This window comes from Coregonus lavaretus (assembly GCF_964263955.1).
Source record: "Coregonus lavaretus genome assembly, chromosome: 13".
In the NCBI taxonomy this organism is placed as follows: Eukaryota; Metazoa; Chordata; class Actinopteri; order Salmoniformes; family Salmonidae; genus Coregonus; species Coregonus lavaretus.
The window spans coordinates 44,925,012-44,997,100 of NC_140000.1; the positions used below are offsets into that span (position 1 = coordinate 44,925,012).

General features: G+C 42.9%; 1 protein-coding gene across 1 annotated transcript; it reads right to left on the minus strand.

Moving 5' to 3' along the window:
- Window positions 1-23,038: 23,038 nt before the first annotated feature.
- On the minus strand, window positions 23,039-46,036 carry LOC311140666 (leucine-rich repeats and immunoglobulin-like domains protein 3). Its single transcript, XM_084175834.1, has 19 exons — window positions 45,621-46,036; window positions 41,216-41,287; window positions 41,021-41,095; window positions 32,249-32,383; window positions 31,935-32,078; window positions 31,428-31,571; window positions 31,031-31,174; window positions 29,936-30,079; window positions 28,554-28,634; window positions 28,311-28,382; window positions 27,631-27,702; window positions 27,217-27,380; window positions 26,375-26,713; window positions 25,825-26,106; window positions 25,172-25,630; window positions 24,725-24,886; window positions 24,384-24,524; window positions 23,975-24,238; window positions 23,039-23,803 (listed from the first exon to the last, which is right to left on the minus strand). Exons 1-19 carry the CDS (start codon window positions 45,821-45,823, stop codon window positions 23,538-23,540), a joined length of 3,363 nt encoding a protein of 1,120 aa, XP_084031960.1. The 5' UTR covers window positions 45,824-46,036; the 3' UTR covers window positions 23,039-23,537.
- Between the last annotated feature and the right edge of the window lie 26,053 nt (window positions 46,037-72,089).

Consider the following 72,089-nt stretch of genomic DNA (forward strand, 5'->3'; position numbering starts at 1 on the left):
TGGTCTTTGTGGTTGAATCTGTCTTTCAAATTCAGAGCGTGACTGAGGGACCTTACAGATAATTGCATTTGTGGGGTACAGAGATGAGGTAGTCATTCAAAAATCAGGTTAAACACTATTATTGCGCACAGAGTGACTTATTATGTGACTTGTTAAGCAAACGTTTACTCCTGAACTTATTTAGACTTACCGTAACAAAGGTATATACTTACTGACTCAAGACATTTCAACTTTTAATTTTAAATTAATTAGTAAAAATGTCTAAAAAACATAATTCCACTTTGACCTTATGGGGTATTGTGTGTAGGCCAGTGACACAAAATCTCAATTTCATACATTTTAAGTTCAGGCTGTAACACAACAAATTGTGGAAAAAGGGATGTGAATACTTTCTGAAGGCACTGTAGAGACAAGTCTCACCTATATTGTAAGGTACACTGTTGCCCTCTGAAGGTTAGTGTAGTTTAGGCCTCTCTTTCTCAGTGTGTGGGGAGAAACATTTTTTTTTTTTACTTCTTCCCCAGACAGATGATGGCAAACACTACCTCTACGTCTTATAAACTTTTTATAGGACATTAGCATTTTGAGAATCCGTTATCCATCTTCTTTGGATTAATGAGGAACAGTTATGTGGGAATTAGCCTCCTAATCTTCCTCCACCATTTGCTGCATATGGTAGCTTTCAGGCTATCGCAAAGAGTCCAGACATCGACATCTGAATTGTAATTAGAAATTGTGTGGTGAATGTTACACTGTACTTGTAATGTCTGTAATGTACACTCCGCCAACAGGCACTACAGAGGGCATACATCTTACATGGGCTCAAACAACAAGAGGAGTCGGTTGAGTAGGACAAAGAAAATAAGATTAGGTTAATTTGAGAAGTTTACAGAAAATTGCACCCTCAAAGGCAAACAGGGGATTAGTGTTAACTGCATAATAATTAGTAAACAACAGCAGTTAGAGGATATTAACCAAATGACTATGGAAATGCCACACAAGAAAACTGCCATTCAAATTAAACAATATAATTACTTGTAGAATTATTAACTTAACTCTGTTAATTGCCGTATTGAACGACTCACTGTGCTTTGTGACATTCTCCTTGTTTTTTCCATACATGCACTTGAGTATGTGGATTTCTGACTTTTATACTTGTTTGAATGGCTGGTGTAATTTGTACTCTAATTAAATAGGTCCTTACTTTAGGGTGTTTTTACCCCAAATCTGCCTCATGTAAAACATCTTTAGCATCATGATTTTGGAATTGGAACTGACTGACTTCGTTCACACAGGACCACGCAGTTGATTCCTGTACATATTGGGTGATTGCACACAACTCAGTTGAAATGCAGTACACTTCATCAATGTCGAATATATAAATACTACTGCATGCTCAAGTTTGATCCTTGCATTCAAGACCTAAGACATATCTGGAGTCATCTCATCTGTAGTACCATCAATGTCCTTAAGATGGCAGTCTTGATGTATCAAACAGGCTACAGTGGTCGATTAGACTCCATAAAGGAGACAGAGAAAGAAGTGCGATCACAGTTTTAGTGATACAGATAATTGAATCCATTTCAATGAGCCCTGGTTCAGGTGAATGCCAAGCCTTTATAGGGTAAAATAGAGCATGGTGATTAAGTTACCACTGAGAGAATGACTTATCTCATTACTCCATCCATTTAAACAGGCAGCTCCCACTGAGTTCTAATTAGAATGTTCCAGCATCATTTAAGTCCCCTGCCTTCTCTAATCTACTCTAGGACAACACATTAACCCAGACCTCACTGATGAACTAATGTGTTTAACTTGAATAATTCCAGATTTAGTTGTGAGGGGTAATACCATCTTTAAACCTGAAGAATAGAAGGAACTATGACAAGAATCCGGTTTGTGCCAAAATTCCACAAATAGGTTCCCAGCATTTTGAAAGCATGGCTCATTAGTCATGTTGGCACTGGATTGTTCTTGACTTTTTTGGCGGGGACAGCCCTGGGTATATGCTTTGTGCCCCGGTACAGTTTTGAAGAGGCAGGTGTGAAACCTAGATTATTATGCCAGGACTGGAGCAGGTACTCGTTCTATTTGGATGGCTCTTCCAGTCCAGAGAGTGAACTAAGTAGCATGCTGAAGTGTAATACACTACTTACCAGCAAACATGAAACATGGGAAAAACCAGCTGGAGAGGGACTAGACCAGTAGAATTTACAGTATATTGATCTTGCCATGTTATCTGTCTTTCAAAAATACGTGATTACCATAACAATTCAAACGAAAGTACATTGTCACACTTTTGTAGGATGTTTGATGAGGTTTCATTTCAGCCCAAATTAAGAGTTCTGAGGAGTGACATAAAAGGTTAGGTCACACTTTTTGCTAAGATGGTCATGCACTGCCCAATCTCCCTCACTCTTGGGTAATGCTATAACAAAAGAGAAATATTGAGTCCATCAGTGCCTGTTCTTTAGCCTGAAGTGGACCATGACTTTTAGCTGATTGAGGACAAGGTTGCTTCTCTAAAGATGGATTCCTGAATCATTTAATGTCCTTGTAAATCACTCAATACATGAAAATATTATGATGTACTAAAACTAAATTAATATCAGCTGGTTTACTACCGCCTTTAAGAAGTGCACTCATTGTGGCATTATGGTTAATAATATGATTAGGAAAACTGTAATCAGCTCACTCTGACAGTAATGAAATGACTAGCTATCATTATAATTCACAGCACAAAGTCACCTCAGGCTAAGCATCTAACCTGACGATTAACTTGCCCAGCAGGTAACTGCTGTAAGAGGTGCTCAGCATGGCGGTTGGAAATCAATTAATTATGTGTGTAGGGAATTTAATTAAGAAGGTGTTTATAGGTTGGCACAGACCCAATTGCCATCACCATCTTTTTTATATATATTTTAAAATGTAATGAAGATTTGGTACTGAGTCTCGGGCTAGTTTTAAAGGCGAACTAGACATATTAGCAAAATTACCTGGCTAAACAGTTCTTATGTGAACACAGAGGTCACTCAAAAGACTGAGATCAATTTATAATTTAAAAAACCTATATATTCAACCTCCCCCACAGAAAAATGAGTTAATTACCAAGCTTCTGCAATGAAAGATTCAATGAAACACTGTAGGCTTAGTATTTTTGCGAAACAATTTTAATGAGTGAAAAATATAATTAGGCTTGTCCCTACTTTGGCTTGATCATTATGAAGTCATCACTGTATCTACATCACCACAGTATAATAAACGTGTAACTGTGTAAAATATTCAACAACAGTTGTTTTAATATTTGTTCTCAGACATACATAGCATGTAAGGTCAGGGCAGAACAACAAGTGGTTTAGTGATAAGAAGCATCTTAACACTGCACCTCATTGTGTCTGCAAGATGACAGAGATGAAACGAATGTTCATAAATGACTCTTGGCAGATTGTTAGCATTCATGGCAGAAATGCTCAACAAGGTCTTCAGCGGTAATTAATGTCTGCTGGCATTTGAATCTTCATTTTGCACTAATGATATGCGTGGTATTAATTAACTGATTAGCATAACAACCATTGGACAATGTCCTGGGGGAAGAGCAGGGGGATGCTTTTTCTCTCTGTGAGCCATGTGCTCATTAATGATTCCTTTCAGCTAACTCCAATAACCTTAACAAACTTTCCTCCACAAACATAGTGTTTTTATCATTAATATTGGGTCATTCATGAATTTTCTCTTTCCATGAATTCGGAGGCAGATTTGAGATGCCTCACTCCAGCACATAATTGCAAAACAACACAGTTTGGCCTCAAATTACTGATGTTATTGATTTAAAATACATTTGAATGAAAGCAAGGTTTTTCAAGCATCAATGAAGATGGAATCTTGTTCATGTGTGCAGTGTCAAAAGGAAGAGGATGATTCAATTAATGTACGTTCAAGGCAAGGGGAAATTACTCAATGCCAATTCATATTTAACAAATGTTCAAATATAGACATCAACAGCAGGAGCAAGAATTAGGTAGAGTGACAGTGGGGGAAGGGGATTGTAATCCATATTTACCATGTCGACTAATATGCCACAAGGATCAACATTCTGAGAGGACCAGGGCTATAGAATAGTATGACCCCTCTACAGGGAACTGAGAAAGAGATAATCGACGTTTGCTCCTGTAGAAGTGAGCCGCCCCTCTGCTGTGCACAGCAGGACTGTCCCAGAGCTCCACTGAGGAGGCATGGCACCTCAGTAACCACCACAGCCCACGGCTCTGCTTTGTCACTGCTCTGAGAGGGAGGGAGGGAGGGAGGGAGGGAGGGATGCCCCCTGATACTGGGAGCAATTAGCTTGAAGTTTGTGCAGCAGAGCCTTTGCATACACTTGACTTTGGAACAGTGAAGAAAACTTTCTCCCTGATCCCGCTGTGTACTGTCTGTGAGTGAGATGCAAGACAGGAAAGTGACTATGACCGTGGCTTTGATAGCCTGAGGTCAGAGCTTACTCTAGTGGCTATGACAGGAAAATGTCATGAAACATACTGTTAATATGAAGGCCAAACCTACAACCATCAAACTTGATATAACATAACAGTATGGTGGTGTTAAACGCTCCCTGACGTTGAGCTCTTTGTCAGTCTCTGCTCCAAGGACACAGACAAGAATCACTCCATTCTTTGTCAGTCTCGCCCCATTTGCAAGACAGTGGCCAGCCTTCTCTGTGCCGCAGAGTGGCCAGGGGAGTTACACATCATTGAAGGGAGGAGCAGGACTCAGATTGCCTTGAGGTGGTGGGCAGATCTCTCTCGTGAGCCAATTTAGAGTGACCTTGAGTTGTCCCCTGCGTTTGGAAGTCCTGATAAGTGTCCCCTCAATCTGGGGGCTTTGTCACACCCCTGTGCGTATGGTCCTGCAGCGATGAGAAGGAAGTGAACCCGAACAACTCCGACCAACAGGGATTTACCTTGACTTCACTGAGCCGCAGAGCCAGGGACACAGATAAGAAAATATTTTATGCCTTTCCTGAAAATGTTCAGTACTTTGTTGAGGGAAAATGGATTATATAACCCATACTGCTTAGCACAAAGTTACAGTAGGAATGTGTTTTATTTTGATGAAATGTCAAACATCAACTTTATAATCTTAGGATCAGAAGTGTACTGTATGTCTACATTCATTAGCTACTATTAAGGCAATTAGAGAGACTACGAGAAGTGGTGGATGAAAAACCATCAGAATTATCATTGAGCAATCCATAGAATTTAACTCTCCTGTCTACGTCAATTTTATTGATTTTGAAAAGGTGTTTCACAGTATAGACCGAGAGATGCTGTGGAAACTTATGGCACACTATAGAATCCCACCCAAATTCATGATATCATTAAGCACACCTACCAAGGAATGCAGTGTCAAGTCCTTCATGAGGGGTTTGGCAGGGCTGCCTGCTCTCTCCCTTCCTCTTCCTCCTTTGCGTCGACTGGATCATGAAACAAACAACCAACAATAACCGAACCCGTATTCAGTGGAGCCTGACCGAGCAGCTAGAGGATCTCTGCTGATGATTTGGCACTATTAGTACATAAGGATCATGAGGATCAACAGTAAAGACAACACACCAATAACCATGGAAACAACCACCTAGAGGAAGTAGCCAGATTCACCCACCTAGGTAGTGTGATAACTGTGGATGGAGGAAGATGTGAAACAAATAATTGGTAACGCAAGAATAGCATTCAACACCCTAAATAAGATCTGGAAAACTAAAAACATCTCACTTAAAACAAAATGGAAAATATTCAACTCAAATGAAATGAAATCCATTCTTCTGTACGGATCTGAAACATGGAGAACCACCACTAACATACTGAACAAATTACAACAACCACTGTCTCAGAGTCCACTGGCCAGATACATCAGCAACATCAAGCTGTGGGAAACTACTAAACAAGAAACAATAGAAGAACATCTCAAGAGGAGAGTGAAGTTGGATAGGTCACACACTCAGAACAAACAATAATTCAATCACAAAACGGGCTCTAACATGGAACCCACAAGGCAAATGCATAAGAAGAAGACCTAGAACCACCCGGAGACAAAGCACGGAGCAGGAGATGAAGGCTGAGTGTCTGACATGACAACGCCTGGAGAGGAGGGCAAAAGACCGAAATGGATGGAGGCGATTCATCGATGGCCTATGTTCCGCAAGGAATACAAAGGCCTAAGTAAGGAGATCATAAAAAACACACAAAAACAATCACAACTCCCTCTCCCATCCAACCAAACCAAACAACCATCCAATGTTTTGATCCAACGTCAAAGCAGGACGACTTCTCACCCACATCAACTCCTCATCGACCTCTTTAGGGTGCCCCGGTCAAACTAGTCTCTAATTGCACTTTGCATGTTCGTTAACCTGTGCTGGCCCACAATCCACAGGGGGTTCATTATCCGGGAGGGTGGCCCTTCACGGTACATCTCTGACCCAGTCTTTGACCCGGCTCACGTCAACGTTGCATCTCACTCTCATTAATAACAGCTAGGCGAGCGAGGCAGCCGAGCCACGAGCCCATTGCTACAATGCAACCCACTGTTATTGATCAGCCTTTGTATTAAATGTTGTGGTCGCCCCGAGGCAGTGAGCAATTAAAAAGCAAAAGCTGTGAAAGCATACACACTTAGCATGACATAATGAATGCATGCTAATTATTTCATTTGAGAGTATGAGAGAAACTCTGTGCACTCTCAGACAGTGGGGTTGAGGAGAAAGAGTGAAAACAAACAAAGTATAGATGTAGGATCTTAATTAGATCACTCTTTTGTTGCTGAGAATTTTCCTGCGCTGCAGCAAATACAGATGAGCTTTGTGATTTACATGTAAAAAAAATTGCTGAAAACCTGCACTAACATATAACATTTCTACGATTTTACTGAGTTACAGTTTATTTACGGAATTGAAATAAATTCATTAGGCCCTAATCAATGGATTTCACATGACTGGGCAGGGGCCTATGCCCTCCCAGGCCCACCCACTTGGGAGCCAGGCCCACCCACTGGGGAGCCAGGCCCAGCCAATCAGAATGAGTTTTTCCCCACAAAAGGGCTTTATTATAGACTGAAATACTCCTCAGTTTCATCAGCTGTCCAGGTGGCTGGTCTCAGACGATCCCGCAGGTAAAGAAGCCGGATGTGGAGATCCTGGGTTGGCGTGGTCTGCGGTTGTGAGGCCGGTTGGACATACTGCCAAATTCTCTAAAATGACATTGGAGGTGGCTTATGGTAGAGAAATGAACATTCAATTCTCTGACAACACCTCTGGTGGACATTCCTGCAGTCAGCATGCCAATTGCACACTCCTTCAAAACTTGAGACATCTGTGGCATTGTGTTGTGTGACAAAACTGCACATTTTAGAGTGACCTTTTATTGTCCCCAGCACAAGGTGCACCTGTGTAATGATCATGCTGTTTAATCAGCTTCTTGATATGCCACACCTGTCAGGTGGATGGATTATCTTGGCAAAGGACAAATAATCACTAACAGGGATGTAAACAAATTTGTGCACAACATTTGAGAGAAATAAGCTTTTTGTGCGTATGGAACATTTCTGGGATCTTCTATTTCAGTTCATTAAACATGGGACTATCACTTTACATGTTGCATTTTTATTTTTATTCAGTATATATTAACAGTATTGCACTTTTCATGTAGCCTCCTTTTGTCCAGCTCACCACCGATCAAGCAACATTACTGACTAAACAGTCAAATCCTGGTGTTGCAGGATTATTTTGCTATGATAATACTGGTGAAATGAAGATCCTATATATGTAATCATCCTAGCATGTCTTGAAGAAAGTGAATCAAATATTTCCAGTGTAAATGATCACCATGTTATGATAAGATCATACAGACATTCTCAAACCAAAGATGAGATGAGATTAATTTTGTCTTGAAAAAGGTTCTGGCACCAGTTTTCTAAAAGCCACTAGATATTACTATGGCAACACCTGCAGTGGGAAATCGTCCTCACATCTTGTCCTCAAAGCAACACAACCTTTCACAGTGTTCATGACTGTTCTCACCTTTACCCATAGTAACTGACTTTGTTCCTTAGTCAGAGAGAGAGCCTCAAAACCTCCTAAATGTCATTCCATTGTATTACCATGTACAGTAATTATACAATCATTATGGTCAACCGTACTGTCTATCAAAGAGGTTCTGAATGGCAAAGGCACTGAAGAATTGTGAATATTTAGAGGTGATATGATGACATCCATGCTAAAGAGGAGCCCATTCTCAACCTGCAAATGTCTTGTTTGTCACTTCAATTTTCTAGAAAGGTCACAGAATTTACAATGGCGATGCGTGTTTATTTACTATCAGCCAATTAGATTGGGAGAGAATTAGATGACCAGATTACTTGGGTGCTTTTGGGAATAGTCCATGGCACAAAACACACTGCATTAACGAGTAATATGTTAGTTTAAGAGAGTGGAGAATGTCTTCCAGCTGTAAAATTAAAAACAGAGAGAATGTATGTATGAGCAAGTTATGGGAGGCCTTCCCCGGATACCTACCTACCTAGTACTGTACCTCCTTGCATACGTTCGTGCCAGAGGAGGCTGGTGGGAGGAGCTATAGGAGGACGGGCTCATTGTACAGACTGGAATGGAATAAATGGAATGGTATCAAACACATCAAACATATGGAAACCAAATGTTTGACTCTGTTCCATTGATTCCATTACTCTTTACAATGAGCCCGTCCTCCAATAGCTCCTCCCACCACTCTCCTCTGCTTCCTGCCTACCTATCTTCCTACCTACCTACCTACCTACATACACTACCGGTGATTCCAGGTGACTACCTCATGAAGCTGGTTGAGAGAATGCCAAGATTGTGCAAAGCTGTCATCAAGGCAAAGGGTGGCTATTTGAAGAATCTCAAATATAAAATTTATTTTGATTTGTTTAACACTTTTTTGGTTACTACATGATTCCATATGTGTTATTTCATAGTTTTGATGTCTTCACTATTATTATACAATGTAGAAAATAGTAAAAATAAAGAAAAACCCTTGACTGAGTAGGTGTTCTAAAACTTTTGACCGGTAGTGTACCTACCTACCTACCTACCAGTGGTGTAAAGAACTTAAGTAAAAATACTTTAAAGTACTACTTAAGTATCTGTACTTTACTTTACTATTTATATTTTTGACAACTTCTACATTTACTTCACTACATTCCAAAAGAAAATATGTACTTTTTACTCCATATATTTTCCCTGGCACCCAAAAGTACTCGTTACATTTTGAATGCTTAGCAGGACAGAAAATGGTCCAATTCACACACTTATCAAGAGAACATCCCTGGTCATCCCTACTGCCTCTGATCTGGGGAATCACTAAACACAAATGCTTTGTTTGTAAATTATGTCTGAGTGTTGGAGTGTGACCCTGGCTATACATAAATAAATAAATAAAATAAAATTGTGCCATCTGGTTTGCTTAATACAAGGCATTTTACATTATTTGTACTTTTACTTTTGATACTTAAGTATATTTTAGCAACTACATTTACTTTTGACCAAATTCTTTTAGACTTACTCAAGTAGTATTTTACTGGGTGACTTTCACTTTTACTTGAGTAATTTTCTAATAATGTATCTTTACTTTTACTCAAGTATGACTATTGGGTACTTATTCCACCACTGCTACCTACCTACCTACCTACCTACTTATCTTTCCGCATGTCTGCCCATCCCTCCGTCCATCTGTGTCTGTCTGTCTGTCTGTCATAGAATTTGTATTCTAACATGTTTAACCAAGGCTGTATTTTGCTGATGAAGGAAGGCAGGAACCATGCAGCTGAGCAACCGCCACATGTTTTCCCACTTAAACTCTCTAGACTTCTCTGGCTTTCATCTACACCCCTCCCACCCATTCTCCTTATTCCCTCGCTCCCCTACTCTCTCCGAAAGAAAAAATGACTTTCTAACCACTTCTAATGGAAAATGCAGCTGTTTGCAAGTTTTCTCTGTGAGAGAGCATGGAAATGGTTTCTGAGGCACGTTCCATCAGACAAGAGCACTGTACAAGAGGGTGGAGAGAGCGGGGGGTTGAAGGAACGAACACAAGGGCACAGACCTGCGGTTGGGCATGGCGTTGTGAGTCATTGACCAGAAACATGACTCTTCTCACATAGAATGGTGGGGTGTATCAACCCAAAATGTTGCTGGAGGTCAGAACACAAAATAATATGATCATGTCCAAGAGGTGTATTGCTATCTAAACTAGTGTACATGAGAATTTCAATCAGACAATATAAATATCATTATCAGGATTTGAGTCAAAGTTAACAGAATAGGAGTCAAGTTGCTTGAAGAAAAAGTGAATTGAGTTAACTTAATTTGCACTAAAAGCAAGAGCTGCTAGTCTGGAAATGCAAATGCAGTATTTGCCACAAAAAGTGAGAGAACATTTAGTTTTTGTTCTACGTTGAATAACAATAAGCTTTCATGTTGTTTATCCAAGGCCATACAAAAACATAACAACAAGACCACTGATCTGAAGAACTGTGGACTTGGTGGGTATGATCTGGTTACAGGGCCTACACTCAAATGGCCAGTGTCATCTTCTCTGGTTATAGATACAAAAACAACATATTTCCCCTTTCTTTCTTTCTTTCTTTCTTTCTTTCTTTCTTTCTTTCTTTCTTTCTTTCTTTCTTTCTTTCTTTCTTTCTTTCTTTCTTTCTTTCTTTCTTTCTTTCTTTCTTTCCTTTTCTCAAAATATAAGTTTGAACCACCTTTCGGGTGTCAGAATGATCATTGCAACCGTGGCGAAGTGATTAAACTCGGACGTTCGTCTTTGATTGATTGATGCAATATGGCCCACATATGTGCTCTTGCACTCTGGTAATTACAACACTTTAAAAGCTGTGGAATTCGCCTTTTGATGTGCGTCCGTGTGCGTCGACTTTGAAGAGTCCAACTAAAGGCCATCTGGGATTGAAAAGAAAGATGTTCGTCAGAAAAATAAAATAAAAAAGCCAGATATGACATTCATATCTGAAAACGCAGTGCAACAAGTCGTTTGAACAGAGCCAGCTCTTGACTTTGGAGAGAGCTGTGAGGTGTCCAGTATTTATATGACGTAGAGGACCATATGGTGGTTTTTAAGACTCATGGGTAGTTTGAGGCAGCTAGAGGGAGGTGTTCAGATGGGTTATATGGAGCGTGGAGGTTTAAAGGGGTCAGTACATGCCGGTATAGTGCATGGTTGGAACATGAGTAGTATGTCTATGTGGAAATGCTAGGGCCGTTTCCCTATAACCACAAAAATGTGTGAAGTAGTTGTAGTACACAGAAGTCTGGATGAAGCAGGACAGATGAGGGAAGTGGCTTTACGCCAAGAGTGGCTGTCTTCCCACTTGATTTTATCAAAAGTCTATTATGAAAATGTATGCACTCACTAACTGTAAGTCACTCTGGATAAGAGCGTCTGCTAAATTACTAAAATGTAAAAAAAATGTTAAATGTATTAGCAGTACTTTTCAGCGTTTATTGTACAAAGGAACAGCATGCCCAAATGCATTCAGAACTGAGTGGTGTTGTGGTGTCTGCTAGCTAACCGAGGGGGCATTTCAAAGACAATAGTGCTGGGCAATGGAGGGAGGTTGAAAAACAGTTTCATACACATGGGGTACATAACCTAGAATAATTTTAGGATATAACAGTAGTGGTGGAAAGGAACAAGCAGTACAAGAAAAGGATCTCCTCAGGGAGATAATCAGACAATTCTGCCACCAAACTGCGCATGTTTTCTCCCCAGCTACCTCCTCCATTGTGGACATGATTAGTTTAACTGCAGCGAAGCAAGTTCCACCCACTACCATGGAAAGTAATGGTGTTTTTTCTGTATGGAGTAATTTGTCCACCTGCACTTCTGAACACCAGGTTTGGTAACAATTACTGGCCCCAGGAGAGAAAACATTACATATCCATTACAATAATGACAGGATTGATCTAGGCTCTGCAGGCTTTCTCTCTACCTCCTTCCCTCCCCCTCTCTCTCTTTCTTTCTCTCTCCCGCTTATCCGTTCACTTTCTCTCTCCCTCCCGTCCACTTTTAATTCCTTTGTCTGTGTTTCACTTTAATGTCTCCCAGTACTTCTCACTCACCGTGCACACACTCATTGGCATCTGAAATAGCACAGGTTAGCCCCACTCAAAAGCTGACAGAGGCCTTTGACTGAAGTGAATTACTCTGAATGCAGAATTGGAATCCCCTTTAGATTCAAAGCAGGGTATTCACACCACATATGAAAACAATCTGAGAAAATTCGGAGGGATCAAATGTTATTTTGCATGTGCATTGAGTTTTCCAGCAGGGGGCACCAGGCAGCAGAGACAGAGAGCTGCTGGACTCATTCTGCCATTACCACCACCATCTTTTATAATCACCTTATTTATGCTTCAGAAAGCTTGCAGTGCCAAGACATTATCTAACACAGTGATGGAGCCACCACAGTGCTTGCTGCCGCTGCTTTTCCCCCCTTCGCTGGTCTGGAAAACATTAGAAAATCTTTGTTATGAAAAGAGTGTGATGCTCACCAAAATTAACTGCACATTTGAGCTCCTCTGCCTCAGTCTTCATGTTGTAGAGAAAGTCTTGAAGGAGAAGAAAAAAGCTCTATTTCCATTAGGATCATACTAAATTAATGTGGGGAGGAGGGGGTAATGTATACAAGACTTTGGCACCATACCCAGAAAGTCAACCCACGGAGAGGAGGGTTGTGTAACTTATTAAACATTTATTGTAATATTCTTCTGGGTGGGCTTGGAGATGTACATCTCAAATGAAGTCTCCAGGGGCTTAACTGTACTTCTCCGTCATTTTGGAGCGAGGGAGAGACATCAGCTTAAGAAATACCCTGGGTAAGGTAGACCTATCCATCAACGGAGAGCCCCTCCGGACAAATCCACCTGATATGGAAACTCTTCATCTATCAACTGGAGTTGGTGTTATATCTTAAACAGAACCCACAGACTAAATCGCACGCTATTCCCTATTTAGTGCACTACTTTTGACCAGGGTCCATAGGGCTCTGGTCCCAGGGTCCATGGGGCGCTGGTCAAAAGTAGTGCACTACACAGGGAATAGGGTGCCATTTGGGACGCACAGGTCTGGGCTGGGAAAGTGGGAAATCCCCCTCCTCTGTCTCCACTGTTGGCCCTGTTGCTCCTCCAGTCCAGTGTCGTAATTCAGTGCTGTAACCCAAAACCAAACAATAAATATTAGACAGTTCAGTTGTCTTAAAAGCAGCAGTGTTTCCACAACAGTGCACGTCCGAACATGCTCGCTTTATGGCGATGTGGAGGCTTTTCTATTGTCAACCACCAGCCTCAAAGCATACTGTAGCCTACTATACACAACCCAAATGAGGTTTCACACACAAGGGTAGATTTAAGTTCTTCACAGAAACTTTGGCTCTTACATAACTTTATTGTAAGTTCTCCAACAGCACAGACCTGTCTGTACTTTTACATATATGATTTTATCAGTTCAATAGTCTTTAGGCACGTGGCATATGTCAAGTGTGTACATTTGCAGATTGACTGCACATATCATGATTAGCCTAGAAAACACACAAGTTGTGTTTCCATTGCCTTTTTTGAGGCTCCCAGACAGAGCCAGTAGAGCACGAGGCAAACAAATACACCATGGTGCCAAGACTGGATTCTTTGCATGTGAAGGGATCGAACAGATTGTGTCCATTAATCACTGGCAAAACCCAGAAAAACATGAGATAATTGCCTCAACATAACAGCCAAGACATGAACTCAACATTTCTGCAGCGCTCCCTACTGTTCCACAGAGAAACTCTTGGAGCTGAATACTTATTATACTATAAATGGGAATATAGAAGTACTCCCTATAATGAAACGTCTCTGGCACATTCGGGTAATCTCCATAGCACAGCGCTGGCTAGCTATCTTCCCTACACCATATTACTCCCCAATGCCATTCCTGGTCCACCTTCTGTTTGGCTGAGTCATTTGGAGCATTCTAAAACAGCAGCCATTTGGCGGCTTTGGCTCTCAGTAAACAGTGGATTGGTTACTGTGGTAAAATACCAATCCAAACACCCCCGCTACTCTAAACCTCTTCCCCTGTTTGTTTTCTGTCATCAGATCTGGTTTCTACAAAGAGCACTTAAAATCAATGAAGGAGTCCTTTTTTTGGGTGGTGAGGGTCAATGTCTGTGTGCTCCTCCCCCTTCCTCCCCTTTCCTCCCCCCACATCCCTCCTCTCATTCAGGTGATGTTTGAGCTGTTGACAGGGGGCTTGGCTTCACATTACAGCCCTTTGGTGTTTGCTTGCTCATAGTTAACAAAAGGGCCTCTTCCATCCATTTATGGAGGAGCATCACTCACACCTTTTCAAAGCATATCCATTGACTTGTCCCAGGCCATCCATTGCAATGCGGTAGGTAGACTCCCAGTTGTGCAGTTGAAGATATGGCATGTCATTGCTTGACAAGGACTCATCCGCACCTCAGTTCCAGGACAGTATCTTCAATGTCTTTAAAGGAAAGCTCTCTTTATTTAAGAAATGAAGCAATTAAGTGAAAGACCATTGAGGTCAGGTCTTTGCCCATTTTTGCAGGGTGTATGGTTTGAACATTTGTGTGTGCGTATGGTGAGGTTCTCCTGCGTTGTTGTGTCAGCATGTTTGACCCTGGAGTGTCTGAAGTGGCGGTGCTCCAACAGGTCAAGGGTCAGATCAGTCAGGTGGTGCCTCGGTGTGGGAGTGTCGCCGTCGCCTACATGATTAGACACTGTGTGGCACCCCAAGTTTTGCTCTGTTTTATCTGTCAGTTACTCCAAGAATGTGGGGTGTATTTAACATGACATGGCCTTGGGGTCAAACCAATCAGGCCCTGCTCACAAGTGAATGACCCTCTCCATCATCAAGCGTGCAAGGCAGATCCCCTATAGATAAGAGAATTGGCCCTCTGGCCAGTCACACATTTTTAAGTGGGGTACTAGCCATGTGATCTTAGAAGTTTCATGTGGCTGAGGAAAGCACCATAAAAGGGCAATATTAATGCTTTTTTTGTGTGTATTCCCCATCTTTGCTGTTTTCTACAGCTTTAATACGTAACATTGTAATACTGAATATTGAAGATTGAATCGTACTACACTGGCTCTGACGCTCGTCGGATGTGGCAGGGCTTGAAAACTATTACAGACTACAAAGGGAAGCACAGCCGCGAGCTGCCCAGTGACACAAGCCTACCAGACGAGCTAAACCACTTCTATGCTCGCTTCGAGGCAAGCAACACTGAAGCATGCATGAGAGCACCAGCTGTTCCGGATGACTATGTGATCACGCTCTCCGTAGCCGATGTGAGTAAGACTTTTAAGCAGGTCAACATTCACAAGGCCGCAGGGCCAGACGGATTACCAGGACGTGTACTCCGAGCATGTGCTGACCAACTGGCAAGTGTCTTCACTGACATTTTCAACATGTCCCTGACTGAGTCTGTAATACCAACATGTTTCAAGCAGACCACCATAGTCCCCGTGCCCAAGGACTCTAAGATAACCTGCCTAAATGACTACCGACCCGTAGCACTGACGTCTGTAGCCATGAAGTGCTTTGAAAGGCTGGTCATGGCTCACATCAACAGCATTATCCCAGAAACCCTAGACCCACTCCAATTTGCATACCGCCCCAACAGATCCACAGATGATGCAATCTCTATTGCACTCCACACTGCCCTTTCCCACCTGGACAAGAGGAACACCTACGTGAGAATGCTATTCATTGACTACAGCTCAGCATTCAACACCATAGTGCCCTCTAAGCTCATCACTAAGCTAAGGACCCTGGGACTAAACACCTCCCTCTGCAACTGGATCCTGGACTTCCTGACGGGCCGCCCCCAGGTGGTAAGGGTAGGTAACAACACATCTGCCACACTGGTCCTCAACACGGGGGCCCCTCAGGGGTGCGTGCTCAGTCCCCTCCTGTACTCTCTGTTCACCCATAACTGCATGGCCAGGCACGACTCCAACACCATCATTAAGTTTGCCGACGACACAACAGTGGTAGGCCTGATCACCGACAACGATGAGACAGCCTATAGGGAGGAGGTCAGAGACCTGGCCGTGTGGTGCCAGGACAACAACCTCTCCCTCAACGTGACCAAGACAAAGGAGATGATTGTGGACTACAGGAAAAAAAAGAGGACTGAGCACGCCCCCATTCTCATCGACGGGGCTGTAGTGGAACAGGTTGAGAGCTTCAAGTTCCTTGGTGTCCACATCACCAACGAACTATCATGGTCCAAACACACCAAGACAGTCGTGAAGAGGGCACGACAAAGCCTATTCCCCCTCAGGAGACTGAAAAGATTTGACATGGGTCCTCAGATCCTCAAAAAATTCTACAGCTGCACCATCGAGAGCATCCTGACTGGTTGCATCACCGCCTGGTATAGCAACTGCTTGGCCTCCGACCGCAAGGCACTACAGAGGGTAGTGCGTACGGCCCAGTACATCACTGGGGCCAAGCTTCCTGCCATCCAGGACCTCTATACCAGGCGGTGTCAGAGGAAGGCCCTCAAAATTGTCAAAGACTCCAGCCACCCTAGTCATAGACTGTTCTCTCTGCTACCGCACGGCAAGCGGTACCGGAGTGCCAAGTCTAGGTCCAAAATACTTCTCAACAGCTTCTACCCCCAAGCCATAAGACTCCTGAACAGCTAATCATGGCTACCCGGACTATTTGCACTGCCCCCCCACCCCATCCTTTTTACGCTGCTGCTACTCTGTTAATTATTTATGCATAGTCACTTTAACTCTACCCACATGTACATATTACCTCAACTACCTCAACTAGCCGGTGCCCCCGCACATTGACTCTGCAACGGTACCCCCCTGTATATATAGCCTCCCTACTGTTATTTTATTTTACTTCTGCTCTTTTTTTTCTCAACACTTATTTTTTTGTTGTTTTATTTTTACTATTTTTGTTAAAAATAAATGCACTGTTGGTTAAGGGCTGTAAGTAAGCATTTCACTGTAATGTCTGCACCTGTTGTATTCGGCGCATGTGACCAATACAATTTGATTTGATTTGATTTGATTTATATTGTTTTAATACGAAGCTGTAATATGAAAGCGGTGGAAGAACTATCAGTACCTAGGGGCAACTTCTACCTACAGAGAGCATGGGGCACCCTTGATTGATTGATATGTGTGCCGGTGCCCTCCAAGGTCCTTCACTAAGAGTAAGCATGAAGTGTGGGTTTGTGTCAATGACCGATAATGTCATAGCTGCCGAGGTCAAAGTGGTTAACTCATGACACAATCTACCAGGCTTGACAAATAGCATGCTGTACAACACGTTATGTTCTCACCTGTCTTGCTATGAATGCACAGTCATTGCCATCATGAATAATGGTTCAGTTTCTGCTCAGGTATTGCCACAGTGAAATATGTTGATTACTCTGAAATGGATCATGTCAAGGTAAATGCAGAACATCTAGTAATAAAGTTTGTAATTTTGTCTTATTCTTCCTTTAAATCTACAAACACCTGTCCCCCTCTCAATCTTACAATATGAGTTCCATCACAACAAAATGAATTTGAACAACAATTTTAACACCACATTTTTATTTTTCACACAGCTTATTTTAAGGCTTTTGAAACAGAGTTTCAAGAGGGATCAGAGAAGCCCAAACAAATGAATCTGGTAATGATAGCCTGCCATCGTTTACTCCCTGCAGTGGCTCTTTGCATACAGTGAAAGAATGCAAAGAGGCTGGAACGTCGATCGCGTTGACAGAACGAGCGGAAACCACCTGAAGTTAAACTAAACAGGCAAGGTCACCTTTCTTCAAAAAAAAAAAAATCTCTCTCTCAGCTCACAAAAGATGCCCCGAAGACATACACTTAACCAGTCTGGATTTGTCCAGGGCTATAATTTCAGTCAGGCTAAACACAGACAACATTTAGCTCTTTATTGGCAATTTGTTAAGGGATTATTTCTGATGTGTTTGACACCACCAAAATTGTAACACTATTTTTAGATTTGGATGTCCACTGGCTACTTCTATTTTATTGATACACTAACTGTTCTATTCATGTATTTACCATGATAATGCCTATCCCTTTCCAACAAAACAAAGTAACGAATCCTTCTTTTGATAATCAAAGGGAATATGCCATGGAATTAATAAAACTGTTCACTCTGACAACACAAATAAATTGACTGACTTCCTGTTGCGTAATACTCTGAAACATACTACTTATGAAACAAGAAAGGACACCTTGCAGTCAGTCTTCAAACCAGCTGTAAACCAAAACAAAAATCTTAATAGGGTCTGAAGTAACCCTGGTGCAGGCGAGTCTGATGGCCTCTAGTGGGATGCTGTCACCATCACCTCCATAAATCCTGACACTTAGCCTCTCGTCGCTGTACTCCCCCATTCTTCTCTCACCCCTATCCCTCACTACACTACTCCCCCAGTCCTCTCTCACCCCTATGCTTCACTACACATGTCACAAACCCCTATTACAAGGTCAGGAAATGGAGAATGAAAGGGGGCACACCACTATGAGTTAGTTAGACTATATTTCACCTGCAGGGTTTGTGTCAACTATAATGGGGGCATGTAACTGTACACTAAAGCACCGAAAGGTTAAACAATGATGAATAAGACACGTCTTGGTTTAATTGATGGGGAGAACTGGAATTCAAATCCATCTAGAGGATTTTCTCCTGTATCTTAGTCTAATTAACAGTAGATTAGTTGGGTGGACAGTACAGTGTTAGTCACTATTCTTGTATTTGTGTCTGCATAGCAAGATGTCTTCTCCCCTGGGTTATAAACATAAAATCCTCTGGGACCCTGTCCAAATCCACCATTATCAGTGTGAAATGCAATGGGATGGGAGTAGTGAATAGTGTGGCTTTGAGGCTATGGTGAGACAGCATCTTTTTCAAAGCCGTCAAGAGACTGATTCATGGCCTTGGTCGTCGTCTCAGCCATTATGGCTTTTTTTTTATGGGGTGGGGGTGTCAGCTAACACCATCCATGAAGGCTTAGGCAGTCTGGCTGGTTCAGCCGCCATCGTTTTGTGTGGAATTAGTCACAGTGGAGACTGCATTGGAGACAAGGGAGTTTAAGACCGTAGCCTCCGTGGTGAAAAAAAAGGAGAGTGTGAGAGAAAGAGAAAGCCGGGTGTGGGCGTTGTTTCCTTCCTTTATGGTTCCTTCAGGTTTTCACCTGTGCTGACATGGCTGGGAGTTTACAATTGTCCCGAAAGAGTTACAAGCAACCTGGTAGAAATTCCAGACTTTTTTCTTCAAATTGTTTTTACGGGAAGGGTTGGTGTGGGGGGGGGGGGGGGGGGCTTAGTTATTGTGGAACATTTGTCAGACAGCCAGTTGCCTAGGCAGGCCCAGCTAGTGATTTATTACATCTGCAAGACGAAAAATGCTTTTATCTGCTTTTAATCATATGAGCCCCTATGGTTCGATGGAAGAGCCAAAGGAGAGCTTTTTAGTGGAGGAGAGGGTGGGATTCACTGATGGTTAACTTAAAGAGACTTTCTGGAACTTTGGCGACTAAGTCATTATTTTTTCAACCTCCCGCTTTGGGCTCGATTTGTCAATGTGTAGTTCATACATGCATAATCTCTGAGCAGCATTACTGTCTTACCGTACCTAGTTTGAAAGCGACTGTTTTCTGGAAGCTGTGTGGCACCATTTTGAGTACTGCAAGCTTGGCCCACGTGGGCCAGCCCCCCCCCCCCCCCCCCCAGCACTTCGAGTTCCAGCCAATGAGCTTCAGACCCTCGCCATTTGAGTGACGAGTTGCCCAGGCCAACCCAGCGTTATCCAGTGAGGTTGCAGGGTGGGCCCAACAACTCAGTGACACAGCAGAGAGCACGAGAGAGAGCAATGACGTTCTGCACCTATCTGCACATATATGTCATAGCATGCAATATTCGGGGACCCGTTTTGGTTCTTGAGCACAACTACTGGCAAAACAATCTTCCGGAAAGTCTCTTTAATTGGCCATGTTTGACTGTGAGAATCCAGCAGCCATGTTTTCCAAAGTCTTTGGTCAGAGGGTATCTCTCACTGGCCACTACTCCAGTGTTACCAGCCAACTCTCAAGATGCTACAGCTAGCTCCCTGCTTGTGGAAGATCTTAACATTTTATCATGCGGTTAATGACAATCAGCCAAAAACCGAGAACGTCCTTCAGGCAAAACCAGCAGTGGGTTTGAGATACTTGAGAAGGGTAAACTGTGACTGCATGAACAAACTTGCAAACAAATTTGCGTTGGTTTGGGGGTGGTACTGTTGTTTAGAAATGATATGATGCGTGGAAGAAGCAAGTGTGCGGCGCACTCATCATTTTGGTTTGCCCCAGAAGTTACATCAACAAATAAATTGTGAACTAGTTGTCTAGGAGGGTTGGAAAGAATATCCACAATAAATAATCTTCACTGACCAGTGAATATAAGGCCTCACCATGTTCAGAAGCAGATAAAGGAAAACATTTATTTTAAGAGAATAATTATTAATAATTAGAATTATTAATGTCAGTGAATAAACATGATTTTCTTTATGCACGATCTGAAAACTTCTCACCGACAGACAGAGTTTGAAAACAGAACATAGGGATGTTGAGGGAGGTAGTAAGAGTTAGACTCCATTCCCCCAGCAGATTTTCTGAGCTTCACAACAAAATAATAAAATGTCAGCGAGCCGCCCATGGCCATTTAATATCATAAACATCTGTCTCCATGTCGCCACATCTGGCAACAATGAAGACAAATTAGCTACGAATTTCAGAGTGTCTGGCAATGAGATAAGGCTCTGGCATGCTAAATTCATTTTCTGGGCTTATTCACAGGGGTGGGGAGTCCAATGCTGGCCTAAGGAACTGATCCGAGATCAGTGTTCGATTGCGCCCAGTAAACTGGTGAGGGTCAATGTGTGGGGCTCAGAAGCTGATCCAGAACCAGGTGCTGGGGGGGACTCAGTAACCCCTACTGCAAGTCATTGGTGGTCTGAGGAATAGCCGACTTCTTGTCTCGTTTCTCTGGAGCCTAAATAAAAGAGGGGAAATTATTCTGCAAACTGGCCAGTGTTTTATTTTTTCCCCCGGCTGGAAACGTGAAGGTTCTTGCTGGCTGCAGTCTCTGCAGGAGTCATCTGGCTCCAAATAATGTCTTTCTTTTTCTCAAGTAAACCTTTCAGCCCCTTGTTATGGCACAAATTGTTTCTCGATTGCAGTTGTTTTAGAAACTTTCCCAGAGGAATAAATAAACAATTTTGGCCTCACTAAAATGTGTGGAGGTAAATTACATCCACACAGGCAATTGCTACATGCATAGTAGTTCGTAGTGTAGTTATAGTAATAGTTAATTGCAAAACTATGTTTGCTAGTGAGAAGTCTCATCTGAACAACATTGTGGGGAAATCAACAACGTATAATCTTAACCTAAAGAAACCCTTGGTGATAGTTCATGAACTAGGGAAAATGTGTTATTTACATAGGCAGCTAACTAACTCAGTAATCAGAACAACATATACATTTCCTAGATCATCGAGAAAGAGATGAGTTGAAGTTTGGTTTTACTGACTAATAACGTCAACTTCAGCATTCTTTATGTGTTCATCAAACAATTATCTAGCCATAAATTCACTACACTGTTTAAATTCAGGGAAGTGAATGCTTTCAGGCTTTGGTAATTCTCCAAGTTGATCAAACATCTTTCTGCACCACCTCATCTGTATCGGGTCATGTTTGTTAGACCCCACAAGCTTCCCTAAGCCAATGGGAAGCCTGGTGTTTGAGGACTAGCTTCAGCAGCTGTCTTCCAGGTGTTTGAATGTGTGTGGTTCTGGTTCCACCATCTTGTGCTTATCCCAAGTTCCTCAAAGAGCTGGCAAGACTTCCAACAGATTGTTTCATTCCTTTACACCGGGGTGAATGCGTACTCCCCAATAAGCACTCAGTGAATAACAAGGTGTGTCGCTGAGGCTCAAGGACGGGTTTTCAAACAAACCTCTCTGAATATGATTCCATAAACCAAGAGGTTTATACAAAACATTTGAATACATCTAGAAATTGTGTTATAACTCAATGTCTTTAGAAGCTCTTCTAATATATTCCACATTGCAAGATTGGCAGATGAACTGGACGGCTGAATTGAATCCCCTTAGTAAGATATCTTTCTATAAGCCCACCTCAAAATACTGGCACCACCATCCCCTCTCAATGAATCAGCCATTTTATATACACATCACCAGTGTGGCAGTGAGAGAGCCCGCAAGACACTTTCCAAGTGCAAGTTTCGACAGCTAGCGGACAAGCACACCTTTTTCCTCCATGTTGAAAAGGAGAGGCCTGAAAAAACAAACCCAAGATGTGAAAAAGCCAGAAGGGGACAGCCTTGGGGAGTGACTCATCTGGTGAAAAGCAAGAGCAGCAACCCCCACCCTCCTTCCCAGAGACGAAGGCCCAAAGTGAGGGAGAGGGGAGCCCTGTGACTGGCTGGTTGGGAGAGAGCAGGACCAGACGGCCAGCTCCAACAGTTCCAGAGACCTCATGTGACTGTTCCTTCCTTCTGACATGTCTGCCCTAATTTGGCCTTCCATCGATGGTCTCCAGGGTACTGAGTCTACACTGAGCCAAAGACTGAAGGAGCTAGCCCTGAACTTCCCACACACAGACAAATGCCAAACGCACACGCGCACAATTACCACGCACACACTTTCCCAGCATACACTTGTTGGATTCTATTCGGCCAGCATGGTGGGGGGCCTCATGGCAGGCGCAAGCCATCCTTGGCGGTCTGTGGTTTGGCTCGGAAAAGCCATGCTATGTCAACCCCCCCTTCTCATCCCCAGCAGGGCTTCAGGAATACTCTCCTATACCTCTATTCTCTTTGTCCTCCATTAGAGAACAGTGGTGTCTGTGCATGGTACAGCCATTTAAAGTATGGAAAGAGTCACAGTACTTTTAATGTACGTAGCAGCACATGTTATGGTGTTTTATTATGTATAAGTATGTGCAAAGGGGTGCTTAACTCAAAGCAACAAAAAAAAGCTAAAATAACTGAACAGGCATGGTCGGTCGCACAACACAAAATACTCATTTACAGGAAAAAGGACAGCACAAATAATGGATTCTATTTTTACCCTTAATTTACAAAATATAATAAACTTTGTATAAAAACGTATATATATATATATATTCAATATCTATCTTCAATTGAAGATGTTTCCCATTTTCCTTTCTTAATAAAAGAACAGTCCTCACTGTTAATATCTCCTCATATAATTTTTCAGCATTTTGTAGGCACAATGCATTATCCTTTTACATTCACGCGTTGCACGTTTGCAGTGTCCATTATTGAGAAAGTGTCCATTTACTGAGGTAGCATTTATTTTGGTCATCCTCGTAATGAAGAAAAACTCAAAGGAATGTCAGTTCGTTTGAACGCACATATTCAGCTATGTGCTCGCTCGACCATGCTGACTAGCAGCAGTCCTATTGAGATCATACGGTTGTTCATAGATATTATTGCCGCTCTTTTCTGATTCCGATCTAGAATCCTTTGACTGGACGCTGTTCTTGTCTTCCTCGCGTTCCGAGTCTGTGTCCAGGGCTGCGTAGGGATTCTCGTGTAGCATCATGCTGTTGTGCAGGGCCAGTGGCGGTGGTGCAAACCCGGGGTAGAATTCCTGTTGAGGCCTCCAGGGGGCTTTCCCAAACGTTCCTATGAGAGGGAAGGACGGAGGGAGATACAGGGTAAGGCCTGAGACATTCACTTGTTGTGTTAGCTGTCAAATGAGAAAATGAATATTCAATAAATCACTTAGTAATTGAGTGAATTTAAAATGTTCTTGACTTGACCCAAATCCATACTGAGAAATTTCCTCAGACGTACCCATGAAGGTATTGGAGGAGAGCGTCGTCTCCCGAGGTCGGGCGTACTCGCTCCCATCTCCCTCGTCCATGGAGAGGGGGCCCTCGCCCTGTAGGTGGGGTGGCCCGTGGAAGCTGCTGCCGTTGGGCATCTGCACACTGGGACTCCCGTGATCAAAGGGGTCCTGAAGGGCCTTGCCACATGGATAGTAGTCCCTCCTCTTGGAGCTGGTCAGGCTGCCACTGTAGGAGTCTATGCAGATGGGCCGCTGGTCTATAGCATAGCCTGTAGGGAGGGGGGGGGGGGGGGGGAAGTTACAGTGAGCCATGGGAAATCAGATCAGTATGACAGCAACAAAATTGTTTAATTTAGGGAAAAATATTTATAATGCTACAATATATATATTTTTATATATATCTGTTGCACCGACCTGTGAAAGCCTCTGAGGGTTCTCCGGTGTACATGTTGCCTCTCCTGAGGAGAGAGCTGATGGGACCTTGGTAATGGCAGAGCAGGGGATCTATGGCCGCCTCCATGTCCGCTTCACTTCCTGTGTCCAGCTGACACAGACCTGTACGAGTCACATGACACATTAGTAACGCATTGGTACTTGCCTCAAATTACTTACACCATTCCAATATGTATTCAGGTGAAACAATACTGTATGATACATATAGAAAAATGCTCAGAGTACAGTTGACTTTGATGCAATGCATATATTCATAATATAAAAGTCCCCATGCATTTCCAATGAAAGAGCTGCTCTCCTACCGTTCAGGTCTTTAGGCTGCATGTAGAATCCACTCATGGAGGAAGCCATGAACTGGTGGTTGCCACTGCCACTCTCTGAGGGGACGTAGCCATCTTGTCTATCGGCCAGCGTGCCCTGAGAGGACAGGTAGCTGGGGATGTCTGCTGGCAGGTTGGTCTCGTCTGCAGGGAAAACACCAGGGAGGGAAAAGTCTCAGAAATGTTTTCATAGAGAAATACAATAATAATAATATGTTCAAGGCAATGGTCTGTCACTGATTCATGTCAAAGTATTCTGAAAAGGTGTTGTTTTAATACCAGCCAAAGTATGTGGAGCCGGAGCCCATAACTCAAGTTTCAAAAATGTAATTGCGCAATATTTTCTGTTCGAGGGAGGAGGCAACATGGGCATGCAAGTACTGAACTCAAAGCCAATCCTGTGCTGACAAAATGGCACCCTCTCCTCACCTGTGTTGGTGACACTGCAGTCCTCGTTGCGCCGGCGCGTATGGTAGATGATGACCACCCAGACCAGCGAGGTGCCCACCACGCAGCACACCACTGCGATGATGACGATGCCCACCGTGGTCCAGCCGTCCTCGTCCGAGCCTACGCCTCCCGAGGCGCCCACCCCCACGTCACAGTTGGGGTTGGGCAGCACGGCCAGGCGCACGTTGCCCCGCTGGGTGCCCAGAGTGTTCGACATCTCGCACGTGTACTTCCCCGCGTCGCCCTCCGCTGCGTCCACGATTATGAGCAGCTGGTTGGCGGCGGCAAAGAAGTGGCGCTCTGTGACCACAAGGGGGCTGTCGTCTTTCGTCCAGTTGAGCCTGGGGGAAGGGCTGCCGCCGGCGATGCACTGGAGGACCGCAGTCTCCCCTTTGGCCACAGTGCGGTCCATGAGAGGGCGCAGAAAAGAGGGCGTTTCTGGAGGAGAATGGGGTAAGGGGGAGTGTTAGTTGCCTGACAGTCTCAAAACGCCTGATTCATATGTCGATTTGTGGGGGAAACACTCATGGAATACCATAAAATAAATTTGATCTGTGTCAAAATGAAGAGGGACCCACAGACAAATGCAAAGTTCTTTGCCAGCTGGTGAAAATAGAAAGAGCAATTCTCACCTAGCACAGTTAGCGTAGCGTTAGCTGATATGGCTCCGGCGGTGTTCTGGGCGGTGCAGCTGTACAACCCGATGTCCTCTGTCTTCACATCCACGATGAAGAACACATCGTCCTCAGGCATCACGTGCATACGGCGCTCCCGGGCGGCGGGGAAGTCCGTGCCCCCGTCTTTCTGCCAGGCGATCTGCGGAGACGGGTGACCCACGGCGGCACACTCCAGTCTGGCCGTGGCACCGGCCCGGATACTCAGGTCCATGGGCATCTTGGTGAAGGACGGAAGCACTGGAGGGACAAAAGGGATGGACATTTTATTTGACATCTAACGGCAGCACCGCTTCAAGAGCGACATCAAAGTTACAAGGTTTTGCAATGTCAGTCATAACGAGATTCCTTATATGTTCGTAGGGCACTCCGAGTTGATATTTGCAGTGTACTTGTGTAGTAGTTTGTCATAGTTTATCATGCTGAGAGTTATACTAAGGATGACAAATCTCTTGAAATGACCCCAAATAACCAGTCAAAATCAATACCAGTAGGTTATTTATCTTACTGTTGACGGTGAGCTTGGCCTTGGTGGAGTAGGAGGAACCAAAGTGGTTTGAGATGACACACTGGTACTTCCCCTCGCTGGTGAACTCTACACTGCGTAGCTGCAGTGTGGTGGTGTACTCTGTAACCTCTGTTTCACGGCCTTGGCCTCCCCCCTGGGCTCTGAGGTGTGCCTGGTTGTGGATTTCAGCGTCATTCAGGACCTCATTGTCCTTCTTCCAGGCAAAGGTCATGGGTGAGTCGCTGGAGCTGGCCGCCGAGCACACGAAGGTGACGTTGGTGCTTTTGATGGCCGACTGGGTCTCAGGTTGCACCGTGATCTGAGGTTTAGGGAAGTCGTCTGGTTGGAAGACAAGAAGGGAAAAACATTCGTTTCTATTTGAAGTGAAAGGGGCTAAACTCAAATTGACATTCATTTTGGGGCTAACCAGTTTTTGTTTAAACCGTGATGGTCGACAACCAGCTTAAATATGGAAACGATACGATTTTATGCGCCAAGATTCAAACTATCTGACTTGGGAAATGTTGAAAGCTCTGAAGGCAAAGCACCTCAGCTCTAATAGTAGTAATTACTTAATGAAACTGGTCCCAGAAATTCCTCAACAATTATTTATTTTCTCCCTGCTGTCTCTGACTCCACCAGGCCAAGCTGTTAACTCACTGAGTTTCTACATGGTTCCATTACAATGCTGGCTCCATCAGAGTGTCCATGAGTTGAAGGAAAATATGGAACAATCTGGGTCAGTTCATAAATGGAAAACCTGTCACGGCTAAATGGCTGTTTTTAACAAGGGCTACATTAAGAGGCTTGTGTGTGTGTGTGTGTGTGTCAGTCACACTCACCACACACAAAGTCCTCCTGTCTGACGGTGAACACGCTCTTGCCCTTCAGCATCAGGGGATGGGCACAGCTGGCGTTCACGTAGTGTAGGAAGGCCTGCTCCGCCACCCACAGAGGAAACCACTTGAGCTGGCAGTCACACAGCAGGCTGGATGTGTTCAGGTGCCTGGGGGGGGGGGGGGTACTGCGTTAGAGCCAGGAATCACAAGAGAGACCCAGCACAAAGATGCTCCGTAATACTTGAGCAATTTTATAGTCGTTACATTTTAAGATAATCACTTTTATGAGTATAGGTGCTTTTGAAGTAATTTTCTATGAAAGACTCTTTCCTTTCCTCAGTTAGTCCAGAACAGTGACTCTGGTCTATTGGCATTGCAGAATATGAATACAGTGTGACTGAACGCAGAGATACTTACAGTTCCTCAAGCTTCTTCATCTGCACAAAGGCATTCCCTTGGACCGACATGATCGCATTGTTACTCAAATCTCTGAGGGGGGAAAAGCGGGGAGAATGGATGGATCAGAACCAGGGGAATGTACACAGAAAGATGGCAAACTTTCCCCTCCGTCTAGACCTATCTGGAGGAAGACTGCTAACACTTCAATAATCAGAGAGAGGGAAGAAAAGGTCTGGAGAACAATAGAAATATGGGCAGCACCGTGCTATTATCGTGCTGTTAATCAAGAGGGGCCTGTCTTTGGCTCCTTTGAGCTCAGACACGACTGGGAAAAAAAGTTAATTAGAATCAAACGCAGCTGTTTCACAGATATAAACACACACACACACTTGTACACACAGAAACCTGCACACACGCAAGCACGAACACACAGGCGCACACACACACACACACACACACACTCCTCTAGCCATGCCTAAGCAGTTAGTGATCAATAGTCTCCCCACATATGGAGATGGTGAATACCAGACAGCTCTGTTTTTCATCAAAAGTCTAGAGAAGAAGCAGAGACAATAAGGTTGTGTGGTTCTCACAAACAGGCTTTGTTTCTAATGGTTATGGATTCTCCCGCATTAAGTTTACAGCTTTAGGACAGTTGAGACAGACGTATGATCATATTTATTTGAAGGTCAACTCACAGGTGCTCCAGTGTGTCCAGGCCAGAGAACGACTTCTTGGTCACCGAGCGGATTTGATTTCCTTGAAGGAACCTGAGAAAAGGATATTTGAGTTTTCATTCAAATACAGTAATTTATATTATGATAAGAAGCAAATACTTCCAGTTCAAATCAGTTCTCATGGCCCATTTTATAGTTTCTAATCAATCTTCTGGAAATCAATAGGTTAGAAGACAAAGCCATGGTAAAGTCAAGCCAACTCACAATTTCCTTAGTTTGTCCAGAGCAGAAAATGGTCCGTTCATGTCTTCAATGGTCCAGGAGATTTCGTTGTTTTGCAGATCTCTATTTCCAGAGAAACAATGACAAACCACATTGTAAAAATCCACACCCAGAAAACAACTGCACTTATTATAGTCTTCATAAACCTTGGTGCGGCTTTGCGTTTCGTGTGAAGGACAAGAAAAAAAGTTAAAGGCTTTACATTTATATTCAAAGTGGTCCCATCACTGGAGGATGTTTCTCGCTAACTTTGGGGGCTTTTTAAGTGTTTGCGATGGTTTCTCTGTGTCTCGCAGCAAAACACTGCTTCACATGCAATGCAACGTGTTTAACAGGGAGGAACTCAAAACCACACGTCTGTGCTACCTCCTCATGTATTTTAGACACCTTAATTTAGTGAAAAATTATACGTTTTTAGCAATGGGTTTTATGGATGGGGTAAATCACATTTTTAAGTAAATATCAAAGGGCTTTGAAAAATCCTAAATCTCTTTTAACCTAACTGAATGGCATGTGCACACAGCAGTACATCATGTCTGCTAAAGAGATTTGCTGGATGTCTTCACCCTTCCCCCGCTCCCTCTCTCTCAAGTCTCTTTAAATACATTCAAACAGCTAGTTTCCTCCTCTGCATGCCTGGTTACAAATGATTGGGGTTGAGGAGGGGTGGAGGGGGTAGAGGAGCGGGTTGTGGAGAGGGGCTGGGGCTGGGGGGTAAAGCCCCCTAAGCCACCCCAACTCCCTGTCCACCTACCTACACATCTGCCCTCTGCTGACCTTTCACGCACAGTTAACATTTGGTTCCATTTAAGAGAGGGACCAGGGGCAATGTTATGGAGCTGGTCTGTAGATGGGGGGATGGACTCACTCTGCTGGCTGGTTGAGGTTTTTATGTGTGGGGAGAAACCACAGGCAGTACGTTCATCTATTTCACATACCGAAAACAAACAAGGCGGAATATTTCCACTCACGCCTCGATGAGTGTGGAGAGGGACAGGAAGTGAAATGCAACAAGCAGGCAGCATCTGAGAAGTTAGCTAACTGCTAATGTACTCTCATAGAAGTGAGATAGGGCTTATCTTATGGAACAATGATAAAGTGTAGGCTGATGACTGTTATAACCATGTCACTTCGGAGTTTAAATCAAGTTCATCCCTAAACTCTCATGAGCCTTGATGCTTCTCAAACAACATTAGGGAAAACTAAGAACCAGGATTAGTGATATTAACCATGGCTAATGCGCTCACTGCCAGTGGGACGTTGAAAATAATCATTTAATGCTTCAGCACCATTATACAATAGAGCTGTCATCTCTGACAAGTAATTCACTGAAATTGAGTTTAGTCATCCTTATTCAAACTTACAGCATCTGTAGGTGGGAGAGTCCTCGGAAGGCTCCGTCTGCGATGAAGCTCACTCGGTTGTTTCCGATGTGGAGTTCGTCAAGCAGGCTGAGGCCCACAAAGCTGGACTCCTCCAGTCTTGTCAAGTGGTTGGACGAGATGTCCCTGTCGGGTGGAGAGAGAAGGAACATCAGCATCACACAGTTCATACACCCAGGGCAGATGGAAGGGGGGGGGGGAAAGAAACAGTTGAGGTAGATGATAAACGGGCCATAGATCACTAGGAACAAATCTTGCCAGATTAGTCTATGAATTACAATAAGCACTTTGTAATAAGCATTAGAACCACCACTAAAACATGTTATCTAATTATTATCAAGGTATATCCAGTCAAACTAAAGCTTTCTTTACTAAAAGATTTCGGAAAGTGTTTGAAACTAAGTTTTGAAAGTTAGATTGTACCTTGCACAGCTGGCCTTCTTTGTTTAACCTTATGCAAACAGTATAAAAGTATTAACTTTGTACTAGAAATCCTCAAAAGCAAACATCAGACGAAAAAACTAACAAACCAGAAAGAAGGCTATTTAGTGGGCGAAAAATATCTGTCAACTGCCAATTTGGTTTACACTCAGGTTCACTTGATAAGAGAAATGGAAAAAACAACAACTCCCCTTTCAGAAACGACCTAGTCGCTCGTAAAAAAAAACATGGCGCACTTAGTAATTGGCCAGTGCCATAAACAACGTTAACAACAAAGGAAACAATATGTTGCTGCCGCCACTTGTCGCTTCAGACACTCTGGTTGTGAAATCCCTCCCTCCCTCTCCCCTATAGACGTGGCGAGGCATTAAAGGAGGGGGGCTATAGTGGCGGGGGTGAAGTGGGGGGCGTAATATTTTGGCAGGAGCCCTGCATTGGTGTTGGCACTGAGCTCTAGGGGTGGAGGAAGAGAGGGGGGAGTGTGTGTGTGTGGGAGTGGCGAGTTGGAGACTGCGAGGAAGGAGGGCGGAAGCGAGGGAGAGAGAGAGAGAGGTGTTGGGAGCTCACAGTGTGAGTAGGAGAGAAAGTGAGAGAGAAAAAGAGAGGGAGGGAGACGAAGAAGAAAGGGTCACTCACAGCTCGCTGAGTTTCTGACAGAACTCCCAGGCGTCGGGCCGGATCCGGCTGATGGCGTTGTGGCCCAGGTGGAGATGCTGCAGAGTCAACAGGCCGTACAGCCAGCCCTTACTCACCTCCGTCAGGTTGTTGTAGTCCAGCTGCCTGCAGGGACACACAGAGGTCAGTCATCAACATATAGACACACACAGACAGACAGAGATGAAGACATATGCTAGCCTGGACTGATACCACACTGTATAGGCTATGGCCAACTATCATTGTCAAGACATATGGCTACACATATGTATCCAAAGATGGTATGCAGACACTTGCACCCAGACATACACTGTTAAATCAACCAATGTACACTAGTAAATGAAGACACATTTTCTTGTCAAAGAGGACAGTTACTTACAGGACCTCCATGTTACTGAGGCCCCAGAAGGCTCCGTCCATCAGGCGGCTGATGCCGTTCCTCTGCACCTTCAGCGAGCGCAGACCGTGCAGACCGTGGAACGTCAGGCCCTCCACCCTGCGCAACCGATTCCTGTTCAGCTCCCTGCAGGTTGGACCACAAGCAGACCGTAAGAGAACCGCAGCATCATATATACAGGAAGGAATAAGAGTTCACTTAACTCAAGAAGTGAGGTTGAAAAGGAATCTAATTCATCTAAGAGAAGCCAAGAAGATGTCAATGACTGTTGGAAGAGTGGTCAAAGAGTGGTTGGAGATGTCAACGCACTGTCAATGTGCAGTCACAATGCGTTTTCAGGAAGTTCACAGAGCAGTCAGAGAAACATCAAAGAGTAGTGAAAAGACGTGGGCCGTTACACAAACGTTCAAAGAGCGGTCATAGTATAGTTTGAGGGCAAGTCAAGAAGCGGTCAACCCCAACAGTGCTCAAAGTGCAATTGTCACTTACAGGTGCTGGAGGTTGGGGAGCTGGAAGATCTTGGCAGGGATGGTCGAGAGGCGGTTGCGGTTGAGCCTGAGGACCTGCAGAGTGCTGGACAGGTTGACAAAACAGCCCGTCTCCAGGGTGGAAATGCGGTTGTTGTTCATGATACTACAGGAGAAGAAAATACATTGATCATATCATTAATTCCAAAGATTAAAAATGACCAAACAGTGTTGTAGTTCCACCAAAATGTAACTATTTGATCCAGACTTAGATAGTATTATTGGACGGAGTTTAACCATTCATTTTAGGTAGAAAGTCAAAACGGACGGACTCACAGGTTCTTGAGAGGCAGTGCAGGGAAGGAGTCAGCCTTGATATCCACTATGCTGTTATTGCTGAGGTCCAGGGTCTCCAGGCCTCGCAGGGGCCTCAGCTGCTCCAGAGAGATCTTCGTGATCCTGTTGTTTGCTCTGAAAACACAGATAGAACGGCTCCAATGAACGCTAGAAAATACGGTGTATTTTAACAACGCGGGTCACCAGTCTAACGTTTCCAGACATACAAATACTCAGAGCAGTCAATTAGCGGGCGGTATTTAAAAAATGACCACCCTCGCCTGAGCGTTCCCCTCGAACCTCGCTACCCCAGTTCTCATTATTATTATTATGTTAATATTAGACATTTTTCCTGGAACATTGAGTCTCTCCCTGAACCATGAAAAAGAACACAGTTCCCTGGTTGTCTAGGAAAGGGGGAGGAAGGGGCAATACTAGGGCTAACCAATGTCACTACTCATCTCAACAGGTCAAAACAGCCGTTTGGTTTAGTGCTGTGTTATTTTGTTTATAAGGTAATTACTAACAAGGTATTTAAAAAAATAACCTGCCAATTACTTGGCTGATGAATACCATTCCCTCAGTGAAAGCATGCCTCAGCAGAGGCTGGCAATTTCCTGAGCTGCACGCCTCCTAAATTGCAGTGCAGGGACTGCTTAGTTATAAACAGTGTCTGTACAGAGCCGTCTTTGTTGATGGGCCTCGACGGGTAGAGAAAGAGCGAGCGAGGGAAAGAGAGAGTGAGGGAAAAGACTAGGAATTCCCTCCAATACACCAAACTGCAGGCCCCGTTTCAGTATTAATTGCAAGGCCAACATAAACCCCCCCCCCCCAAAAAAAAATGTTTTACTTGTATTAATGCATCAGTACTTAATTTTATCTTCTTTATGATAAATATATTTTGTGCATTTTCCTGATCCTGACCACAAAGTGAATGTTAGTGTTTCCCTATACTGTGCATGCAAAGCACATGTCAACATACAGCCCTTTTGAGAAATGGATGAACATTGACATGGCTGTGAAGTACTGGTTTATGGGAACACTAGCACCCTTCAAGAAGCTGCCAATAAGAAAACAACAATGAAACTAACACACCGAACCAGCACTAGTCGAGAGCCAGACTCAAAGTCTCAAACTGGCTCAGCTCCGCTGTACGCCTGGCCAAAGCGAGACTAAAACAGCACTGAAGATACAATCAAGCGAGAAATTGAGCACAGTGGCAACGTAGCTTCTCAGTCCATCATAAAGCCTCAGAAAGTGGTATCTTTGACTTGGACAGAGCAGTCATTTTCCACACATTTCCCTAAATCTTCTGCCATCCATACCTCTCTTATGACTGGGCTCCCCACGTAGAGACAGTAACACCCCTTGGCAGCGTTACCACCACAACATCCAGAGGAAAACAGACAAGTGTGTCTGTCAGTCAGTCGAACCTGGAACAAAGTCCAGGAGGATATATGGATAGAGGCCCAGGGAGGAGAGGTTGATGGGATGTCTGGGGCATGTAGGGGTAGAACCTGCCACAGCACGTCCCTCTGCCTAGCCTCTGGCAAGGCCAAGACTCAATGCTTGGTTCTATGCCAACCGACTGTAAGAGTGTGGGGCTGAGGGTGGGGGTAGAGGGTTGGTTCTGGGAGCCTGAAACCCAATCCCCTTTTTTTCGTATTAAACACTCAGTCACTGCCTAAAAATGGTCTTATTTCATTTTTTTTTTAATAACACAGTTTAGGCAACAGCCACAGGCTGAGCTAGGTGCAGTGCAGCACACCACACCACCCGCAGTAGAAAGGGCACAAGCCGGCCTTTTGTGTGCAGATTTGCAAAGGGCTTTCCATGCACCGTGGCCTCTGTGGTCCCAAACAAAAGGGGCACACACCACCTGGGTCTCGATTTTCATGTTCCCCTGACTGGTCGCTGAGAGAAAAGAATAAAGAACCTGTATTTCCAGTTTTGTGGCGCTCCGGACTTCAATATATTTTGGGGGGAGGGTCGGTTGGATAGCAACTGTCAGCGCTGGCTGCTCAGTCCATGTTCCTCTACAAAAGACGGACTAACCCTGGGGCCTGTCAGCTGGAGGGAGGTGTGATGTGGTGGTGGTGATGATGATGAGTCCCTGGTCTTTGTACCCCAACACCATCGCCCTTCCCCCAATAGTAAACATCTGGCCAGCTGTGGAGCCTCACCCTGAAGCCTAGACTCCATGACCAGACAACTCATATATGACCAAACCTTTGAGTGTAGCTTGTATGAGTACATATTTGAGTGCAAATGGGCCAGATACAGTACATCAAGGATTCAGTTTAGCTGCTTGTGATGCTGACCCTCAGCTAAGCTGTGGAGAAGGAGCAGCACCTCCATCGGAGACGCCCCAAATACAACATGGTGTCCCAAGCTGATGTTGTTAATGCTTACTCTCTGACACACTTCACACTTGAACCCAAACAGTGCTGCTACAAATGAGCCTCTCCATGGCTTTGAAAACTTGACATGACCCATATGGAGGATAAGAATCCATACAAGAGTCATGTCATGGGAAGTATCGCAAAATAGTTGGGAAGAGATTTTTGACGTACCGATTCCATGGCATAGTGTTTATGAACTGATACGCAAAACGACGCCAGATTTAAAAAAAAATCAATTTAAATTATTATACAAAATTCTTGCTATCAATAGAATGTTATTTATTTAGGGGATACAATCTTCCCAGCTCTGCAGATTTTGCTGCGAAGAGACAGAATCATTAGATCATTTGTTTTGGTACTGTCCATTTGTAGCTTGTTTTTGGACACAGGTCCAGGAATGGCTGAAGGATTGCAGTATTTACCTGGAGCTAACCTTGCAGATTGCACTACTGGGAGATCTGAAAAGTCATAGTCAATCGATCAATAATATAATAATACTTTTAGCAAAAATGTTTATTTTCAATTTACAATCTGTAGAAACAATGAGAATAGAAGGGTTCAGAACTTTTGTGAAACCTCACAGTACAGTTGAAAAATATGGCAAATAAAAATCCAATATGGATGGTGTCAAGAGATAGATGGGAGGTGTTGAATGGAGCTGAAGGATGGGACTAATAACAACTAACAAGAACTAATAATAACAAGATAACTAATGTAAAGCATACTGTGTCCATAATAAGTAAATAGGTTATAGGTTGAGAGCTTTTGTGAAAGAGCACAGTTAGAAAGAGATGGCATATAGAAGCAAACCGGATGGACATCATGAAAATGATCGGAGAGGTTGAGGGTAGAGGAAGTTCAGGAGTAAAAACAAACAAAATTGAATAATTGTAAAATTGACTGTGTCCATAATAGTATGTATAAGCTGGAAGTAGAGGCCTAAGCGTTGTTGTTCACTAGTTTACTCCAACTAGGGACGGGGTGGTGGGGTTGGAAAGTAATAAAGGGAAATATATGTTTTTAAAGGATATATATATACAGTGAGGGAAAAAATTATTTGATCCCCTGCTGATTTTGTAAGTTTGCCCACTGACAAAGAAATGATCAGTCTATAATTTTAATGGTTTATTTGAACAGTGAGAGACAGAATAACAACAACAAAATCCAGAAAAACGCATGTCAAAAATGTTATAAATTGATTTGCATTTTAATGAGGGAAATAAGTATTTGACCCTCTCTCAATCAGAAAGATTTCTGGCTCCCAAATGTCTTTTATACAGGTAACGAGATTAGGAGCACACTCTTAAAGGGAGTGCTCCTAATCTCAGCGTGTTACCTGTATAAAAGACACCTGTCCACAGAAGCAATCAATCAATCAGATTCCAAACTCTCCACCATGGCCAAGACCAAAGTGCTCTCCAAGGATGTCAGGGACAAGATTGTAGACCTACACAAGGCTGGAATGGGCAACAAGACCATCGCCAAGCAGCTTGGTGAGAAGGTGACAACAGTTGGTGCGATTATTCGCAAATGGAAGAAACACAAAATAACTGTCAATCTCCCTCGGCCTGGGGCTCCATGCAAGATCTCACCTCGTGGAGTTGCAATGATCATGAGAACGGTGAGGAATCAGCCCAGAACTACACGGGAGGATCTTGTCAATGATCTCAAGGCAGCTGGCACCATAGTCACCAAGAAAACAATTGGTAACACACTACGCCGTGAAGGACTGAAATCCTGCAGCGCCTGCAAGGTCCCCCTGCTCAAGAAAGCACATATACAGGCCCGTTTGAAGTTTGCCAATGAACATCTGAATGATTCAGAGGAGAACTGGGTGAAAGTGTTGTGGTCAGATGAGACCAAAATCGAGCTCTTTGGCATCAACTCAACTCGCCGTGTTTGGAGAAGGAGGAATGCTGCCTATGACCCCAAGAACACCATTCCCACCGTCAAACATGGAGGTGGAAACATTATGCTTTGGGGGTGTTTTTCTGCTAAGGGGACAGGACAACTTCACCGCATCAAAGGGACAATGGATGGCGCCATGTACCGTCAAATCTTGGGTGAGAACCTCCTTCCCTCAGCCAGGGCATTGAAAATGGGTCGTGGATGGGTATTCCAGCATGACAATGACCCAAAACACACGGCCAAGGCAACAAAGGAGTGGCTCAAGAAGAAGCACATTAAGGTCCTGGAGTGGCCTAGCCAGTCTCCAGACCATACTCCCATAGAAAATCTGTGGAGGGAGCTGAAGGTTCGAGTTGCCAAACGTCAGGCTCGAAACCTTAATGGCTTGGAGAAGATCTGCAAAGAGGAGTGGGACAAAATCCCTCCTGAGATGTGTGCAAACCTGGTGGCCAAATACAAGAAACGTCTGACCTCTGTGATTGCCAACAAGGGTTTTGCCACCAAGTACTAAGTCATGTTTTGCAGAGGGGTCAAATACTTATTTCCCTCATTAAAATGCAAATCAATTGATAACATTTTTGACATGCGTTTTTCTGGATTTTTTTGTTGTTATTCTGTCTCTCACTGTTCAAATAAACCTACCATTACAATTATAGACTGATCATGTCTTTGTCAGTGGGCAAACGTACAAAATCAGCAGGGGATCAAATACTTTTCCCCCCTCACTGTATATATATATATTTGCGAGATGAAGAAAAAACATGGGGGTTTGAAAGTGATGCAGACAATTACATTGATGGAAGTTACAATCTATCTGCAATATAAGCTGATCTACCCTCTAAACAAAAAAACTAAAAAGACCACACAAGTCAATGCCTTTTATAACCCCCATGAGGTCCCCTATTTTGAAGGATGTGGTCAAGACCATCTGGCAAAACATGGACTACACACAGCAGACGCCAGCCCTCTCCAGATAGACAGAGAGATAGGCTAGGTGAGGACCTACAGGAACTGTTATGCTTCACTTGCTTGAATCTCAGAGCAATTAATTGAACCCTGTTGTATTAACCTGTAAGAACAACATACTACAGTAACCCTGAATCTCAACACCCAACCAACTCTAACCTTAAACATTGTGGCAATATAATGCAGATGAGGGCTGTGATATCAACTGAGACTGTGCAGTTGAGGCCTACAGGGAGAGACGTGAAGGAGAACTTGGCTACGGTCCATTCAACAAAACAGTTTCTCTCCATCTCTCTCTACTCCCCAACATCTGCCCAGAGATCTAATGAGAGCTTTTGAAAGGCAAACCGATGTGTACCGGAGAGTTCCAAGTGGTTATCTGTTGATCTCCACCTGTGTCGGGCCAACTCCACGGACAAACAAGCGGGGCATTGTCCATTTTGACGGCACACAGTTCAAATTTGTTTAACCAATTTTCTCACAAATGAGGTTATTATGCACCGTTATGTTAATAGTTTCAGGACTCGCCTGCCAGTCAGTCTTGTTTGGGTGTCTTCAGGTTTTAGCTTCTCATACTAACACACATTGAAACATATGGGGTATAGTAGCCAACTTAATAACTATTCGAATAGAAGGCGGTGTCCCCTACATTAATGGTGAGCTGATCCTAGATCAGCTGAAATGTGCTGCCAGACTCATTGAAGTGTACTCTAAGGAATTTAATTGATATCAGTCAACAAAAGCAAACATTTAAAAAAATAAGACCACACAGCAGCACATCTCCATTTGAATTACACTTGTGTCTAATTTGGCTGGTTTCGGGCAAATCTACTCCACATTTTTGGACTGTGTTGCCTTCACACTCTGAATTTGTTTATCTGAAGAAATATGACCTACATAAACAAGACCACAGTGTGAGACGATTATAGACAGCTGACGCTGCAACAGAAATGTTCCTTTTTGAATTAAATAATTTTTAGAAATGCGTAAATTATAGCTAAACAGCAGAAGCAGCTGTCAAACAGATACACACACACACACACACACAAACAACTTACCCCAAAGTCAGCAACACTCCACATTTTAATAACGCAATAAGATGGAATCAGCAACTGAGGCTTCCTAATCCTAAACCCCTCCCCCCCCCCCCTTTTTTCTCCATTTAGTACAGTCTGATTTTTCCTTCCATTCGCACATACTGGAGATTTTCTTCCCCTTCCTCCATTTCTCTGGCCTGGGGGGTGGAGTAAGAAAAAAAGGCCCCTGGGTATCGAATGCCACTTATTCAAACAGCCAGGCAGACATAGCGGCAGCTCTCGTCAACTTCCTTGACCCCACAGCCCAGAGTAAAAACAAACGGCAATAACCCTGCAGCTGGTAGTAATTGAGTCGTGATCATCTTAATTAATTGAACAATTTCCCAGGAATTTATGGTAGGGGATGGGGGCTTTAACCAGATTGCTGTGAAATCACCTCTCGTTGAGTTTGGTGGGCTCGACAAATGATATGGTGATTCCAGGGCTGATTAGGTATTTGGAGAAGAGGGTTTGATAGAATCTCTGTGTATGGAAAAGGTAACTGAGTTGGAACTGGAAAGGGCTTCATATTCTGCTTATCAACCAATTCATTATTTCTTATAAAGTGTTAGCTCTGTGGCGAACTAAGCTGACAGATATGCTTGGATGTCTTTTTTACAAAGCTTTTGGCAACAGACATTGTAACATTGTAACTCAACACTAAACCAGTGGTTCCCAACCCTGGTCCTCGAGTACCTCCAACAGTACACATTTTTATTGTAACCCTGGACAAGCACACCTGATTCAACTGGTCAACTAATCATCAATCCCTCAATGAGCTGAATGAGGTGTGCTTGTCCAGGGCTACAACAAAAATGTGTACTGTTGGGGGTACTGGAGGACCAGGGTTGGGAAACACTGTACGAAACCAACAACATAACTCTTTCTCTCATTGTTCAACCATGTTTCCCTTCAGATAGACGTTGTGTATTATGTATCAGTTATAGCACTGTAGTTGATATGGTCCTACTGCAACTTGACAATGTACAGGAACAGAGTTGAGATGATGTGTTAACTGTGCTATTAGCCATTTGGGTCAGATGCTGGTGTAATATTTAATATGGAGTCTGATGCGATGTGTGCCTGAGCCTCCCCAGCTAACGCAGCAGCCCTGCTTCTCATTACAGGCGCCAGTCAGAAAAATAAGTCATCTGATGGCTTCTCAAAACTCTGTTCTTTTTCCAATAGGAAATACCACACACATATTCTCCATCAATGATGCCAATACCAGCAACAAAAAAGAAAGAGAGAGTGGGGGAGAGGGATTTTGTATTTAAATCCCCCCTCAGAGATTTTAGTTGCAAAGTAGACACTAAGCAATGCAACTGGGAATACTATACACGCACTCAAAGACACAAACGAACACATGTTGTGGTAAGAAAGTATGATTTGATCATTCCCAAATGCACATTGAGGATGACAACTAGGCTGGCTGACATACTTCGGTACATTGCTTTCAATGGTGAAATCCATTGGAATTGTTCTCATATTCATACATTATATGTTTTCCAAAGCAACATCAACCAAATATGCAGCTTGAGTGGAGAATTGAGAGGAGAGGAGAATAGTTGTATAAGTCATAAAAACTCTCAATGTTGTCTAACCGACAATGTTTCCAAGTTCATAAATAAATGTTGAATCAGACCTATTGGAAATCAAACATACCCTGGTGTACTGTATTTTGATTTAGTTCCAGGTAATACTGCCAGCCGCATCTGTGGCATATAGGCTACACACCTAAAAGTCTGAAGACAAATTGACTAATAGCCGACGTCTGAATCCCCTTTGGCTGTTGGCTTCTTTCTCTGGTGTTACTGCTGGTCAAGTTCAGGCTTGATGAGGAATATGCCTCTTCTAGTTTTTGAGATGGATGCATTCTTGTGCAAAAAAACGTACTATCCATTGATTTTGTGAGACACATTGTGCCGGGGGGAAAGTTTGAAATCAATGCCTTTGAAACCTCTGACATTGATGGGTCTATTTGTCTTTGAAAACACATGAAAGCCCCACATTGCTTCATCATGTTCTGGGGCCATCCTACTAGGAGTGTATACAAACACTCAACCTCCAGATGGATGAAATGCCACACTACTCATATAGACTATCTATAACAGAAATGAGATGGACAGATAGAAAACTCTAATCTTACAGATCCTGGATCAGCACTTATGGAAACGCTGGAACCACCTCTGGCGATTCCATTTTCAACGATGACATTTACTTTCAGACATGTGACTGACTTGTCTCAAACTGGCTGCCATGCCTGGGACAGCCCAGTCTGGGAACCAACTCAGCCAAAAGGGGTTCCACCACAGAGGGAGGAGCAGCGCTTAGCAGCTCTACACTGTTAACTAGCACTGACAACTTTGATGGGTGGGTTGGTGGGGGGGAGGGTTGTTTCAAAAGTAATTCATACTTACAGAATGAGGGTGGTGATGTTTGCCGCATGAGGGCCCAAATCAGGTACCGTCTCAAATTCATTGTTGTTAAGCTTTCTGTAAACACACAAGCATTAAGGTTGTTTGTCACATGTGGTGTGTAGGGGCGGTGGAGGGAGAGTGTTTGTGACGGACGTTGTTTACTCTAGGGAAATAAAGAACACAGAGTATACTTACATCTCACTTAGGTGCCGCAGTCTCCTAAACGCAGTGCTGTCGAGCGACTGCAATTTATTATGGCTCAGGTCCCTGTAAAGAAAGACGTTTGTTAGAGGAAAGTTACACCACATGGAGGGCCGTTCACTTCACAACCAATCATATACTGGCCTCTCTGTTTTTAAACAGGAGACATAACTTGTCTGAGTGAGCCTAGCCTATACAGCTCCAACTGAAGTCATGTCGGAAAGCAGCTGAGTCATTTTCAAAACAAACCACTGTATGCAACAACAACAAAAAAGCTAACCAGCTATAGGCCTAGTTTTGGCATTGGACCCTTTTTTTAAACATTGAGAGAAACTCCATGCCAGACAAGCTCACGCATCCAATCTGCTCTTGAATCACCAAGCCAAAACAGACAACCAGATAAGTTATGGAGGGGAGAGATTCCATTTTTTCCCCTTTTTGAGAGGGGGTGGAAAACAGGCCTAGAGAAGCCTGACTGGCCCAGAGTGTTATAAAGCGGTGGAGTTATTGACGCTGCTGCGCATGATCAACATTGTGGTGCCAGACCCTTTTTTTGGCTTGCCCCCCATCTGGAATCCATCAACTGGAGCTGAGAGGAGGGAGGGAAAACAAACTAACAACTGGTAATCTATTCACAATGCCGGGAAAGCAAGTTTCCACGCCGAAAAACTCCTGTTGCATTTTTCTGGCCCTGGTTTTATTCTTCAGCAAATAGTTTCTTCAACAAGAGTTTTACTTCTCTCTCTAAAACTTTTTTCCCTTCCCGACACGCAGCTGTAGGTTTTTGTTCCACTAATCAGGCCATATGGGAGAGGTGGAGAGGTGTACTATCAAAAATGTCCAGATAAGCCTGGAGTGTTTCTGACACTTACACTTCCTTCAGAAATCCAGGTCCAGAAGTGGACCAGATTAAATCAGTACAGTGCTATATAGGCTTTGGCCTGTATCTATTAGACTTGAAAATGTGCGCCACACATTTATCCGTGTCTGAAGAGTGAATTTAACCAAGCTATCCATCCTCTTAGTAATAAGATAAGATAGACCTGCTGGTTCTTTGATGTGGTTCTTAAAGCACTTGGACTAATACAGATTCACAAGGGAAAATAGGTAATTGACTTCCAAGCTGACAAAAGGCATTCCCTTCCCAGCTAAAGCTTTGACGTTATAATCCAGAGTGCTTTCTCTCCTTATCTCTGAAGTGCCATAACATAAGGGCTTGATATCACACTTTAACTGGGATTTTTTCAGCAGACACTGAAGCCCGGCTTGCTCGTGTAAATGTGTGAAAACGTAAAGTTATTTGATAATGCCAAGTCCTCTGTAGCTCAGCTGGTAGAGCACGGCGCTTGTAACGCCTGGGTAGTGGGTTCGATTCCCGGGACCACCCATATGTAAAAATGTATGCACGCATGACTGTAAGTCGCTTTGGATAAAAGCTTCTGCTAAATGGCATATCATATTATTCTAATAGTTAATCACATTTGCTTTTAGTGAGGTGAGAACTGGTTGTGGATGTGATGGGGTGGTCTGGTAATACAGCAATGTTGAGTGAGTCTCCTGAGAGTTCTTACCTCCTCAAATGCATATTATGCTACAATCCGGGCTATAAACCCCCCAAAAAACTCTGGAAAATGGTCTACATTTGAATCGTAAAACCTCACTGAGAAATTTGAAGCTCAAACTAAATGCCTCTCCCACATTCACTCCCTCCATCCATCCCTCCTTCCCTCGCTTTCTCTCTCTTTCAGAGAGTTTGTACAAACTAATCCAACAGTGGCTCCTTAATCAGTACCATCGGTGGCTCTGGAGTTGCTAATTCAGCAGAAATAATGGGGTGCTGGAAAACAAAGGGCCGAGCGCTTTAACATGTGCTGGAGAACCACTCGTAAATTAGCATGCCGGAGTGCAAAGATTTTTCCCCCCATGTGGAACTGTATTTCTCTATTTTTGGACGGCCTGCCTTGGTTATGAGGCTGTGCCAGTGATTTCTGGCAACGTGAAATTTCCAGAGCAGGGAGCACAGATTTTGTAACTAGCCTAGCTGTGTTGTGAAATAGGAACTAGAAAACACAAGCTAGTAGTGACGATACATCAACATCCTCTATACCAGGCGGTGTCAGAGGAAGGCCCTCAAAATTGTCAAAGACTCCAGTCACCCTAGTCATAGACTGTTCTCTCTGCTACCGCACGGCAAGCGGTACCGGAGTGCCAAGTCTAGGTCCAAAAGACTTCTCAACAGCTTCTACCCCCAAGCCATAAGACTCCTGAACAGCTAATCATGGCTACCCAGACTATTTGCACTGCCCCCCCACCCCCACCTTTTTACGCTGCTGCTACTCTGTTAATTATTTATGCATAGTCACTTTAACTCTACCCACATGTACATATTACTTCAACTACCTCAACTAGCCGGTGCCCCCGCACATTGACTCTGCACCGGTACCCCCCTGTATATATAGCCTCCCTACTGTTATTTTACTTCTGCTCTTTTTTTTCTCAACACTTTTTTGTTGTTGTTTTATTTTACTTTTTTATTTAAAAGAAATGCACTGTTGGTTAAGGGCTGTAAATAAGAATTTCACTGTAATGTCTACACCTGTTGTATTCGGTGCATGTGGCCAATAAAATGTGATTTGACATGATGCAGTCTGAATGAAAGCCTGCGAACATCTGCTTATTAATAAATGTTAAGCAAATATTTGAGGCGTTACCATGGGAGATTGGCCTGGAGTGCCTATGACTTCATTTGACGTTATGCATTTATTGTCTTAATAGCCCTGGGGCCTGAAGAACTACTGAGCTCACAGAATATGGAAAGGCCCAATGATGGTATCACCTCATAAACAAAAGGCAAACAATTGTCATTCGGAGGTATGCAGCAGTTGGTCCCATCTAGGGCCTAGTGTTATGGACATCTGTATTCTGCATTACCTCGTTATCATGGTGTCACCTGATATTTACATGCTGAAAAAACAGTTTACCAACCTCTTGAGGTTCAACAAGTTGTCAAAATGAATTGTAGCCTATTGTTTATGATGGCATTTTAGGCTCTTCGTTCATGGAAATTGTGATAGCTCCAAAATCCCGAAAGCCTGTTGAAAGTTCTCCATGAACTATATGCTGTAAAGTTGTCAACTGATTGTACCTCACTGCACTAACAACAAACTCAAAAGCAAACCGTACTACCAACTCACTAGCCTACGGATGTTGGCATGTCTTGTTGGGTCTACTGGGTGATTGGAATAATCCTAATAAAAAACTCTGTGCAGTAGGTTGGCCAACTAATGATTCACTAGTGTAGAAAGACTGACCATGGGCCATTGATGTGCAAAGGACATTAGCATTATATCTTCTTCTAAAACGGCCTACTTTATTATTCACAAGAATAATAGTAGGCCTCCTGTAGCTCAGTTGGTAGAGCATGGCACTTGCAACGCCAGGGTTGTGGGTTCGATTCCCACGGGGGGCCAGTATGAAAAATGTGTGCACTCACTAACTGTAAGTTGCTCTGGATAAGAGCGTCTGCTAAATGACTAAAATGTAAACAAGACAGAGCTTCCCTGCTGTTCCTGAGTAAGGCTCACATGTTCTGTAGGTATTCACATATGACATTGCAAGAAATACTTTTGATTGAAATTATAGTGTAGTTCGAGTGTAAAATCCCTATTTCCTTGAAGTTTAGAGTATTTTTCTATATATGAAATAACACCAAATGTTGCTAAGGAATGGTAAACAATAGGGTAAAGTGACCCAATATATCACTAGATCTTTCAGAATTTGAAATCATAAATGTGACAAACAACGTTTATTCACTAAATATCTATTTGGCTCAGTTGGTAGAACATGGCGCTTGCAACGCCAGGGTTGTGTGTTCGATTCCCACGTGGGACCAGTACAGGAAAAAAGCACAAAAATGTATCCGCTCACTACTGTAAGTCGCTCTGGATAAGAGCGTCTGCTAAATGACCAAAAAAAACTCAGTTCTGGCCTTCGCACCTTGGAAAATGGAGAGGCCTATCGCGCGTCGTTGCGAAATACTTTCTAAACAAACAGCAAATCAGCCTTTGGGAATAAAAAAGTAGTGATTTGGACTGATTTCCCTTTCTTGTTGATGTGACGGGAAAGAAACTTTGTTTCCAAACGGTTTCATTCTCTTCGAATCGTCAGTAAGCAACAACGTAACAAAGTTGGCCCCAATGTAACAAATCACGTAATTCTCTGTATAAAAGTATCTATTCGAGTATTCCATTCAGACACTTGTTGTAACTATGTTAAAACCTATATCTATCAAATTACTCATTTCAAACATAGCTGTGAAAAGTAATTAAGATCGCTGTTCGTATCTATGTGCAGTGAAGATAAAATGGCAAGTCAACAAAAGCTCTCTAAATTGACTTACAATTGTACGGTCCATTCGGGAAGATTATCAGGAATTCCACGCCTTTTCAACCGACTGCAGTCCAAAAGGTCTCCAAAACATTTGCATGGTGACGGACACGTCCTTGTGTTTTCATCATATCCAAGTATACATTCTATTCGGGAAAACAGTAAGAAAACGACCGCATACATCGCAGCGTTGAAAGGCTGCATAGATGCGGACATTTTTGCCACACTGAAGTCCCCCCCAAGTTTTAGAGAAAAGCGCGAGAAAATCCGATATAGTAAAGGTTCCAACCCAAGGACAATGTTCTACGGGTTAGTCCTTAAATCCAATTCCTCGACCGTATTCCTTTGAAACTACGAACATGTAAAATATTTTTACATGACCCAAACTTCTCCATACCTCCGTAAAAGTTTTTGTCTGTACTAGCCTACTTTTTGCACTCGCAGCAGCCACTACTTTCAAGGCTCCCTACAGCGCGCCTCTCTATTGGTTGTTGGAGTGATGCGCTCCGGGAGGGGGGTGTAGATAGTAGGCATATCTTACAACTCTTCCAGTTTAATTTTATTCACATTTAACAAAACCTTGTTTAAACCACAGTGTTGATGACACAAACAGACTGCTTATTGTAGTCAAATGGAGATATTTCACAGAAATATTTGCTAATGTGTGTCAAAGACAGTCCTACCACAGATGCATTCTAAGGTTTTTGAGAATGCATGGCCAAAGGTCATTTGTTTTTATGACTTATTACTGGTTGTAAATTCTCGAAAGCTTAACAATGTGTAATCTCTGATAAATGATTAAGTTAGCAAGACAAAAGCTACTTTCCCCTCTCTTCGTTTATTGCCATGTGAAATACAACAGGTGTAAAACAGTACAGTGAAATTCTCGCCTTGAGAGCTCTTTCCAACAATACAGTGGTAATAATATAGATAATAGAAAATATAATAAAAAATAAAAACCACACAAGAACTATGATGAGAATTTAAGAAACTCCCATCTCTTTGTTTATTACCATGTGTGAGACACATCATGACACTTCATGGCCCATTGTAATGTACCGAGCCTTCTCTTAGGCAGAGTGTGAAAGAGCAGTTTCCTGTGAATTCTATTTTCTGTTGTTTCTCTTCTTCTTATCATTCAATCTCCCATGTTATTAGGTGTGACACGGGGGGCCTCAGGGGTGGGTGCTTAGTCCCCTCCTGTACTCCCTGTTCCACCCACTACTGAGTGGCCAAGCATGACTCTGACACCATCATTAAGTTTGCTGACGACACAACAGTGGTAGGCCTGATCACCGACAACGATGAGACAGCCTATAGGGAGGAGGTCAGAGACCTAGCAGTGTGGTGCCAGGACAACAACCTCTCCCTCAACGTGAGCAAGACAAAGGAGCTGATCGTGGACTACAGGAAAAGGAGGGCCAAACATGCCCCCATTCACATCGACAGGGCTGTAGTGGAGAGGGTAGAGAGTTTCAAGTTCTTTGGTGTCCACATCACCAACAAACTATCATGGTCCAAACGCACCAAGACAGTCGTGAAAAGGGCACGACAACACCTTTGCCCCCTCAGGAGACTAAAAAGATCTGGCATGGGTCCCCAGTTCCTCAAAAAGTTATATTGCTCCTGTAAGTCGCTCTGGATAAGAGCGTCTGCTAAATGACTAAAATGTAAATGTAAATGTTATATAGCTGCACCATTGAGAGCATCCTGACCGGTTGCATCACTGCCTGGTATTGCAACTGCTCGGCATCCGGCCAAGCTTCCTGCCATCCAGGACCTATATACTAGGCGGTGTCTGAGGATGGCCCAAAAAATTGTCAAAGATTCCAGTCATCCAAGTCATAGACTGTTCTCTCTGCTACTCCACGGCAAGCAGTACCGGAGCGCCAAGTCTAATGGCCACCCAGACTTTTTACATTGACCCCCCCCCCCCCCCCCTTTGCCCCTAACTACATGTACAAATGACCTCGACTAACCTGTACCCCCACACATTATTATAATTTTTTTTAAAGTAATTTAGCAGACGCTCTTATCCAGAGCGACTTACAGTTAGTGAGTGCATACATTTTCATATTGGCCCCCCGTGGGAATCAAACCCACAACCCTGGCGTTGCAAGCACCATGCTCTACCAACTGAGCTACTCGGTACCGGTACCCTGTGTATATAGCCTCGTTATTGTTATTTTATTGTGTTACTTTTTATTTTTACTTTATTTTATTTAGTAAATATTTTCTTAACTCTATTTCTTGAACTGCATTGTTGGTTAAGGGCTTGTAAGTAAGCATTTCACGGTAAGGTCTACACACCTGTTGTATTCGGTGCATGTGACAAATAAAATTTGATTTGATTATGACAAAGATGTGCTTTGGCAAGGGTCTGATACCAGTTTGATACACGTCCATAAATAGCAGTTCCCTCTGTGAGATCATTCAGGCAAAATGACCTGAATAATGCATGCTTCTAATAAGTCCTGATTGCTTGCAGCATAACTGACTCTGTTTCCTCCCCCAGTTTTGCCCAATTACAACAACAAATAAACTCACCCCAATTTCGTCCGAAAATTGCACATCCTCTGGCTATCCCAAACGGGCTCAATCTGTCCTTTTTCCCCAAAGTACCTCTTGTTTGGACATAAATTGTATTAGTGTTTTTCCCTCCAATTCACAATGAAGGTCATTAGGTTGAGGCATGTGTATTGTTGTCTTTAAGCAGTCTCTTGACTGCTTTATTGCATCAATAATTGAAACGGCAAGGTGTGAGACTTGTCCTTCGGCCCAGTTGCCCCAATTAGCTTAGTCATTTGTATTCAAAATGGGTCACCTGGTCAATTGAAAATGAGATTGGCCTCTAGAATCAGAATACAAGCAAACTGGGGCACAGGCAAATCAATTCTCATTGCCGCCAGTACAGCCAGAGAGCAACTTCATTATTTTATTCTGTGCTAAAACTTCGGCAACAAATTAGGAGATATCATATTGGACTGTCATGTTAATTATCTTTAGAAGTATAGCTCTCTGAGCTCCAAATTCATAGTTATGTCTAATGTACAATAAAGGTGTGGGTTGCCAGTATGCAAGGTGCTTATATTCTGAATGGTTTGCAGTCAAATTGCAGAAAATAAATGCTGCAATTTAAGTGAGTATCTTAAATAAGGTAGGCTATACATCTGAAACACCAAAATGGTGTGTTGGCAATTTAGAATGTGAGAAACACAGATAAGATAGTATTGGAATGTCGCATTCAATACCAATCGTCCCAGTCAATACAATGCATAGTCACGTTTTCCATAAAAAATGATTGATCAATGATCATTATTGGATTGTACTAGAACTAGATAGAATTATGGTCCCCTTCAACATATAATTAGAGACTCAACTCTGTTTCAATCATCTGTGAAAGTTTATTTGAGATCAGTATTGAACAAGTATGTAATAACCTGAAAAGAAAACCGTCCTTTATCTTTTGTAGCCTAGAACCAGTCGTTGTTTTTTCATCAATCTGTTATAGCCAATGCTCAAATAATGTCTATGTGCTATCTGTTATTTTACCAGCAGCAAAAACAGTCTTTAACACTTAATTCTAATACATTGAATTGGACTAAATCCACAGACAACCGCAAATATTCTAGAACGTCTGACTTAGTAATAGCACCCTGGAACAATCACAGTGTCCGAATGCATGGGGAGTTTGGGGGTGGAAAGGCATGCCTATGCATCTGCATGACCGCGGTGATTGATTAGGTCCCTGGGGACCCCTGCTGGATTAGGGAAAACAGGTGGGGGGGGGGGGGGGGGGGGGGGGGGGGGGGGGCACGTAGGCCAGTCAGTCCTGGATGGTGTGTGAAATGCCCTAAGGGCCCTAGGAAGTCCATTCCCTGATCAGTTGATTGCTTCCTCATGCTTCACCACTCTGCAGTGGTTTCACTCTCAGGCTGACAGCAGGGTGATGAGATCGCAACAGCAGCAGTTGTTACACCATCCAACCCACACTCTTTAACATAAAAACCACTGGGTGAACATTAACCGATGTTACATGTCTTTGCATGTCTCCACAAACCTTTATGAAAATCACCTGCCCGTGAGAGAGAGAAAGAACATTACAAAGAGAGAACTTTGTTTGTAATCTGACAGTGTGAAATGCGAGTGACATTTATTGTGACACATTCCCAAACATTCATTCTTTGAGACACCAAAACACACTCTAGTGTTCCACATTCAACAAAGACACACATGTTTCTGCTGTCTGGAGAATCACAGAAGCAGACCCTCTTTCAGCTAAAACATATGCCAGCTAAAGCATTCCCTACTTGGTGAAATCATATTTTCTCTCGGCTGCTGAGTTATTTGGCGCCTAGATGATGGATGCTTCGCTGGCCACAGAACATCCAGCGCACCCAACACAGAGGATAGCTTTGAGGTACTTTTCTCTTACACGAGAACTACAGGTCCATCAAGTGTGGTTTAATAAGACAAGTGTCTGGAATGTAAGAAAATAAAGGCGTTGAAGACCTGGTGAAGTCCTCAGAAGCACATACAGAGGTTGGCTGCGGACTGCTTTCACCAGATAACTCTCTCCAAGTGGCCAGGTGCCAGTCATTATACTCAGAATAGTAACAGATTTAAAACATGTCTACCCAGCATGCCTAGCTCCAGGTGTCACCGTTGGCCAGTAAAAACATTGAGGAGGGTTGACGGGTGTGTGTGTTTGTGTGTGTGCATGAGAGGGAGGGGTTTCTCTACAAGCAACAGAAGGCAGACACTGTTTATACACATTTCTTTACCCAGAGTCAGAATGAGGTACTGTGTCTGCATAAACCTGCAGTCTACTCCATCTAAAATGTCAGACACAGTTGCACTTTTTATTTGGGTTGAGGGAGGACATGGATCATAGTTGATAGACAGCAGATAAAAACGGTCATAGGAAAATAAAACATTTTAGTAACAGTGTCACCACATAATGTGACTGAGTGACTAAAATGTGACTACATATGCTTGTGCCACATTGAAAACGAATCTTTAGCAAATGAGATTCTAACCGAAAACGGATCCATCATGTTTCTGAGAGTGAAACCAGCCATTGGAGTGTGGAGCAACTAGACACACATCTAGACACATACCAGGTTTATGAGACCTCGGCTCACCTCAAAAGTCTTGACCACCAAAATGCACAAACAACATCACTTTTCCCAGACTCCTCGGCTCATCGACTCGCTACCACAAGCAAGTGTCAGAACAGAGTGGCCGCTGTCAAGGTTACACACACAAGCCTCCTATCCTCATGACTGTGTGAGGTTTATGTTGATGGGTGGCTGAGTGGGTGCAAAAGTGGTCTGTGTTCGGGTCTGAGTTGTGTGGCCTTTGCCAATTATAGGTCGGAGACCCCGAAACAAAATAAACGTTGTGCTGACCGGGACATGGCATAAAGAGGGCAGTGTGCGGCTGCATATTTCATGGTCAGGGATACATGCCTCTTATAAGTAATGAGATGACAGACAGCATTGAGTGTGGTCGCCAGTCGATCACCCAGCGATTTGTCAACAAGCCCTCACTCACCCTATAACCCATAAAGCCATAGAACCGCTTTATCTGCGTGCATAGAGGGGATCCGAGTTTGATCCCAAGTGGGGTGTTTTTAGTGGGCAGAATTCCCACAACCTTCTCCCTGTCAATTGTGGGTCCTAGTCGCTAATGTCTTGAAAGAACGCTAGTGGAAAATTGTATTCATGTTTTATGGTTCAATGCTAAAAGTCTACAGCCTCATGTCACTATTGATTATAGATATGTAGTTATCTAGTTGTCCTCTAAAAATCAGTATTTCAGTAACTTATACCAACTAAAGTAGGTGGTATTACAGCAGTAAGTACACACAAGTCATGTTGTTTGATATGGGAGACAGCTGTACTAAAAGTAGATATTATCCAAATGTAGTCACTACTACACAGGGATTGCAGGATATAAAGCAATCCCAGACACTGGGTGCGAGTACACATGATGACTACAGTATTGCTGGTGAAAGACTGTCCTAATTCCTGCCTCAATCAATACCTCACACTGTGGGAGACTAAATCTAATGACATTTCAACAGCTCACAATATGATGGTCACGACACTCAATGCCTGTGGCAATGTCCAAACAAACCCATTGTAAACACTCTTACTTGTGTGTGTGCATGTGTGTGTGTGTGTGTGTGTGTGTGAGAGTGCGTGTGTGCACATGTGAGAGTTGACAGGGCCTGGGTTTCTTATTAATTGTTCAAAAAGGTAATGAGAAGAACAGGAGAGACATGAGTTCCCCAGATGCTCAGTTTTCCCTCTTGAAAAACTGCTGAGCTGAAAAAAGAGCTAAAGGACCCTGACTGAACCTCTTCCAACGATGTTAACACTGAACGTCTGAATGGAATCCAGCATTATTAAAAGATGACTAGCGTCATCATCTGAAGGAAAACGATGACGCATCGCTGATGCCGTCTCAGATAGACGGGAAGAGCAGAGCTAGTTGTACAGTGGAGCTCGGCATCTGCGCCATCAATCACAAAACCATCTGTGTGTGAGTCCCTCACACTAACAGACAGGGCTGTGTGACGGTTGTCAGGCAGGATGTGGCTGTGTCTCGTATCTCATTTGATTGTCCCCATAAGGCTTGTCTGTCCCCACAAACAACAACTGTTCGCACAAGTCAGTGTGAAATATCCCACAGAGGTAATCTGTCCTGTTTACTGCAATATATATACATGTATATATATATATGAGAGCTTTGTTTTTCATAGTACCCTGATGAGTATGGTTGTTGACCTCTCCATGCTCTGGCAGCCCTACCTCTTATAACCACTGAACCCAGTAATAAGGATTGTCTCAAATGACCTATAATTACTCCAATAAAACATACCAAATGATATAACATTTTTGACGTTCATGACTTTTATTTCTTATAAATCCAGACCAGAGGCAGCAAACTTCTATGTTGACAACTCAAACAAGGACATTGATACCCCAGATGGATGAAGACCCCATAGGAGTGTCTGATTTTGTTTGCAGCTTATCTTAAATTACATTCCCTTGGTGGTTTTTATCTCCAAGTTAATATTTTTTCACTCTCCCACTCACCAGTACAATGCAGTGGGTCATAGAATCACAATGTATTTGATACAGACTCAGGTCCCTGACAGTTCATCCATCTTATAACGATGTGTAAGGCATTCCTTTCAGTCCCAGGAAATGAGCCTGTTTTTCTGACAAATAGCTTCTGGGACACTCAGTGGCTGGAGACTATACAATTATCATGTTTCAGACTAATACTTTTAGTGCGTAGACATTTATCCATCACCATGAGAAAATACTCTTCAGTGGTGGTGATCACTAAAAGCTGTCCTACTGTAATTTGTTACGGATCATAGGAGGCCTTCCCTTGGGATTTTGATGTCTCATGACAGATATGAAGTGAAAAGGTCCAACCGTTTATTTTTTCCAATAAAGATAGAAGAATGGCTACAGCATTTTACAATATATAGGGGCTTAGCCATGAACCAGAAAACGGTGGTGGTTTGTTAGTCGCGGCTGCGCTTGGCCAAACAAGGAGGCGTCAGTCAAGTCAGACAAGATCTCTCTCCTGCTGGGCCCTTCGCACATGAGGAACCCTCCCCTACCAGGAGAAATCAGTACTGGAGTCAAACTCAATGATAAAGAAACACTGGCTGTTTCAACAGCACGGATGAACCCCCACTGGAGATCTGAGCTACACAGGGAAGAAAAAAGGGAGTTGATTTCTAAAATTAACTGAAAATAAATAATTTGGTGAATGATAGTAAGATCCTGATATCCAAAACTAAATGCAACTGGCTAAATGCAGCAGAGCAACAAACAAATAAATTATGATAGTTTGACCTTTTAACAAGTATCAGTGCATTCGGAAAGTATTAAGACCCCTTGACTTTTTCCACATTTTGTTACTTTACAGCATTCCAAAAATGGATTAAATTGTTTTTTCCCCCCTCATAAATCTACACACAATACCCCATAATGACAAAGCAAAAACAGGTTTATATAAAAAAAAAATATATATATATATATATATATATATATATATATATATATATATATATATATATATATAAAAACTGAAATATCACATTTACATAGTATTCTTTGGCAGCGATTACAGCCTCGAGTCTTCTTTGGTATGACGCTACAAGCTTGGCACACTTGAATTTGGGGAGTTTCTCCCGTTCTTCTCTGCAGATCCTCTCAAGCACTGTCAGGTTGGATGGGGAGCATTGCTGCACAGCTATTTCCAGGTCTCTCCAGAGATGTTTGATCGGGTTCAAGTCCGGGCTCTGCCTGGGCCACTCAAGGACATTCAGAGACTTGTTCCGAAGCCACTCCTGCGTTGTCTTGGCTGTGTGTTTAGGGTCGTTGTCCTGTTGGAATGTGAACCTTCCCCCCAGTCTGAGGTCCTGAGCGCTCTGGAGCAGGTTTTCATCAAGGATCTCTCTGTACTTTGCTCCGTTCATCTTTCCCTAGATCCTGACTAGTCTCCCAGTCCCTGCCGCTGAAAAACATCCCCATAGCATGATGAATTTCGAGTCTCATAGCAAAGGGTCTGAATACTTATGTAAATAAGGTATTTCTGTTTTTTATTTGTAATAAATTTGCTAATATTTCTAAAAATCTGTTTTCGCTTTGTCATTATGGGTTATTGTGTGTAGATTGTTGTGGGAAAAAAACATTTAATAAATTTTAGAATAAGGCTGTAACAAAATGTGGAAGAAGTGAAGGGTTGTGAATACTTTCCGAATGCACTGTATGTGATTAGAATCTGCATTATCATTGAAACCTGCATTACCAAATGATAGGCCTTCGTCCTGTCTGTATGTACGGTTCATTTGTTTACATGGGGAAGAGTAGGAACCCACTGAAGGTGTTGTAGGTTCCAGTATCATCGAAGACAACCCTGGTAGCCCACTGCTGTATGTAAACACTGTCTCCCACCTCCAGCTTCACTATGGCTGTGTCACTGTCATTGTCACAATCTTTGGTGCTGTACCAGGTAGTCATCAAAGACACGACAGATGGTTGGCTTCCTTGGTCGTGCATGGTGTAACGCAGCATTTCCCTAACTCGGTCCTGCGGACCCCAAGGGGTGCACGTTTTGTTTTTGCAATAGCACTACACAGATGATTCAAATAATCAAAGCTTGATGATGAGTTAATTATTTAAATCAGCTGTGTAGTGCTACATCCTTCAAAGTTTTCAGTTCCCAGTTTTGGTCCATGGTTCCCAGTTTCTCCTTCAGCACAGCGAGCTCTCTGATCAAAGAGCAGGTGTCAGGCTGGCAGACAGACAAACTGGTTCCAGATCTCTGGTCCTGGTCGCCCTCACCGTAAGCCCCAGGGTGAGGCAAAGAGACAGCATTAGTAGGACTACAACTCCCTTCATTCTTACAATGGCGGCAGGTAGCCTAGCGGTTAGCGTGTGGGCCAGTGTCGATCTGCCCTTGAGCAAGGCACTTTATAACCCTTTGACGTCTTCAGGAACTCTGTGCAGTCATTGACGGGGTTCTTTCTCTTATATAGGGATGTGAAATGAGGAAACTTAAATAAGAAAAAATGGGAATTGTTATTGATTGGAAAATAGGTCAGGCCTCGCTTGGTTGTGGAAACTCATCAGCAGTGATCAGCAGTGGGGTCATTCCACCAAATGAGTACTTTTTGCATCCCTTTGAAATTGTAGGTAGAAATTGTTCACCAATATAGAATTTTAAAGCCTGTTATATTAAATGAAGTGCCCTTTAATACAGACCACATGGAAAATTCAACAAAACATTTATTTTTATATGAATAAAGACTTGCTGAAGTGCTAAAATTCAGCATTTTTACACGTCCCTCTGTGCACCCTCTGTGACTTCTAGGAAGATTTTAACCCACTTAACCCCAAAATGTTCTCCTGTATCCTTATTTCTCCTGGTTAGCCTATTGTCTGCAATGGTTGTTACATTGTAACCAAATAGTATTAATAAAGGTTATACCCTATGGGTTTCACTTTACATTAAGTTGCATTTTCCTGGGTAGGTATATGATAAGTACAATTATATCCTACGTAACTACATTGTTCTTACATTACACATGACTCGGTATAGCCTTTGAGCCAGGTCATAACAATAAACTCATTGAAAATCACTGGTAGTTAGTGACAAGGTGTGCCTTGTTACAATTGTTGTTACCAGGTCCTACTGTATTTATCAACCCTGGTATTACATGTGGGTTTGATGCTAGTGGCACCTTGTAGTTACATGTAACAAAAGGTCAGATGTTGGTTTGAGTTATTAACATGATCATTTTACAGGTGACTTTCAAACGTGTAATTACAAAACATTAGTTACATAGTGGAACAAGAACATGAGTAATAACATCAGTAATCAGAATAACCTTCAGCAAGTGGATGTGTAAATACACAGTGCTTGTTCCAATTGTGTAATAACCATAGCACTACAATCTTATTACCATGTAATTACATAGCATAGTAACACCTATGTAACTTGTACGTTGTTATTACAGTAATTACTGTGTAGGTACATAGTAATAGGGCCAACTTAATGTAAAGTGGGGTTTTTTTGGACAAAGTTACACTACCCAAAAGGTACTCATTTGGTGGAACGACCCAGTGATCAGTGACTTTCAAAGTGTGTTGCATTATGGTTATAAAAGTTGTCCGACTTGCGCAGGTCAACTGCATGAACTTTACAATCAGTCCAGAATCAGGTTGCCCTTGGAGACGTAATCCTGAGTGGCGCAGTGGTCTAAGGCACTGCATCGCAGTGCTAACTGTGCCACTAGAGATCCTGGTTCGAATCCAGGCTCTGTCGCAGCCGGCCGCGACCGGGAGACTCATGGGCGGCGCACAATTGGCCCAGCGTCGTCCAGGGTAGGGGAGGGAATGGTCGGCAGGGATGTAGCTCAGTTGATAGAGCATGGCGTTTGCAACGCCAGGGTTGTGGGTTTGATTCCCACGGGGGGTGGGCAGTATAAAAATATATATATATATATGTATTCACTAACTGTAAGTCGCTCTGGATAAGAGCGTCTGCTAAATGACTAAAATGTAAATGTAAATGTACAAGAACCAATGGAAGGTCATGCAGTTTTTGATAGTCACAACAAGTCCCTGCAGCCATCACATGTATTGTGGGAGGCACAATTGTATCATTAGGTTTTTTTTCTTGACCCACGTGAACGTGCCTGGAACAGGAGTAGACTTTCTGCCACAATCTTCAAGTTATGGTGGATTCAAATAAACAGGATATTTGAGAAACATTTCTAACCTAGTGATTTGCCATAACCCATCCATCCATGTCGCTTTTTCACCCATGCATGCTGGGTTTCTGGAATATTGTTCCACTACCTAGTATATAAAATAATGTAACTGTATCTATGTGAGTCAGATTATATTAACATGACAACAGAGATGTACATGAAATCATCCCTTTAGTCCTCTAACCAAACTGCATAGTCATGCACTGTTCCATACTGTAGGTATAGGAGGAATCATATCCCATCTTCCATTGTGAGCACATATGTCCAATGGCGCAAACATGTGGCAAACATGCCTATGGTCAAAACAGGATGTGTGCCTCTGTAGAAAATGTGATTATTCATGTGCTGCTATAGAGGGCCTCTATTCTAGAAAGTATTTAATGTGAAGTAAAGTACAGTACCTCAGGGAGCCTGACAGCCATGATGGATCCACCAAATCTACAGCTAGCGACTGTCACTGCTGAGAAGGTCAATATTAGTCCATGACAGAGGTCGATCCTACATACTGTACCTCCCTGTCTCAGTCCAGACTGATTCCAGGTTTCCCTATACGGTGAACCATTGGAGAACGTTCTTCAAAATAATTGGTCTCTCTACAGTTTAAAAAAATATATATCACCCTAGTCAATTTGATACTATCTGCAGGTTTTCGAGACAAAATCAGTTAGATATTCGCTGTTTAGTTGAATTTGCATTTCAAAGACTTGAAGACAGGCATGCAACCCCCTAACACTTAGGTCAGCAGTGTTAAGGGTGATCAGCAGCGTTAAGGGATGTCAAGGAAAACAATGTAGAGTTAATATGTCACTGATTTCTAATTTGCAAGAGGACCTACAATAGGCCTAGTTGATGCATTTCCTGTGAATGGCTATCACAAGGTGACACATCAGGAATGTGTTATCAATTACAATACATAGTTAAATGGAAAGGGACAACATAGCCATGCATAACTCATTTCACAGCCCCAGTTCCCTGTGTAGGACAATACAAAGAAGATGCAGGGAGCTTGGTGAATTGGGGGCAGGGAAAAAGACAAAAGGCCTTACCACCTCTGGAAAGCAAGGGGGAGGGGGGGTGAACTCCACAGCGACAGCACCTATAGGGTTCCCTGTGGAGTGCTGATTATGCACCCTACCTACCCCTCCTCTCTTCTACCTCCCCTATCCCTCCCTCCAGCCTGAGCTTTTGTTTGTAGGCCGACAGTGCAAGGCTGGTGTTGTTTATTCAGGGGCAGTATAGGATACCTCAGTAGCAACCGCACTACTCTTTGTGTTACAGTTGAAGTCAGAAGTTTACATACATCTTAGCCAAATACATTTAAACTCAGTTTTTCACAATTCCTGACATTTAATCCTAGTAAAAATTCCCTGTCTTAGGTCAGTTAGGATCACCACTTAATTTTAAGAATGTGCAATGTCAGAATAATAGTAGAGAGAATTATTTATTTATTTCTTTCATCACATTCCCAGTGGGTCAGAAGATTACATACACTCAATTAGTATTTGGTAGCGTTGCCTTTAAATTGTTTAACTTGGGTCAAACGTTTCAGGTAGCCTTCCACAAGCTTCCCACAATAAGTTGGGTGAATTTTGGCCCATTCCTCCTGACAGAGCTGGTGTAACTGAGTCAGGTTTGTAGGCCACTCGCACACGCTTTTTCAGTTCTGCCCACACATTTTCAATAGGATTGAGGTCAGGGCTTTGTGATGGCCACTCCAATACCTTGACTTTGTTGTCCTTAAGCCATTTTGCCACAACTTTGGAAGTATGCTTGGGGTCATTGTCCATTTGGAAGACCAATTTGCGACCAAGCTTTAACTTCCTGACTGATGTCTTGAGATGTTGCTTCAATATATCCACATAATTTTCCTTCCTCATGATGCCATCTATTTTGTGAAGTGCACCAGTCCCTCCTGCAGCAAAGCACCCCCACAGCATGATGCTGCCACCCCTGTGCTTCACGGTTGGGATGGTGTTCTTCGGCCTTCAAGCAACCCCCTTTTTCCTCCAAACATAACGATGGTCATTATGGCCAAACAGTTCTATTTTTGTTTCATCCGACCAGGGGACATTTCTCCAAAAAGTCCAACCTTTGTCCACATGTGCAGTTGCAAACCGTAGTCTGGCTTTTTTATGGCGGTTTTGGAGCAGTGGCTTCTTCCTTGCTGAGCGGCCTTTCAGGTTATGTTGATATAGGACTCGTTTTACTGTGGATATAGATACTTTTGTACCTGTTTCCTCCAGCATCTTCACAAGGTCATTTGCTGTTGTTCTGGGATTGATTTGCACTTTTCGCATCAAAGTACGTTCATCTCTAGGAGACAGAACGCGTCTCCTTCCTGAGCGGTCTGACGGCTGCGTGGTACCATGGTGTTTATACTTGCGTACTATTGTTTGTACAGATGAACGTGGTACCTTCAGGCATTTGGAAATTGCTCCCAAGGATGAACCAGACTTGTGGAGATCTACAAAAAATTTTTGGAGGTCTTGGCTGATTTCTTTTGATTTTCCCATGATGTCAAGCAAAGAGGGACTGAGTTTGAAGGTAGGCCTTGAAATACATCCACAGGTACACCTCCAATTGACTCAAATGATGTCAATTAGCCTATCAGAAACTTCTAAAGCCATGACATCAAATGACATCATTTTCTGTTTAAAGGCACAGTCAACTTAGTGTATGTAAACTTCTGACCCACTGGAATTGTGATACAGTGAATTATAAGTGAAATAATCTGTCTGTAAACAATTGTTGGAAAAATTACTTGTGTCATGCACAAAGTAGATGTCCTAACCGACTTGCCAAAACTATAGTTTGTTAACAAGAAATATGTGGAGTGGTTGAAAAACTATTTTTAATGACTCCAACCTAAGTGTAAGTAAACTTCTGACTTCAACTGTAGGTATAAGGAACTTTAGCAAAGGGGAAATAGATCGAAGTTTTTCAGTAGAAGGATGAAAAATGTATGCACTCACTAACTGTAAGTCGCTCTGGATAAGAGCGTCTGCTAAATGACTAAAATGTAAACTGTAAGGAATGAAACTGTTTGTGTGTGTGTGCAGATGAGCGTGTATGTATGAATGTGTGTGTGACTGCCAGTTTGTGTGTGTGTTGTGTGAAGGCATGGAAAGGCCCTGGTCAGAGGGCTTGGTAAGAATACAGCTGCTGGTTGTCTCCTCTCTCCCCCCAGCATGTCACAGGGGGAGGCGGAGAGGTAAGAATGGGGGAAGGGGGAATCCCTCCATATCTCCATTCCATAGATCAACACTATACTACCCCCAGCTGCAGCTTCTCAAAAGGGTCACCAAAACACCCAAGGTCTTTTACACAGGTATGCCTGCCTTAGTGGAAACAACGTGACAGCAGAAGTAAACATTAAGGTGTTGAGAGAACCGCTTCCTACGGTGGTCTTATCAGTCACTGGATCAAATGGTGTCTAAATAAAGCTTGAATTAGAAGTACAGTGCCCTTAAGCAGTACTCTAGCAGGCTTGCATATTTTGAGTTGATACAGTAGGTGGTACAGGATGAGAACATTTGTCAAGAGTAGCACAGTTGCTTTAACACTGTCTACGCAAAGTTGTCAGCACCAATTGAACAGAAGGCGTCGATAGACATGGCAGCTCTGTTTCTAGCTCCCTAGCAACTTTACAGTATTTTTTAAAATGTTGTGTTATATTTTTTACAAGCATTTCACTACACCCGCAATAACATCTGCGACCAAGAAAATGTGATTTGATTGGGATCTTGATTTTCTCCCTGGTTATTTGAAGGGCCCATGGGATTTTTCTAGTGAATTGTGAACTCTAGGGGCAGAAGTTAGAGATGAATTGACAGTACAGAGACTTGGGACACTTGTACACTACCATAAAATCAACCAAGAGCTATATAATCTAACACTGCAATCTGAAATATTGAAGAATTAACTGATTAGTAGATTGAAAGATAGAATCGATTGGGCAAGTAAAAAGAGAAGTTACCTACAGTCAATATGAAGCAAAGCCATTAAGAACACACAGCTGCATGTATTTTCTTTAGGGGTATGTGCTTTTTAGCACAGCAAGTACTGTGGTTCAACAATCAATTTGCCAAAAAAGCAGCACAGACCAACTTGCAAAAACATCTTGGTTTGGAAACCTCAAGACAGAAAAAGTACAAGAGGAGAGTATGAATATGGATATATAGTATGAATTCTACATGCCAACACCAATATAAATACAACCAACGCAATAAAACTCACATATTGCATGTTGACGTTCTCACAAATTCTGCTGCTTTAATAATAGGTCTTCAGTTAACACAGAACCCAAGTTGGTAACTTACTATAAGTTACTTTTATACATTTGTTATTACATGGTCATTACTAGTAACGTTGTATTCCAGCATTTACTACACATCACACAGTACCTTTATGTGCTGGGCAACATAAATATTCATTGACAATATTGCCACCTGGTGGTGATCAGTTGGCATCAGTCATACAAAGAACAGTGCCCATGGCAATACATACTATTATATAGACTAGCCAATATTGATTATTTAAATAATTAAATTCAGTGTGACTTTAGTCTATTTTCACAACAAAAATATAAACGCAACATGTACAAAGTGTTGCTACCATGTTTCTTGAGCTGAAATAAAAGATCCCAGAAATGTTCCATACGCACAAAAAGCTTATTTATCTCAAATTTGGTGCACAAAAAAATGTGCAGTTTTGTCACACAACAAAATGCCACAGATGTCTCAAGTTTTGAGGGAGTGTGCAATTGGCATGCTGACGGCGGGGTTATCGTATGGGCTGGCATAAGCTACGGACAACAAACACAATAGCATTTTCTCGATGGTAATTTGAATGCACAGAGATACCGTGACGAGATCTTGAGGCCCATTGTCGTGCCATTCATCTGCCGCAATCACCTCATGTTTCAGCATGATACTGCACAGCCCCATGTCGCAAGGATCTGTACACAATTCCTGGAAGCTGAACATTTCCCAGTTCTTCCATGGCCTGCATACTCACCAGACATGTCACCCATTGAGCATGTTTGGGATGCTCTGGATCGATGTGTACGACAGCGTGTTCCAGTTACCGCAAATATCCATCAACTTCATATGGCCATTGAAGAGGAGTGGGACAACATTCCACAGGCCACAATCTACAGCCTGATCAACTCTACGCGAAGAAGATGTGTTGCGCTGCATGAGGCAAATCAGGGTCACACCAGATACTGACTGGTTTTCTGATCCACGCCCCTATTTAAAAAAAAGGTATCTGTGACCAACAGATGCATATCTGTATTCCCAGTCATGAAATCCATAGATTAGGGCCAAATGAATTTATTTAATTTTCTTATATGAACTGTAACTCAGTAAAATCTTTGAAATTGTTACATGTTGCGTTTATATGTTTGTTCAGTGAATTTCAATTTCTGTTTATTTTCTGGAAATCAAAGCAAGGTTTTGAAATATTTAAACATCTGATTACATGCACCATGGCGACTAGTTTACTGTATATTATGATGGGGTTTTCCGATCAAAGAAGAGGTATTTTTCTCTCTTGGTCCAGTTTCAAATACACACAGCCCTTTGTTGTAACTGTATTTACTACAGCAATGAAAAGCTCATTTATTTTCATTGGCTTTCACTTGAAACTTCACCTATACTACATAGAAAACACACACTAGTTGGATGTTTTTGTTTGGCTTTTGGGAGCAACAAGCTTCCTTAAATTCTACTCTCATGTTTGTGTGGGGAATTCTTTCCGGACATGGAAAAAGGGGAGCGAGGACTTCAAAGCATGTTGATGTGGAGGGAGATGATAGCTTATTGTTTTGTCCATTATTTGAAGCAGGTAGGGGGCATCTTCTGAAGAAGTGTATATCACATGTGGATCACATGCTTTCATATAAACTATTGAGAAACGGTTACTAACTAGGCTACTTCAGTTAATCGACAAAATGTTGATTAATTTATTGAGCAACTACAGTACGTGATATACTACTTGATTATCCATGACTTATTTCTTGCAGCTGTTAATAAATACACCATATATACAAAAGTATGTGGACACCCCTTCAAATTAGTGGATTCGGCTATTTCAGCCACACCCGTTGCTGACAGGTATATAAAATCGAGCACACAGCCATGCACTCTCCATAGACAAACATTGGCAGTAGAATGGCCTTACTGAAGAGCTCAGTTACTTTCAACACGGCATTGTCATAGGATGCCATATTTCCAACAAGTCAGTTCGTCACATTTCTGCCCTGCTAGAGCTGCCACGGTCAACTGTAAGTGCTGTTATTGTGAAGTGGAAACGTCTATGAGCAACAAAAGCTCAGCCTCAAAGTGCTAGGCCACACAAGCTTAAAGAACGGGACAGCCGAGTGCTGAAGCACGTATCGCATAAAAATCATCTGTCCTCGGTTGCAACACTCACTACCGAGTTCCAAATTGTCTCTGGAAGCAACGTCAGCAGAAGAACTGTTCCTTCGGGAGCTTCATGAAATGGGTTTCCATGGCCGAGCAGCCGCACACAAGCCTAAGATCACCATGTGCAATGCCTAGCGCCGGCTGGAGTGGTGTAAAGCTAGCCGCCATTGGAGCAGTAGAAACACATTCTCTGGAATGTACTTTTACTTTACCTTAATTTAACTAGGCAAGTCAGTTAAGAACAAATTCTTATTTACAATGACGGCCTACACCGGCCAAACCCAGACGACGCTGGGCCAATTGTGCGCCGACTCCCAATCACGGCCGGTTGTGATACAGCCTGGAATCGAACCAGGGGGTCTGTAGTGACGCCTCAAGCACTGAGATGCAGTGCCTTAGACCGCTGCGCCACTCGGCGCAGCGGAATCATGCTTCACCATCTGGCAGTCTGACGGACAAATCTGGATTTGGCGGATGCCAGGAGAATGCTACCTTCCCCATTGCATAGTGCCAACTGTAATGTTTGGTGGAGGAGGAGGATTAGTGGTCTGGGTTTTTTTTTCATGGTTCAGGCTAGGCCCCTTAGTTCCAGTGAAGAGAAATCTTAACGCTACAGCATACAATGACATTGTAGACGATTCTGTGCTTCCATCTTTGTGGCAACAGTTTGGGGAAGGCCCAAAGCGAAGTCCACACAGAAATGGTTTGTCGAGATCGGTGTGGAAGAACTTGACTGGCCTGCACAGAGCCCTGACCTCAACCCCATCAAACACCTTTGGGATGAATTGGAACACCGACTGTGAGCCAGGCCTAATCGCCCAACATCAGTGCCCGACCTCACTAATGCTCTTGTGGCTTAATGGAAGCAAGTCCCCGCAGCAATGTTCCAATATCTAGTGGAAAGCCTTCCCAGAAGAGTGGAGGCTGTTATAGCAGCAAAGGGGGGACCAACTCCATATTAATGCCCATGATTTTTGAATGAGATGTTCGACGAGCAGGTGTCCACATACTTTTGGTCATGTAGTGTATAACATCTTCAATAATAGGGCAACTCCAAAAATTATGTGTGATGGGCTGTTGCTAAAGACAATGTGGATGACTGAAAATAATCATTATGTAACAATATAGATTATATAAACATTGGGTCTAATACAAGACAAGGTGTGCAAATCTTTGTTTTCTGATACGTTGAAACACATTTAAACTGCTTTGTAGAAACTATGTTTTGTGGTATTTCTCTAACAATCACTTTATAAAGAGGAGGAGAGATGGATGGTGGGCAAGGTGTTCCATTATCATCAAATCTATCATGAAATTGGAAAACAAACTAATAATTGCTGGCTGGCTTATGGCACTCGAGAGACTGGTTTCAGTTCAAGATACAGAATAAGAAAATATATCTGTGTCAAATGTAATATCCTGAACAACGATATCACATAGATTTGTATCACTGGCTGCAATGTTTCCTGCCTGTTTGTACTCCTTGCAATTTTACCACTGTCTATGTAGCCTAACGTATAGCTCCAGCGATGATGGAAGCAATGCACTCAATGCATTTCATCTTTCTTGCCATGACACTGGTGCTACAGAGAGCAAGCATCAATCACCACAAGATGCTAGGCTATTTATATCACTCACCACCACCAACTGTAACTCTCTCTCTCTCCCCACACACAGTGACACCTGCCTGTGCAGGCAGCATCTCTGTGTCACTGACATGTCATGCACCAGTAGCTCTCTATTCCAGTGAATACATTACTCAGTTTGTGTGGTACTTCTGTAAAAACCAGCCTGGTTATTTCTAGAAGAAACTAGAGTTAAATGCCTTCAGAAATGTATCCTGCTCGGAGAGAATTCACTCATGCATTAGCCTACAGGCTAAGCTGCAGTGCATGGAATGTTTCAATGTCTACTATAATAGCGGGAACAAAGACAATACATTTTGTTTGGATGGACATTTGAGAGTGATTATGAGGTCTAAGGGGGTTCCCTAAGTCAGAGGCAGAAAGAGAGATCATTGATAGATTCTGGATAAGCCTTAATGGTCTATCAGAGTACCAAACGTATTGGACCATTGGCTTTCATACTTTTCTCATTCTCAGCGCAGCTCAAGCAATTTCTCCAACTGTCAACATTCAAATGGATAGAGGATGTGTACCGGAGACGTGTTGGTTGGGGATTGTAGGGAGGTGCGCGTCCGTCTGTGTGTCCCCTGGGGATGGTGCTCTCAGAGCCGCTTAGCTATGTCACAATGGGACGCTGGACTATCGCGTCTCAGTGTCTGTGGACTATGATTTACGCAGGCAAATAAAATTGAAAATAAAATTTACTTTTATATCCATGTGCACAGTGTAAGATATGTGTTTGAATTAACGTAGGCCTAATTACAGTTTAAGACCGGCAGTGTGTGTGGCAAACAAAAATCTGTTTGGTTATGTAGGTGGGTATACTGCGATTATGGCAAAAATGTCCCTAACGGGCCGCCCGGCGAAGGACATGTGGGAAGAATTCTATGTTATCCTATAGTTTTATGAGTTTTCCTATAGTTTTTTCAGGTTTTAACTCATCACACTTATTTATAGAAACACAAATGTGATGTTCTAAGTCCACAACAATGCCCAAACTACATCAGGAGACCATTTTTGAGGTCTGGGAAAATTCAATAAAAATATTTTGGGGAGGGTGTAGTTGCCCTTTAATTCAGTTGTGTGGATGTTTGGCTAGTCGTGTTTCTGTACTGTACAATGTAGGCCTACAGTGTACATGTGATGGCAGAGTTTTCAAAACAAATGCCCGCACGATTGATACAAGTCATCATAATATCATTCTGCCAGGTAGGCTTACTTTGCAGTCAACATTTAATTGGGAAGGTTTTTTGGAATAGCCTTTAGAAATGTGTAAGCACATGATGACTGAATTGCGCATGGCATAGATCAACCAAGACTTCTGACCAAACTTTTTCAATACCTGTTTTGCATCAGAGGCGAAGCCATGGCAGGGCCGGGTGGGGCAGAGGCCCTGCCAGATTGAACACTGGACCACCCAATCAGGTTGGTTTAATGAATTTGATGTGTTGTTTGTATTGTCTCCTGACTAATCAGAAATGTTGAAAAATGCAGGAGGTTCCTGGGATCTAATTGGTTATATCACAATCATATGGTACCACTACCCCACCCGTACCTACTAGCTAGCTAACTGTGTGCAAATAATTTTGACCCTTTGCAAATTTTTGCTAATGGGAATTAGCGCTAGCTAGCTTGCCACAAGTTATGGCGAAACAAAGTTCACTTTTCAAAAGGCCACGGATGGAGGATGAAGACACAACCCCTGCTCCACTACCTCCATCAGCAGAGGCCAATCCGTCAGAGTCGTCGTCAATCCATGAGGAGGCTAGCATGTCAATGGCAGCCCATGAGGAGATTAGAATGGCTACTACTTCGACTTCCACAGCCCAGCTATCTCACCATCGCCCGGCCCCACCTTGTCACAGTGAGCATGTCAGAGTCCATGACATGCAAGTTTTCCCCACTACAGTGATCAATGGAAAATCGCTGTGTTTCTCATGGAAGTGGTATGGACAGTTTTATTGGCAGTTCGACAAGGGATGCTATTTTCTGTGAAATGTGTAGACATTTCCGTGTTCATGTCAAAGTGGTTCTGAACATTGTTATGATATGCGCTAAACAGGACATAGCACTATGTGGACATTTGGGATATTTAAAATTCCTATCTAAAAATGTGAAATCGTCTGACTGAGCTGCAGACCCGTTTCCAGGAGGATCAATATGGAATAATGAGAGCAGCAGCTGCCTGTCTGCCAGGGTCTATGACTTTTGCACTGAAATAATCACTGTTGGCCTCATGTGATCACTATCATATCAACAGTGGTTTGCAAAAGTATTCATCCCCCTTGGCGTTTTTCCTATTTTGTGGCATTACAACCTGTAATGTAAATTGATTTTTTTTGGATTTCATGTACTGGACATACACAAAATAGTCAAAATTGGTGAAGTGAAATTTAAAAAATAACTTGTTAAAATAAATTCTAAAAAATAAATAACGGAACAGTGGTGCGTGCATATGTATTCACCCCCTTTGCTATGAAGCCCATAAATAAGATCTGGTGCAACCAATTACCTTCAGAAGTCTGTGTGCAATTTAAGTGTCACATGATCTGTCACATGATCTCAGTATATATACACCTGTTCTCAGTGTTGCCAACTAGCGACTTTGTCGCTATATTTAGCGAGTTTTCAGACCCCTCTAGCGACAAATTTTTTAAAAAGCGACTAGCGACAAATCTAGCAACTTTTTCTGGTGTTATTGGAGACTTTTGGAAACTCCGACATGAAAGCACGTATTGTTCTTAATCTTCTCAATGAGCAGCGGGTGCTTTGTTACCCCCGTCCCAAAGCACTCACAGGCGACCCAGTCCTCATGCTGCAGTCAGAGCAGGAGATGTTCATCCCTCCGTGTCCAGACTGCAAATGAATCACGCATGCGGGAAGCCGCCGCTGGCTGATCCCGCCCTGGCTTACATTCAAGGCGGGATGTAAATGTAGGGTGTTTTTTACTCACTTTTTGTCTCTCCCACGACGTTATTGCTCTCTCCTACAGCATCCATCACAATTACATGCACATGGCCAATTATGCAAATTAGGTGATGACGTCATTTAGCGACTTCTAGCGACTTTTAGGACAGCCAATAGCTACTTTCCTTACTGAGGAGTTGGCAACACTGCCTATTCTGAAAGGCCCCAGAGTCTGCAACACCACTAAGCAAGGGGCACCACCAAGCAAGCAGCACCATGAAGACCAAGGAGCTCTCCAAACAGGTCAGGGACAAAGTTGTTGAGAAGTACAGATCAGGTTTGGGTTATACAAATATATCAGAAACTTTGAACATCCCACGGAGCACCATTAAATCCATTATTTAAAAATTGAAATAATATGGCACTACAACAAACCTGCCGAGAGAGGGCCGCCCACCAAAACTCACGGACCAGGCAAGGATGGCATTAATCAGAGAGGCAACAAAGACACCAAAGATAACCCTGAAGGAGCTGCAAAGCTCCACAGCGGAGATTGGAGAATCTGTCCATAGGACCACTTTAAGCCGTACACTCCACAGAGTTGGGCTTTACGGAAGAGTGGCCAGAAAAAAAGCCATTGCTTAAAGAAAGTAATAAGCAAACACGTTTGGTGTTCGCCAAAAGGCATGTGGGAGACTCCCCAAACATATGGAAGAAGGTACTCTGGTCAGATGAGACTAAAATGGAGCTTTTCGGCCATCAAGGAAAACGCTATGTCTGGTGCAAACCCAACACCTCTCATCACCCCGAGAACACCATCCCCACAGTGAAGCATGGTGGTGGCAGCATCATGTTGTGTGGATGTTTTTCATCGGCAGGGACTAGGAAACTGGTCAGAATTGAAGGAATGATGGATGGCGCTAAATACAGGGAAATTCTTGAGGGAAACATGTTTCAGTCTTCCAGAGATTTGAGACTGGGACGGAGGTTCACCTTCCAGCAGGACAATGAACCTAAGCATACTGCTAAAGCAACACTCGAGTGGTTTAAGGGGAAACATTTAAATGTCTTGGAATGGCCTAGTCAAAGCCCAGACCTCAATCCAATTGAGAATATGTGGTATGACTTAAAGATTGCTGTACACCAGTGGAACCCATTCAACTTGAAGGAGCTGGAGCAGTTTTGCCTTGAAGAATGGGCAAAAATCCCAGTGGCTAGATGTGCCAAGCTTATAGAGACACACCCCAAGAGACTTGCAGCTGTATTTGCTGCAAAAGGTGGCTCTACAAAGTATTGACTTTGGGGGGGGGGGGGGGGGTGAAAAGCTATGCACGCTCAAGTTTTCAGTTTTTTGGTCTTATTTCTTGTTTGTTTCACAATAAAAAATATTTTGCATCTTCAAAGTGGTAGGCATGTTGTGTAAATCAAATGATACAAACCCCCCAAAAATCAATTTTAATTCCAGGTTGTAAGGCAAAAAATTGGAAAAATGCCAAGGGGGGTGAATACTTTCGCAAGCCACTGTAGCTATATGCTCTCTTCGGTAAATAAATGAAGCTAGCTCCAGTAGGCTAATCTTTTTGAGTGTGAACTGTATTACTGTACTGTATTGTTTTATACTGTATTATACTGTATGGACTGGATTTACGCACATTGTTCAAACCATGATAAAGCAGGGAGAGAACATGCGATTCTGGTTTAGCACATGCTGCCTACAAAGTTCCAAGTATAGGCTAGCAAATTTTATTTTATTTTTTAAAGAAAATAGGGCCTATTTATATAATTAGTAGGCTGACGCATATATACCTTTCATAATATTTCCACTAATGTTATTAGCCTACCTCCGCTTTCTCTCTATTGTTGCTTCATTCCTTCCTCGCTTTCAACAGTTAAATTAAATACTTTAATTGTCCTTATCTTAATCATTCTAATGACCTCCTTGAATCATATAGCACTAGAATTAGCTGCAAAAGGCTTTCACTTCTCTTCACGAAGATTGAATGCTTATGGATCTGAATAAATAACTGCTATAGCCTACCGCCATTGCGTGTTCACTCTTGTTTCAAACTACCCGTGAGTTCTATTGGCTGCTGTATTTAACATTCAGCAAAAAAGAGCTTGTGTCCCTCTTCGAATAGTCTATTGGTATAAGAAATGAAAGAAAAAAAAATTATGCCCAGCAAGCTATTCTAATCTAGCTTTCCCTGCATGGGACTCCAAGAGCTAAGGAGCGTTTTTTAAGGAGAGGCCAGCGGAGCACAGGTGCTTGCGTATTCCACAAGAGACAGAGACTATAAGTTAGAAGCTTATTATGCATAACCCATCAAATATAAGGCTAATACTGCATTGAATTTATTACCTGAAAGAGGCTATGACATCTACAGTATATGTAGGGCTATATATGAATATAGAACAGGAATATCTATTTTGGATGCAATTTGAATGGAGTTGATGGAGAGAGAGAAAGACTGCGAGAGAGAGCTCGAGCGTGCACTGATTTAAAGCAACAATATTTGAGTGATAGGCTGTTTTAAAACTCTGCAGCTGCAATAAAAAAGTATAATTTACAATTAAAAAACAAGGTGACCCCGAAAGTCAGGTGGAAATGGGTAAATTAGAAGCACATTTGGTCTTTATTTTACTGTAGTACAGGCTATGCTGCAGCAAATGTAGGCCTAATCTGTCACAAGAAAAAAAGTTACCATGATGAGATGATAGGTCTACATGCATTGTGAACTGTGCTCCGTACTGAGATGGGTCTGTCCCCACCCTGAGCGTTGATTCATCATGCAGAGGCCATAGAGAAGCCAGATTTAGACATTGCATATAATTTAACAGTTCCATTTCACGCCATGCTGTTCATATAAATCATTTATTATAATTTACCGGTTTCTTGCAGTTATTTATCCCGGTAAAAGTAAATCCAGGTAACCGGGTTCCCACCATTCAACCCTACCATTGGCCTAATGGTGAAATCCCTGAGCAGTTTCCTTCCTCTCGAGCAACTGAATTAGGAAGGACGCCTGTCGCCTGTATATTTGTAGTGACTGGGTATACACCATCCAAAGTGTAATTAATAACTTCACCATGTTCAAAAGGATATTCAATGTCTTCTTCGCGAGGCATTGGAAAACCTCCCTGGTCTTTGTGATTGAATTTGTGTTTGAAATTCACTGCTCAACTGAGGGACCTTACAGATAATTGTCTGTGTGGGGTAGAGAGATGAGGTAGTTATTAAAAAATCATGGTAAACACTATTATTGCACACAAAGAGTGAGTCCATGCAACGTATTGTGTGACTTGTTAAGCAGATAATTTTTTCTTGTTTTGGGCTTGCCATAACAAAGGGATTGAATACTTATTGACTGAAGACATTTCAGCTTTTCCTTTTTAATTAATATGTAAACATTTAGAAAAACACAATTCCACTTTGACATTATGGGGTATTGTGTTTAGGCCAGTGACAAAAAATCTAAATTTAATCAATGTTAAATTCAGGCTGTAACACAACAAAATGAGAAAAAGTCAAGGGGTGTGAATACTTTCAGAAGTTACTATAGTACTGTAGACTACCTGTGTTATTATTTTTCTTATTCCTCATGTTATTATTATTTATTTATACATTTTTTGTCTATTATTTTCTACTATTTCAATTTAATTTCCCTCTTTGCATTGTTGGGAAGGGCCCGTAAGTAAGCGTTTCTGTCACACCCTGATCTGTTTCACCTGTCTTTGTGATTGTCTCCACCCCCCTCCAAGTGTCACCCATCTTCCCCATTATCCCCAGTGTATTTATACCTGTGTTCTCTGTTTGTCTGTTGCCAGTTCGTTTTGTTTCGTCAAGCCTACCAGCGGTTTTCCCCTTGCGCCTGTCTTTCTCAAGTTCCTGTTTTCTAGTTTTGCCGGTTTTGACCAATCTGCCTGCCCTGACCCTGAGCCTGCCTGCCGTTCTGTACCTTGTCACACCACCCTGGATTATTGACCTCTGCCTGCCCTGACCCTGAGACTGCCTGCCGTTATGTACCTTTTGGACTCCGATCTGGATTACTGACCCCTGTCATTTGCCTGCCTCCTGTTTTTGTAATAAACTTTTGTTACTTCAACACTGTCTGCATCTGGGTCTTCTCCTGAAACGTGATACATTTCACTGTTAGTCTACACCTGTTGTTAACGAAGCATGCGACAAATAAAATTGTATTTGATTTGATTACTAA

Excerpts from the sequence above, each read along its gene's own strand:
- LOC311140666 (XM_084175834.1), bottom strand. The coding sequence starts at position 45,823 with ATGTCCGCATCTATGCAGCCTTTCAACGCTGCGATGTATGCGGTCGTT. Across the intron at positions 24,887-25,171 it reads CTGCAGTGTCACCAACACAG|ACGAGACCAACCTGCCAGCA; the intron begins GTGAGGAGAGGG and ends TTTTCCCTGCAG. Across the intron at positions 23,804-23,974 it reads CTCCTCCAATACCTTCATGG|GAACGTTTGGGAAAGCCCCC; the intron begins GTACGTCTGAGG and ends TCCCTCTCATAG.